This window comes from Helobdella robusta, assembly GCF_000326865.2.
Source record: "Helobdella robusta unplaced genomic scaffold HELROscaffold_38, whole genome shotgun sequence".
NCBI lineage: Eukaryota > Metazoa > Annelida > Clitellata > Rhynchobdellida > Glossiphoniidae > Helobdella > Helobdella robusta.
In genome coordinates this window covers 339525-397165 of record NW_008704829.1, presented here as the reverse complement: position 1 = coordinate 397165, position 57641 = coordinate 339525, and the positions used below count along the sequence as shown (strand labels likewise).

General features: G+C 32.5%; 4 protein-coding genes across 4 annotated transcripts; 1 reads left to right on the top strand and 3 right to left on the bottom strand.

Moving 5' to 3' along the window:
• Nucleotides 1-21832: 21832 nt before the first annotated feature.
• HELRODRAFT_192765 (hypothetical protein) lies at nucleotides 21833-26853 on the bottom strand. The gene is made up of 9 exons (XM_009023846.1): nucleotides 26613-26853; nucleotides 26084-26212; nucleotides 25543-25662; nucleotides 25207-25321; nucleotides 24840-24940; nucleotides 24231-24361; nucleotides 23862-23930; nucleotides 22146-23204; nucleotides 21833-22111 (listed from the first exon to the last, which is right to left on the bottom strand). The coding sequence occupies exons 1-8, from the start codon at nucleotides 26727-26729 to the stop codon at nucleotides 23021-23023; spliced, it is 966 nt and encodes a 321-aa protein (XP_009022094.1). The 5' UTR covers nucleotides 26730-26853; the 3' UTR covers nucleotides 21833-22111; nucleotides 22146-23020.
• A 1946-nt stretch (nucleotides 26854-28799) lies between these two features.
• HELRODRAFT_176487 (hypothetical protein) lies at nucleotides 28800-30165 on the top strand (the record flags this gene model as incomplete). Its single annotated transcript, XM_009023845.1, has 2 exons — nucleotides 28800-28853; nucleotides 28960-30165. The coding sequence occupies 2 exons, from the start codon at nucleotides 28800-28802 to the stop codon at nucleotides 30163-30165; spliced, it is 1260 nt and encodes a 419-aa protein (XP_009022093.1).
• A 6600-nt stretch (nucleotides 30166-36765) lies between these two features.
• HELRODRAFT_192764 (hypothetical protein) lies at nucleotides 36766-48915 on the bottom strand (the record flags this gene model as incomplete). Its single annotated transcript, XM_009023844.1, has 13 exons — nucleotides 36766-39451; nucleotides 39920-40003; nucleotides 40626-40774; nucleotides 41170-41251; nucleotides 41494-41793; nucleotides 42693-43006; nucleotides 44127-44269; nucleotides 45350-45463; nucleotides 45854-45969; nucleotides 46396-46511; nucleotides 47584-47701; nucleotides 48015-48053; nucleotides 48802-48915. 13 exons carry the CDS (start codon nucleotides 48913-48915, stop codon nucleotides 37403-37405), a joined length of 3738 nt encoding a protein of 1245 aa, XP_009022092.1. The 3' UTR covers nucleotides 36766-37402.
• Nucleotides 48916-52059: 3144 nt separating this feature from the next.
• Nucleotides 52060-55955, bottom strand: HELRODRAFT_176485 (hypothetical protein; the record flags this gene model as incomplete). Its single annotated transcript, XM_009023843.1, has 6 exons — nucleotides 52060-52136; nucleotides 52726-52803; nucleotides 54084-54127; nucleotides 54259-54380; nucleotides 55471-55523; nucleotides 55907-55955. 6 exons carry the CDS (start codon nucleotides 55953-55955, stop codon nucleotides 52060-52062), a joined length of 423 nt encoding a protein of 140 aa, XP_009022091.1.
• Between the last annotated feature and the right edge of the window lie 1686 nt (nucleotides 55956-57641).

Below are 57641 nucleotides of genomic sequence, written 5' to 3'. Positions count from 1 at the left end.
TTTTGATACCTCTTGTTATAATGTGTCTTAAAAAAATTTTTTTTTTTTCATACATCGACGGGACACCCTAATATATATATATATATATATATATATAAATATATATATATATATATATATATATATATATATATATTTATTTATTTATTTATTTGATTTGAAGGATGACCAAAAAAGATAAACTTGTGGATAGGCCACCCTTAACTAAAATTTCTAACTATAGATGTAACAGAAATGTCATGAAATACATACACATAAACTCACGCTCACACATACTTACAAACACGCACCATACTACAATTCATATCACAATACTGTTATACAGAACTGAAGAAACAGAATCGATGAAATGACATTACTTGACATTAATGCATTTCATGAAACGTATTTGATTGCGTGAGTGAATTAATTATTATGCAACACTGTTTAATGAAAAATTTAATGACATGCAAACATGATAACATACATTCACTGACACACACACACAACCCTAAATACATATTTACAAACAAAAATACCAGTCCACACACAAACATATATGTACACATATATAAACATACATATAAACGAACATACAAACATATTCAAAAAGACACACACACACTTATACTTGCACATTCAATACACGCACAGAATCATTTTATTAAACAAACACACATATACAATCACGTACAAACACATATAGACACATTTAACAACACACGCACACACATACTTAAACACACACTCACACACACACACATCCCTGGTTAACGCCATCTGCCTGTGCCTACTTAGCTTGACTAGTTCGATTGTTCTGCATCTCATTTAAGTTATACCCAATAACTTTTTGAGTTGTTTTTCTGTATAGAGTGTCGAATATGAATGAATGAATGAACATGCAAACACACACACGAACAACCCCATACACACAAACACACACACAAATGTATATACACGTACACATACGAATACACATCCATTAAACATCTGTTTCATTTGAATTGTGTATAACTGTTTGTAGCTGTTTCCGGGTGCCTGTGTGTTGCTATAAAGAAGAAATATTATATAATAATAGCATATAATCATAGTACAATAAATAATCCCTAATCCACACACACACACACACACACACACACACACGCACATGACTTGAGTGTGACTCGTTGTTATTCATCTCACCTTATGACACTTTAAAATTTCATCGTTAGTACGTTCCATTAACCTGGAACAATCTATAGGTCCCCAAAAAAACATTTTTTATTGTTTACCTGAAAATCGTAAACTTAAATTGTAGTAATTTTTTAAGTTAATTTAATCATTTTTTTATTTGACAGTCTTCTTCTTTTCTTCTTCTTTTCTTTTTCTTACTTCTCCCATCTTTTTTCCACATCAGGCTCTTCTCCATCAGCGTTTCTTTTCAATATATATATAGATAAATGTGTGTTTGACATCATTTTTTAGTTAAAATCCTACTTGATTTTAAATCATTTTCAGATATTGTGTTGTTTTCAGATATTGTGTTATTAATATGAACAATGGTTTTTTCGTAGAGTTCATGTATTTTTTGTCGCATGCAAACTGCCAAAGTGTCTAGTGGCCATGCGGACCGTCATTATGATTTCGAAACCAAAATAAATGATTCAGAAATATATGAAATGATTCAGAAATAAATCGAGACGGTTTTTTAGTTAAAATCCTACTTCAAATCATTTTCAGATATTGTGTTGTTCTTTTTTATTATGAACAATGGTTTTTTTCTGAGTCGCGTGCAAACTGCCAAAGTGTCAAATGGCCATGCGGATCGTTATTATGACTTCGAAACAAGACGATGCGTACCGTAACTTTTTCCGAAATAAATCGAGACGGCACGATATGCCACCGGATAGATCTTGTAAGTGTTGTTAATTTTTTAATGTACTTTGAATTATTGTCTATTTAGTTAATATTTTAATTACATGAAGCAAGGTTATTGAATGCGTGCGTGCGTGTGTTTCTCCTGTATAAATATATGTGAAAATAATTTTTAACAAAACTGCGGGTGTCTGTCTGTCTGTCTACGATGATAGCTGAATGAATGAATGAATGAATGAATGAATGAATGAATGATTGATTGATTGAATGAATGAATGAACGAACGAATGAATTAATGAATGAATGAAAAAACGGCGTAATACGTTCACAATAATGAAAACGAATAAAAGTGTGTATGTGTGTCTCGTGTGTGTGTCGTGTCGTGTCGTGTGTGTGTGTGCGTGTATATGCAAATGTCACACAGACAAACAGGGTCTGTATGTTGCATTATATTGAATAACGGCGATTTAAAAAACATGAATACTATTATTTTCTACTGCTACACTAACTTTCTCTAATTTGCACACACACACGCATACATATATATATACACACACACATACACACATACACAAACATACACGCACACATACATATACACGCCCATACAAACGTATTCACGTACACAGACATACAAAGTTTACAGTATCTGTATCTTTTTTTCTCTCTTTCTCTCTTTCTATTTCTCTCTCTCTCTTTTTCTTTCTCTTTCTTTCTCTCTCTCTCTCTCTCTCTCTCTCTCTCTCTCTCTGTGAGTGGTGTATGTGTATGTGTAGAGAAATATACAAGAAATATACAAAGTACAATATACAATTTTATATATAACATTTTGCAAAGAGAAAGAGAGAGAGAGAGAAAGAGAGAATAATGTATATGTGTTTTGCTTATATATAAAATAAAATAATGATTAGACAAACCAGTGCCTCTCTCCTTGCCTATCTACCTGGCCACACGAGCAACTGAACAATGGCGAACATATGTCACAGGTGTCTGTGCCGACTGACGCGTGTCGCTCTGCTGGTTATGATGATGATTGTGGTGATGGTGGTTGCAATGGCTGTGATGATGATTGTGATGATGGTGGTGATGATTGTGATGGCAGCAGTGGCGAGAATTGTAATGGCGAAGATGATGATGATGATGACGATTGCAAAGTTGATGACGATGGTGACGATGGTTGTTGTAGTCTTTTTATATAGTAATTATTAAGATTGAGATTTTTTCAACCTGGATAAATGTTATTTGCGGCCTGAGGCCTTCAGATCACCTTAAATCTATAGTTCAATTTTCATCTCAAAATTCAAATTTCAACCTGGATAAATGTTATTTGCGGCCTGAGGCCTTCAGATCACCTTAAATCTATAGTTCAATTTTCATCTCAAAATTCAAATTTCAACCTGGATAAATGTTATTTGCGGCCTGAGGCCTTCAGATCACCTTAAATCTATAGTTCAATTTTCATCTCAAAATTCAAAATCTCCAAATGACCCTTTTTCCGAATTAGCCAGCAAATAGGCCAAAAATTGATGAGACACTCGTTTAAGGTTCGTCAGTTCGTCATAAGTGCATTTCTTTTAAATTTTTCTGACATAGATTTATTGTGATTTAGTGGCGAGTTTCTCTCTGCTTCCTCTCTGGCGCTCCGCACTCACTGAAACACCATGACCAGCAACCAGACCCCTTAAACATCCCACTACCTCGTTCATCCATTCATACATGCATTTATATATTTATATGGATTAATTTTTATAAAATACACCTAAAAACACAATCTCGAAACAATCATTGTTAACAACAAACAGTAACAACACAATCCAACAACTTTTGGTAAACTCAATCACCGATCATTTTCAATGAAAAATGTATGAATGAATGAGTGAGTGAGCGAGCGAGTGAGTGAGTGAGTGAGCGAGCGAGCGAGCGAGTGAGTGAATGGAGGAATGAACGAACCAATGAACCAAATAACGAACGAACAAACGAATGAATATATGAATGATGGCCTTTAAGATATAACATCAAATCGACAATGGATACAAGCAGGAGACTGACAGTGCACGAATGGATGTGATTGGCACCGCCATAGTACGTATCTTGTTAAGTTATTTATTATAATCAATTAATAAGTTAACGTCTGCTGACTCGATTAGTGAATCCAAATTTCACGTAACTTATAAACAATTTTCAATAATAATTATATCACATCAACTGTTTTACTTTCATAAGGTTAGCAGCTACCTCTTGCTTTAGGCATTACAATTACATTTACAATTACATCGACAACTGTGTTACATTAAATAACATTAATAACTGCACACAATAGTACGACATTCCTTTTCTAAGTTTTTATAACTCATTAACGTATTCTGTTGTTGTTAAAATCACATTACATTAAAACATACCCACAATAGCTTTTGTAATATTATTAAGTGAACAACATTAAAGTCAAATCACATCACATTGTGACCATAAAAACACTAAGTAGCTGCATAAATGAATGACTTCATTGTCAAATCACATCAAATTGTGACCTTAAAAACACCAAGTAACAACATAAATGGCTTCATTTATTGATACAAGATCACATTAAACCATCATTATACAACAGCCTCAACGACAAAGCCATAACAGTCACGGCATTGCATTACAATGTAACTTTAATGTCAAATGATTTTAATTACATCGTGACGAATGTTTGCAAGTCAAAGTAATTATTGTATGTAGGGACGAGATGAATTCAGTAGTTTGTAATGGTTGTAATGTTTGTAATGTTCGTAACGTTTTGTATAAAGTTTATTTCGTAACTTTTAACTTAATTTTTGATTTAACTTGTTTATTCTATTGAGAGGTAATGTTTAAAATTTTTATTTTTAATTCAATTTTTAATGATTTTTATAGCCTGATTTTTGAAATTTTTTCATTCTGTGTTTGTATAATTCATAATTCATCCTGTGTTAGTATAATTCATCATTCATCCTGTGTCATTATAATTCATCATTCATTGCTATTCATCCATAGTTTTACAAGTTTTTTCAATTAATTTGTTAATTTTCTTATAAGTTATAAAATTTCGACCAACTAGTTCTCCTTCAAACTTCAGAAAACAATGTAGTCCCGTGGTTTTAAGTAAAGCCTGATCGAGTTGCCTTATCAAATCTTCTTGCCAGTGCCGTGAACGAACAATTAATCCTGAAATTATTCCATCATTCCATCGGTTATATAGTTTGTAGGTTATACTATTTGTCATCAATAAGCAGACCAATTTATAAATTCAGCAATGCAACTTCTATGTCGGTAAATCAACTAACATTTGCTGTCATCGTCTGTCATCACGATCAATACACCATCTGTTTGATGGTAGAAGGAAGTTTTGAATGTGGTTGAGTTAGTCAGCCAAGTGGTCAGTAATGAGCCGTGGTGAGTGAGTAACCAAAACAACCTTTCAACAACTAGCAAATAATCCATGAAAGCAATGCCATGCCCTACACCACAGTGAGTCAAATGGCAATACAATTTATGACATCAGATCACAACACGGAGCTATTTATTACGACTCGTAATGTCTACGTAGTCTTTATTTTATTTTACCTAACCACAATTTTAAACAAATTTCATTTTGCATAAGAGTACATAAGCGATTCATTGCAATTTGACTGGCTGGGAATATTTATATTATATTTTATTTATTATAGAATATAATTTATATTATATTATATTTATTCCGTCTAAACTATAAAAATCTAGATAGTAAATTATTTAACCAGCCATTATGTATGTATGTTCAGTTGAATTTTTAAACTCGTACTGCTTAATTTATAGTGTGAGTATAGAATTTTTTTCCATTTTGTATTTGCATATCTATTCAACAAACGTTTATTTATCAATAGTTGTTTATCATTTTTTATGTATTTTTGTTTGTTTGTTTGTTCGTTAGTTTGTTTGTTTATTTCGTTCGTTCATTAATTAATTTGAATGAACGAACGATCGATTGTTTATGACAATGGTATATATATATATGTATATACATAATATGTTTATGTGTATATAAAAAGATATTGGATTTAGAATAATGATTGACAGCTCTCTTAAAACATGGTAGAAACTCATTAGTTCAATTCTCAGTAAGTTGTTATTATTATTATTATATTTTTATTTCAGAAATTTATCTTTGGTTATTTATTCATAAATCATGTTCATATTTTCATAATTCATCATTCAAAATTCCTCGAAGAGCTTCTCAAAATTCATTCACTCACGCTCTCTTGATTCCGCTTGTCAATTATTATCCGTTCATTCATTCATTCATTCATTCATTCATTCATTCATTCATTCATTCATTCATTCATTCATTCATTCATTCATTCATTCATTCATTCATTCATTCATTCATTCGTTCCTTCGTTCGTTCGCTCGTTTGTTCATTCATTCATTCACCCATTTGTTTATTCATTCACTCACTCATTCACTCACTCACTCACTCACTCACTCACTAACTCACTCACTCATTCACTCACTCACTCACTCATTCACTCATTCATTCATTCATTCACACGTAAGAGACACACAGACAGGTAGCAGCGCGTCATTAAGATGTGACTCTGTGCAACGCAACTTTCTTGCAGGAACGGCACTTTTGCTCGGTTCACACGTTGTCTGTTATAATAACATTAATAAAAATGATTATAATATAAATATATTCATATTATTTTATTATTAATAATAATAATAATATAAACATATTATTTAAAGAGAAGCGGTGTACGTCTGTGAACTCGTTATGAAAATAATAATAATAATAATATTATTATTATTATTATTATATTATTAGTAGTAAATTTTTGAACTGCAATAGCCCGTGTTCTAGGCAGTCGTGAAGACACCTTGTTCGAAAGCATAGTGGGTCAAATATTAAAATAGCTGACTATACGTTTGTGTGTATGTATGTATGTGTGTGAGTGTATGTGATTGTATATGTATGTAGATGTGTAGTGTATGTATGTATGTGTGTGTATGGAAGAGCGCTTGTATGTGTGTATGCGAGTACAATGTGTGGATATATGTGTTTTTGTATGTGTGTGTATATGTGTGCCCATGTGTGTATGTTTGTGTGTGTATGTGGTGCGTGTGTACGTATTTGTACTTAACATCGTGAGAATATAGGTTTAAAAGTGATCTCTAGGAAATATTTTAATACTTAATAATTATTATATAATAATAATAATAATTTTTATTATGATTGCTATTATTATGTGGTTATTATTATCAAACTTGCAAAGTTAAGTTTGCAATGGCAATGTATACCTGAATATAATGTAATAACATCAAGTGATGACGATGACGATGATGATGATGACAATGATGATAATGATGAAAATATTGATGATGGTAGTTAATAATAATAATAATAATAATAATAATAATAATAATAATAATAATATTGTATAATTTCAAGTCAGACGTAATCTAAGTGATGAATTTGTTTGCAAACATTTTATTAATATTACTTCATTATTTTTATTCATATACTGACTGTGGTTTCTATTGCTACTACACACTGAAATATTAGTTGGTTTGTTGTTGTTGTTGTTGATTTTGTTGTTGTTGTTGATTTTGTTGTTGTTGTTGTTGTTGCTTTTGTTGTTGTTGATTTTGTTGTTGCTATTGATGTTGTTATTATTTATCATTATTATTATTATTTCAATTATTATTATTGGCCATCTTGTTTTAAATCAGAAACCTGTCTGAGTAACTTGAGAGGAATCAAAAGAGCCGACCGAACAAAAATCTTTTACGAAAATAATAACAATAACAATAATAGAAATAATAATAATAATAATAATAATAACAATAATAAAAATAACAATAATAATAAAATGAGGACGATGGTGACGATGACGACCTATAAATGTCACAATAATACATTTCTTCCATTTTCCTCACCTGACAATAATTAGACAACGACGACAACAATATCTAACCTATTAATCTTTGTATAAACTTTTCAACGTTAATTAGTGAATAGATAGCTTCAACCTAGATATTTTTACGCATAACTTCTTAATAATTTAATTGAATCACACGTGCATACATACACACACACACACACACACACACACACACTCACACACATACATTACATCTAAATCACTAAATCACACACACACACACATACACACACATCTAAATCACACACACACATATATACACACACATCTAAATTACACACACACACAAACACAGAAGTACTACACAACATACAGACATGGACTTCTTGATAGCTTAATATCTGGACAGCAAGCTGAACGCTTTGCGATTTTTAAGTTAGACGTACTTAGGCCGATTTTAATTACATGCATTTTATTTTAACACGTTGATCTGTTCGTTATTCTGTCTCGATTACGTAAAATTTGCTACTTCTTAAATAATATTTATTTTATAATATAACTATCATTATATTTAAAACTTTAAATTGAAAGTGGATTATTAACGTAATAATTAATAAATATTTATAACTTAATTAGAGTAAATTACTGCTTAGAATTGAAAACCAATTCTCAGCTTTTGGTTGCAAAAGTGGATACTCATTAAATGCTGCAAAAGATGCTGAAAATTAGGTGTCCTTTCATTCCCTCCCAATCAGCAACCCCGAACTTTGTGCAAAGTGAAATTTATTTATTTATTTTTTTTTTATTTATTTATTTATTGGAAGAAGCACAAAAAAGTAAACATAATACTTGTGGTAGTGCCTTAACTAAAGTTGTCCTTTCAACCAAGTTCAACAAAAAATTCAACAAAGTTAATTGAAAATGAAGAAATTATAAATGATGGTAATTCATGCACGCGAACATACGTCACAAAAATTTATACATTTGCATTTCAAAAGTAAATAATGTTCGCCTCCCATAATATTGACAATTAAATAAATAAGGATTGAATCGACATGAAAAATTCACAGTAGAGGTTCATTACAGAAACAAATTCAAATATCAATTTTGGCATATTTTAAAAAGTTTATCGTTAAAGGATCATTACATAGGCAAATGCGAGAATCATGATGTTATTAACTCATTATGAAAAATTTATCGTAGAAAGTCTATTACAAAACAAATTCTATTTTTATAAAATGTTTACCGTAAAAGAACTATCACACACATTCATTTTCATTTTGAAAGTTTACCGTAAAAAGTTTACCGTTCGAAGCATATTCATGCTCCCTCAAGTACGTTAGATCCATAATTCACTCATGCACGCACACTCATGTCCACACATTCATATCCATCCATACACATTCGTACCCACTCATACACATTCATAACAATCCATACACATTCATATAGATTCATACACATTCATATCCTTTCATACACATTCATAACATATTCGTGCTCCATATCAAAGTGGCCGTCTTTCTTGTTATTGATACTATAATTATTGTTATAAAAAATAAGTATTTTTATTAATTAAATAATTTTTGAGCTTATTTTTAAATAAATGAATCAAAGTAATTTCTTTTATTTCCAGCGGAATTAGCTCGTCTCAGACTCTAGGTCCTGTTATTTTTAAACTTGAATTCACTAATTTAATTCTCTGCGGTACAAAATAAAATGTATGCGCGCTTCTCAAGACTTTTGTTTTGACATTTGACGCTAGGGTAAAGAAATCTAGAAAAAATTTTGGTAACTTTTGTTGTAAGTATTTAAACACGAAGATTGCCAGAAAGTAAAGATGCAAATTTTTAACACTAAGAATGTTTGCCTCCGTATAATAACCATTTATGTGGCAACGTGGATGAAGGCCAAGCAGCAACCGAATAAATCGATTTTGTGTTACGACAATTGGATTAAGGTGTGAATCAGGACTATTGCCCCAAAGAAGATTACAATAGACCAAATAAGGATGAACTAACGCATAATAAAGATTTACTAATATATTTTTATTAATTTTATGTTTAATTTTATGTAGCATACCTATGATTCTATATGATTTTCGTGATATTGAATTAATGTGCAAATCCCATGACAGGTTATCTCTGATAACTATACCTAAAAATTTTGTTTCAGTGGAACGAGATATTATTTTGTCATTTATTGATATTGTCAAGTCATTAATGCCATTTGTAATTATTTTCTGACCGAATATTAAATAAGTACATTTTGAATAATTTATTATTAATTTATTTAATAAAATCAGTTTGCTATATATTTTAAGTTATTATTAATTATTATCTGATCTTCTTGAGGATTTTGGGTATGAAAAAAGATAGTGGTAAACGAATTAAACGAATCTACCGACGAGGTTTATTCTAACTAAAAAATCTAAAATATGTTTTTTTTATTTTCATATTTCAGATTTAGTTGAAATGTATTGCGAGAACATTTCATCGAGATTTAAAAAAATTCATGCATTAGTGTCTTCAGAACCATCCTAGAACTAAAACCAGGAACAATTTGCAAAATATATGATACGTGTGCATGTGGGTGTGTGTGTTTGTTTATGAGTATATGCGTGTGTGTGTGTGTGTGTGTGTGTGTGTGTGTGTGTGTGTGTGTGTACTTATTTAAATTTTTAGTTATATAGCACTGCACATTATTATGCGACAGACACGCTTATGTATTCAACAGAGCATAAACTAAACTTGCAAGCCATTTGTAATGTGAGTAAACGTTTATTAGATAATATATATATATATATATATATATATATATATATATATTATATATATATATATATATAAAATATATATTTCATATATATATATATATATATATATATATATATATGAAATATATATAAGTTTGTCTTTTCAATTTTCCTTACTATAATTTTCTGAAAATTGTTCAATTGAATAATGCCAAAAATTCGGTAGAATTCATACAATACTGTATAAAATATGGTCTCTTTCCAACATATATAAATGAATATATATATATATATAGAGAGAGAGAGAGAGAGAGAGAAAGAGAAAGAGAAAGAAAGAAAAAAAATAGAAGAGAAAAAAATAAGAAAAAAAAGAGAGAGAGAGAAAGAAATATTGATTTATAATAGACAAATTTATACTGTCTGCAAAATGAAATACACTCAAAAGGAAAGAGAGGGAAAAAGAAAGAAAGAGAGAGAATGATAGATGGTTTCATTTATAATTGCCTAAACAAATTTCTGCTTGCTTTAATCTGCCGACAACACGTGGACATAATAAGAAAAAAAGCAAATAGCGGGTGGCTTCGCAGCGGTCTCAGGTTGAGTCAGAGACAGGCGTGCGTCTAACTAAATATTATTGCAAACATTCATTAGTGTGCATTTGAATAATATACAATGCCGAAATACAATACAATACAATTCATTACGATACGATACAATTCATTACGATACGATACAATTCATTACGATACGATACAATTCATTACGATGCGATATGATACAGTACAATATGATATGATACACACGATACAACTAATCTCAATTCACAACAATACAATACAATACAATACAATACAATACAATAGTATATAATACAAAACAATGCATTTCACTACAATTTACTACAAGACAATGCTATACAATACAATGCAATACAAAAAATACAAACACCGTTTCAATTTTTTGTTTCTATTTGCTTGTTCCTCAAACAAGCAAACGAAATTAGTTAAACATTTTCAATTTATTTAGCAGGAAACATTTAAGCTTCTGTATGTATGAAACACGCTGGAACTTAATTAATACATTAAACAAACATACGTTAATAATAATAAAAATGATAATAAATAACAATAATGAGAAGGAGAAAAAAAAGAAGAAACATACAAATACGCCCCCACAAGACCCGCATATAAATTCACACCGCATATTGCAAATTTGGTTTTGTTGGCACAGGACAAATGTACACTTTGTAAAGGTCACGAGACACTGGCGCACGCGCTGTTGAGGATGGTGCGAGAGGAAAAGTGGGAACGTCGATGTGTGCACTTTTCAAAGAGTTGGGGCTGTCAGGCTGCATGCTTGAAGACAGTTATTAGTAGCGCGGATCATGCTTCGTACTGGTTGTGGCTGAAAAGAAATAAAAAAAAGTGTCTGCTGATTTAGCAAGCCATGGCTACAGTGATACGACTTCGTATGGAAATTTAAAGCTGAATTTTGGTAAATAAATAGCAGATCGACACTGATGAAAAATCAACAGTCACCGAGAAGCGTTCGAGTGATCAACGAACGTGGCCCGGTCCCCCGAGAATGTAAGGAGGTTGTCAGGGCCGAAACATCTGTCGACGGGGATTCCTCCTCTGAGGACTTTTCGAAGATTTGGCTCAACTGAGTTCTCACATACGTACAAAAATTTTCGAAGACTATTCATTATCCTGATTAAATATTTGCTAGTAGAATTAGTAAAAAAAAACAATTTAAATAATAATTACTTGCGTGATGAAAATTTTTAAATGTGAGTGAATGAATGGGTGGATGAATGAATGAATGAATGAATGAATGAATGAATGAATGAATGAATGAATGAATGAATGAATGAATGAATGAATGAATGAATGAATGAATGAGTGAGTGAATGAATAAACAAATGGGTGAATGAATGAATGAACAAACGAGCGAACGAACGAATGAACGAACGAACGAATGAATGAATGAATGAATGAATGAATGAATGAATGAATGAATGAATGAATGAATGAATGAATGAATGAATGAATGAATGAATGAATGAATGAATGAATGAGTGAGTGAATGAATAAACAAATGGGTGAATGAATGAATGAACAAACGAGCGAACGAACGAATGAACGAACGAACGAATGAATGAATGAATGAATGAATGAATGAATGAATGAATGAATGAATGAATGAATGAATGAATGAATGAATGAATGAATGAAGGAACGAACGAACGAACAAACGAATGAAAGAATGAGTAGTTAGAAAACAGCATACTAAAAGAATGAATGATTGAAAGATCGACTGAATGAATGCACGATTAATACATTAAAAAAAACGACGAAGTTGAAGGGATTATAAGACAAAAAAAAATCGAACACTAAAAAATTTGACAAAAAACAACTGAACGATTGAATAAATTTATAAAAGATTGGATGACTGAATTCATCCATCTGGTTGAATAAATGAACAATGAACGAGTGAATGAATAAATGAATGAATGAACGTATAAATTTTTTGAACTCCTAATAAAAATTACAACAAATGTTTTTATTACTCCAAAAAAGTTTTAGCATCAACAATAAAACTACCACTACTGCTGCTGATTCTGCTACTACTACTACTACTACTACTACTACTACTACTACTACTACTACTACTACTACTACTACTACTATACTACTAATACTAATACTACCAATACTGCTACTACTTTTTGTAATTATGATAATGTTATTGATTTCGGGTTTAACAAACGAGTCAACCTCATTGACTTTAGCTCTTAAATGGCAAACATCATTATGTGAATAAATCAAGAAAAAAAAATCCCAATAACGAAACATTACATTTCATTACATTACATTAAATTACAGTACGGCATCATCCCTTTAACGTGATTGTGTAATAGAGAAATATAGATCAGTACAAGCTGTCAGTACATAGTACGCAGTACTCAAGCACCTAAGTTGCTATATTCGACTATGTAATATAAGCAAAAATAAAAAATAATATCAGCTAGCGATTTCGTGTACTCTGTACTTAAGAGATTATTGGTAGGTACTTTACGTGATTCGTTCGTTGGTTCGTTCGTTCGTTCGTCCGTTCAGGCTTCATGCAATGCAAACAACATTCATCGTGGTGTGTAGGCACGCGATCAGTTTTAAACATTAAACGAGTCTTTCTGCTTCGCTGAACGTGTCTGCTGTTTGTGTTTGGTTAGGTTCTTCAGTTTGTGTGTGCGCGCGCGCGCGTATGTGTGTGTGTTTGTTTATGTTCCGGTGTGTGTTTTAGTGTGTGCGTGCGTGCGTTTGTGCGTGTGTATGAATGTGCTTGTTTGTTGTATATGACATGTGTATGTTAAATGGAGGATGTGCATGTTTCTATTTTTACACATTTAAAAATACACAAACACACATATGTCCAAAAACGCACGCACACACGCACACGCACGCACACACACACACGCACGCACACGAACACACACACATTTGAATACGAAGGAAGACAGCGTGACATACTCCATTCATTAATTACAGAACGCCAGACGAACAAGCTTATTAATTAATTTTGAAAATTATTATTACTATTATTATGACAAATTTTATTTTTATTAAATTATTTATTCATTTTTAATTGTTATTGTTCAATAATAGCACAAAATAACTATTAAAAATTACTTTAAATTCATATTAATCTTTTAAAAAAATTGTTAAAAAAATATTTTAAAATTATTCTTTAGTAAAAAAATTTGGAAAGTGAGCGATTTTAATTTATTATGAAATGTTTCATTCTTTTGGTCCACACGACGAGAAGATTTATCGTGTGTGTGTGTGTGTGTGTGTGTGTGTGTGTGTGGTGTGTGTGTGTGTGTGTGTGTGTGCGTGTGTGTAAAGTGAGTGTGAGTGTGTGCCTGCAAATATTATTGCAAGTGTATGTGTTTTCATAAGTGTGTTAGTATATTTATGTCTGTGTTTGTGTATGCCTGCACGCTTTTATTTGCTTGTGTGTGTTCATGTTTGCGTGCGTGCGCGTGCGTGTGTACGTGTGTGTGCGTATGTGTGTGTAAGTGTATGTGTGTGTTCTGCTACTACTTATTGCAATATTTATCTTGAATCAGTTTGGCAGTTGCATTGTATTGCATTCCTTTCACGGTTATTTATTGCGAATGTTGATAGGATTGCATTAAAATCATTAGCATTATCAATTTATTTTCGTCAAATTTATGTTGCTATTGGTCAAAAATTAGAATTTTTTTTATCGAATCCACTTTTTATAAAGTTTAAATTCAAAGACTGTATCTACGGCGAAAATTGTTTTTGAGACCTTGAAATGCAATACAATACAATATAATACAGTGAAATACAATACAATACAATACAGTGCAATACAATACAATACAGTGCAATACAATACAATACAATGCAAGACAATGAAATACAATACAATACAATACAATACAATACAGTACAGTACAGTACAATACAATACAATACAATACCATACAATACAATGCAATACAATACAATTTTATTAGAATCTCAAAGAAGAAAAGTGATTTTGATAATCCTGTATTTTTTATGGATGTACATATTTTATGAAAAACCTAAATTATATAGAATTTATGTTGGTGATGTTGGTGATTGCCCTATTGCTTTCTACTGATTCGATTGATTTTAGGTTTAAAGAGAGAGAGAGAGAGAAAGAGAAAGTGAGAGAGAGAAAGTAAGAGAGAGAGAGAGAGATTATCGATTTCTTCCAACTCTAGGTTTTTCTCTGCCTGTGTGTGTTAAAGAAAGAGAGAAAGAAAGAGAGAGAGAGAGAAAGAGAGAAGTGTGTGTGTGTGTGTGTGTGTGCTTGTGTGTGTGTGTGTGTGTGTGTGTGTGTGTGTCTGTGATATGCAGTAAAAGGTGTGTGTTTAATTGTGCATGTGTGTTTGTCGCTAGTCTTGGCGTGACACATCCATTATACTTTTAACGTTATCAGATGTTACACAAGGTCAGCGGAACCAGAGTACAACGCAGTGACGCAAACGAATGCTCCCAGGTCAAAATTCAAACCCTTCAGTAGAGTTCAATTGATATATAGAATTCATTGTATCAATGTATTATTACATTATAATTATAATTACATTTTAAAGTTTTAGACATTTATGAGTGCATTTGAGGTAAGTGACCAAATTCAGCAAAACTATTTCAATTATGTGCCTTCAACAAGAGCGTGCATGAGTGTGTGTGTGTGTTTATGTGTGTATGTGTATGTCTGTGTGTTTTTGTATGTGTGTGTGTGTGTGGTTGTGTATTTGTGTGTGGCGGTGGAAGCAACCTCCTTGACCACACGTCAACCTGGCCATCACCAAATCATGAAGAGCAGCATGTAGTAAGGATCGCTGCGGCACTGACAGGAGTCCGCCACACGGCATCACGACAATAAGTCTACTATTATTTGCTCAGGCATTAGATCATTGTTTGTTTAAATATTGTTTTGATTTTATTTATTTTATGATTTGATTTGATTTTATAATAATATTTCATTAATATTTTAATATCGTTATGTATAAATTTAGGTTTGGATATAATTGCTTATTCGTTTGTTTGCTACTACTACTTACTACTACTATTATTAAATATTAATAATAATATTATTATTATTATTTAACCCTGTGCTGTAGCTCAAATGGTAAAAACTTTGGCAGTTTTTAAATTTTTAAGTCGAACTGACCGGGTATGAATTCAAGAAAGAGCGCGCGCACATAAATAACGTTCTGAAAAACCAACACATGTCTTATAAAAATTGAATTATACTTTCTGAACGGAACGTGTGTCAGGTGAATATTATATAACACACACACACACGCACACACAAACACTCACACACACATACATATACACAGACACACAAACAAACACACGGACACATGTATTGGCGCACGCACATTATTCAAACACACACACACACAAACCCTCTCACATACACACAAACAGTCACACATACACACACACACAAACTACTACTACTACAACTGCTACTACTATTACTACTAGTAGCAATAATAATAATAAGAAGAAGAAGAAGAAGAAGAAGAAGATGAGGAAAATATTAACAAATTTATCAGTCAAAAAGATCTACCTTCGTGTGACGACATTACGGACGAACATTCGAATTTGATAGATTGATTATTATTGTTATTATTGTTGTTATTATTATTTAATATTACTAATATTATTTATTTATTATCTTACGCAGTTTACTGTAATAGGAACACGATTTGAACATAATTTAATGCTGATTCTATTTTTATTTGTGCCCGTTTTAAATGTATGGCGAGCATTGTAGAATATCTATAAAAAATGTACATTATAAGTTTTATTATTTTAACTTTATAGTTACAATGTAAGTTTTAAAATGAGAAAAAAAGGATGTTCTCATTGTTGTTGTTGTTGTTGTTGTTGCTATTATTATTATTATTATTATTACAATTATTCATACTACTTCCATCCCTACTAATAATACTACATTAAAAATTATATATCGCCACTACTACAACAACAACAACTACAACAACAACTACTACTACTACCACCACAACCACCACCACTACTACTACAACTATTACTACTACTACTAGTGCTGCTTCTACAACAACAACACCAACAACAACAGCTATTATTATTATTTATTATTGTTCTTGTTCATATTCATAATATCATCATCATTATTATTATTGTTTGCAATAAAAATAACGAGAATCTAATCTTCTGAGTTAATGCTGGCTGTACGGCACACTTTAACCGAACCTATATATATATATATATATATATACTGGTCAAATATATGCTGATATATTTTTTTTGTATGTATATATATATATATATATATATATTATTGGTAAACCACTACCCTATATATTTACGTTGGGATGTCAAGAAATGAACTGAAGCTTAATGAGGGTAAAACAAAATTTCTTTCTATTGGTACCTCTAGCTGTAGCTGGCAGACTTGGGTATAAATTTCGTTGTTATGAATGATAAAATGGTAGATTTCTTTGAAGCGGTGCCGAACCTAGGCTTTATAATTGATTCGAACCCAACAATGAAATTTTATTTAAAAATGATCTCTATATCATGCTTGGCACAGATTATAAATATGAAACGAATTCCAGAATCACTTGATAAAGATGAAATGCAGACTTTGGCGTATTAGTTTATTTATTTTTATGTTAATATTATATTTATGGCGTAATATTTATTATTATTATTTATTAGTTATATTTATTTATTTTTATATTATATTTATGGCGTATTAGTTTAATTTGTAATAGTTTATTTTATAAACTCCCGGCCAGATCCATCAAAATTCTGCAATCGATGCAAAACCGTACTGCCTGGATTATGGTTGAATGTCGATGATATGATCATGCCACACCGACCCTGAATAATTGACATTGGTTGCGCATAAATGAAAGAGTTGTTTCTAAAATCTCTGTTACAGTTTTCAAATCACTAAATGGTCTGGCTCTAAAATATTTATCAGATAAACTGAAATTAAAAACGTCGATCGCATCTGGTGTGCGTCTGAGGTCTGACGATTCGAACATTCTTGTGGTTGTTCCTCATAGACAGCTAAAGATTGGTTCACGTGATTTTGCTGTGTCAGGCCCTGTCGTATGAACGGCTTGCCGTCAGCCCTCAGAATGCCTGGGTTGAACATTGCTGAATTTAAAAGACAATTAAAGACATACCTTTTTTTTGTTATAGTTCAATTCTTTTCATTCATATTATTTTTATATGAATATTGGTTATAATTTGATAGCGTTTGTGAAAACTGCTATAACGAACGCTATATATATTTTTTTCTTATTAATAAAATAATACTAATAATATACAATGTTGTATGATCTCTACCGTATTGTTGGCATTAATCAATTTAAAGTTTCCATAAGTTGGACAATAAATTACCAGAAAGTTCTGGAAAAGAAAATTGAAAAGACAAACTTTAAATTGATTAATGCCAACAATTCGGTAGAATTCATACAATACTGTATTAAATATGGTCTCCTTCCAACATATATAAACATATATATATATATAAATATATATATATTTATTTATTTATATAAATATATATATATATATATATATATGTATACATATATACTTATATTATATATTTATAATATATATATATATATATATATATATAATTATTTATAATATATATATATATATATATATATATATAATTATTTATAATATATATATATATATATAATTATAGAAAATCTTCAGAAAACACCTGTCGATTTTAAGCCTCTTCAAACTGAAGCACGCACGTTTGTGTGTCTGTGTGTGCGTCTGTGTGTGTGTGTGTGTGTGTGTGTGTGTGTATGTTTGTGTATGCGTGTGTATGACTGTATAAGTGTGTATGTTGGTATGTGTGGTGCGTGTGTGTGTGCTTAATTGTATATATGTGTTGGTTTGTATATGAGTATGCTTGTGCGTGTTAGTTTAGTGTGGTGTGTGTGTTTGTGTGTGCGTGTTTATGTGTTTTTTATGTTATATCGGTGTTTTATGTGTTATTTGATTTTATGCATGCATGCTTATGTATGTATGTATGTATGTATGTATGTTTGAATGTTTCATGTATGTATATTTCTATGAATATGTCTGAGTGTGTGCATGTATGTCAGCTTGTTTATAATTTTTTTAGGCGCGTTAGTCTTATGTTAAAAAAATTGTGTATGTTTAATTGTGTATGTGTGTGTATGTATGTATGTGTGTGTATGTATGTGTGTGTATGTATGTGTGTGTGTGTATGTGCGTGTGTATGTATGTGTGTGTGTTTGCCTGTCTCATGTTGTTTTTTTATGAATCGAAGACACGTGGTCGCACGACCGCTTAATTTTTATTGTTTCACGTGCTAAGTTATATTTCTGAATATGATCTTCATCATCATCATCGTCGTCATCATCTTCATCATCGTCGTCGTCCTTATCTTTATTATCGTCATAATCATCATTTTAATCATCATCGGCAGCAGCAGCAAATAGAACATCATCATCCTCATCATCATCATCATTATCACCTATCACTAATCGTTGTCGTCGTCGTCATCATCATCATCATCATCATAATCATCATCATAATCATCATCAGTTGAATTAAAACCTCTTTGCTAAAGTTTTTAAGCTGGCGTGATTTGGATTTATCTCCTTATCAAATTTTCTTTGTGTCAAGAAGGCAAGCATGTGTCGACTGATAAGAATGGCTCTAAAAATAATGATGATGAAATAATGACACACAGCTACTCAAAACACATTCAACACACGCCATATAAAACACACACATGCAACAACGTAACACGCACAACACACACACACACACATACACAAAGAGCAATACAATGTAACACACACTCGACAACAAAAAGACAACACAAAACACACACAGGCATAACACATATAACAGCAAATAATCGCATAGCACACACAGGCAGACATTACAACAACAACACACACACACACAACATAACTCACACACACACTCAACAACATAGCACACAACAAAAACAACAACATTACATACCATAACAACAACAACAACAACATACCTCACACAGATACACACACACACAGAGATACACACCACCACAGCACACGTCTCCCGTCATTATCTCTGAGTGGCTATTTTAAAAAAACGCGTTTCCTCTATAAAAATAGATAACATTTAAATTCGTGTCAATCATCTGCCATTTGTTTCAACGGTTTGAAAGTTATTATTAATTATTATTATTATATTATTAATCATTATATAATCATTAATTTATTATTATTATTATCATTATGTTATAAGTGTGGCTCTTGAAAATGAAACACCAGATCTACCTACACCAGACCAGAAGTGATCTTGACAGACCATTTAGATTGATTGGGCCGATTGGTGCCCGTAAATTTCGGAAATTCAGAATTTAGGATATCGGTGATGTAAAATTTCATTACCGATTTCTGTATCGATAGTACCGATGTTATAGGTACATCTCAGTTTTTTCAAAACATCGGTTTGGTGAGGCACGTGTGTAGTTGGGTCTCTTTACCGAAAGATTATCCTCTTGGTCAAATTCAACTTATCGTCTATATTGAATGATAGTTGGTCGATTCATCGGTAAGAAATATGAAAATAAGCGTTATAAACTTAAAATCATTGAGATCAACTGTCGAAGTTTGTCATAAATTTTCTTAAGATTTCGTTTAAATTCGTTAGAAATGCATCCAAATGGACAAACTGCTCAGCTCACCAACGCAAACTTCCGCGACAACGAAAACCTTAGCAGACATACTCTATCCAACTGCTACTCAATGGTACAGTAGAAAAAAAAAAACTCGTCTGGAAAGTTTCTTTCATAAATTTGAAGATGGAGAAAATCGTACGCAAATGCAGAGATTGCAATCATCTCATACAGTAGTTGCGTCCGGATATTGCGCAACCTTGTAATGATGTCATTGAAATTCGTATCGGACGGAAGTAAATAAATATCCCCATGGGGATGGGACTCTTTTTTTTCATTCAAATGATAAAGACTTCTTACAACATCCAAAATGTTTCGATAAATCGAAACACCACCCACTTGAAATAATTCCAGAATTTCACTGGCAGGTTTATAAAACAATGGAAACTTATTATCAGTTAATTTTACTTGGTCTGATTAATTAAACGACTGTCTGATTGACAGTCTGAAATTTCATTAGCGAATGTTGCCGAGTTCAACTGCAAACAAAGTGCAAGCTATCTCATACACGCCAATATAAATCGTTTTCAGATGTAATAAAAATAATAAAAGGTACTTTTAAATATATGTGAACTGCTTGCTAGTGAAGGATCTGTTACGCTGCATTCAAATATCAAAGCAAAAAAGGCAATAAATTTCGATAGGATGACAACATTTGAACATTTTTTTGACACAAACAGTGCCTTTTAATAAATCAATTAAAAATTTTATGAAAATTTAAAAAGAGAATTTAAATTTTTAAGACATAGCGCCCGAAGATTTATAACTAAAAATGCACTTAAAACCATTCCTCTCAATGCGATCTATTCAGCTCATAAGTTGACAAACACAGACTACACACATTGAAAACAGACACACATAGAGACACACGCATACTAACACACTGATACAAACAAGCAGACAAACACTATATTATATGTATATATTGTTCTTATTCTAATTTACTCTCGCTGTGTTATCATTGAGAAGCTATTTTGAGTTGCACGGTGGCCGAGTCCAATAGGATTAATTTTCTTTTTTTGGTCCCCGAATCATTCGTTCTTTTTGTTTTGTTTGATTGAATAAAAAGTGATTTGAAGTGATTTGATTGATATATAAAAAACGAGAAATAGACATAGAGATAACCAGACAGGCAGACAGACAGACGGCACTTTGATACACACATACAGACACACACAATCACACAGAGAGTCAGACAGACACACATTCATAAAATTCACACATTAGCACAAACGCTGATTGTTTGCTACTCAAACAATTTCAACTTTTTCTTTGACTTAAACTTTAAAAAAAAATTTAAATAACTCTTCAGAAAGTTAAATAAATAGATTAATTATTTACTGACGGTGAACTCGTGCTATGATTGATCTTTCAATTCTACTTCATTGTAACAAAACAGAGCCGAAAAAATTTTTTATTAATACCAATTATACAACATTAATATGCTTATACGAAAAATATATATGTACGCACACACACACAATCACACGCACATGCACACACACTCACACGCACATGCACACACACTCACACGCACACACACACAGCATATACACAAATCCATATACAAAAAAGTATATCTATATAAAATAAATGAATCTCTCTATCTCTCTCTCTCTCTTTCTTTTTATCTCACACACACACATACAAACAAACTTTGACACACACACACAGACACACACACATATATATTAATGCAATGTTTTATAAATATATTGCTTAGTACTAAATGCTATCAATTGAAAAAGTACAATCAAATAAATAAATAAAATAAATGCACACACACAAACAAATACACAAACACACGCAAATATACAGACACATACACACACACAGAGAGACAGAGACAGACAGAAGCTTGGGTACCCACAACACAATGTTTTAAATAATACATACATACATTATGTCATTGTGTGTGTTTGATTCTTTTTGTATTTCACAGCCAGACAGACAGACGTTTCGAAATAATTGGCAGAAATGTTTTTAAAAAATGTTACCAAAAGTGTCAGACAATAATAACAATAATAATAATATTTATAACAAAATAATAATAATAATAGTAAAGTTACTGCTATTAAAATTGCTACTAATATTAAAAAAGGCAACAGTAACGCACTGAAATTTTTAATAACAATAACAAACAATACATTCAATCAATCAAAAAATACACACACACACACACACACAAACACACACATACACAGATATATATATATATACACACATACTGACACACGCACACAGACAGACACTCGGACTATTTCTTATGCTTTTCGAATTCATCTAGCGCCCACTTTTTATTCTCAATCTCGTCCCTAATTCTGGAGTACTCGTGCACGATGCGTTTGAACTCGGGCCCAACGGCTTCGTAGGTCGTCAGCAGGTCAGACATCCTTGCCAACTCAACACTCGTCTGGGCATCTTGCTTTAGTAACTCATTTCTGCAGGTAATAATAATAATAATAATAATAAAATAATAATAATATGAGAACACCTTTTTATTTTCATCGTAAAAACGTACATGAAAAAAAAACAATAATTGTCAATGATAATCAAAATTAAAATATATATGTATATAGTAAAATGTCTTGAAATAATCTCCGAAGCTCGTCATCTTATAAAAAGGATGTGTACAACGAGAGAAGGTTAGTCCTAAATGGTACTAATTATATTATTAATTACTTAATAATAATAATAATAATAATAATAATAATAATAATAATATTGCCACCATAATATATCATCAGACGAACGTTTAAAAGGTTATTTGAAAATCGAAAGATTTCAACGACGACTCGAATTATTATGCTATTATTATGGCGTAATTATGCTATTATTATGTTATTATGATTAACTTAGTATTAGTATAAGTAGTAGAAGCAGTAGTAGCAGTAGTAGTAGTAGCAGTGGTAGTAGTAGTAGTAGCAACCGCATCATCGTCTAAAAGCAGTAGTAGAAGTAGTAGTAGTAGTATTAGTAACAGTAGTAGTAGTAGCAGCCACGTCATCGTCTAGAAGCAGTAGAAGAAGCAGTAGAAGCAGTAGTATTAGTAGTAGTAATAGTGGTAGCAGCAACCACATCAACGTCTATATAACAACCTGATGACGTTGAGAGCCTTGATAGAATCTTTCGTGTATATTTCTGCTAGCAACTGATACTCTTGCATCCTGTTAAGAAATAAACCGTATCGTCCACCAATTAGAATCTAAATCCAATGCAGATAGACAGAGAACTGCAGAGTTAGCAAACAAACAAACAAACACAAACAAATAAACACACACATACATACAAACAAACAAGCATGCAGACAGACATACAGACAGACAAAAGACAGACAGACAAACAGACAAACCAACAAGCAAACAAACAAACAATCAAACAAACAGACAAACAGACTAACCAATAACAAGCAAACAAACAAATAGACAGACAGACAAACAAACAAACCAACAAACAAACAGACAAACTTGATCTTGAAATTGAGAGCTTCACAATGGCTCAGCAACCAGTTGATTGTTACTGTGTTATTGCTGATGAGTTTGTCCACTCTGTACGTCTTCATCAGTTCCAATAACACACCACATGATGATGATAGGCTCTGCACGATGGTGGTGGTGTGGAGTTGTTGACGTCATCATCATCATCATTATCATCATAATCATCATTATCATCACCATCATCATCATAATCATCAATATCATCCCCATCATCATCAACATCAGAATGTGGAATCGGAATTTTTGGCTGGGATTAGAATTTTTCGAGGGATTTTTTTTTTAACTTTTTAAAAATCGCCAACCGAATATAGATAGATAAATTTTAGAAGATTATTACGTGAAGCTCTATGCAATCAACTGGAAGGCTTAAAATAAATGCTAATAATGTGACAATCGTCATCTTCATCATTCTCATTATCACCAGTACCATCATCACCATTATCAACACAACCACCACTGTCATCACCATCACAATCATCATCATCATAATTGCCACACATCATCATCATCTCAATCGCCATCATCATCATCATCACAATCGCCAACAACACCATCATCATCATTATGAAAAAAACAGACTTTAAAATACTCTTGGAACAATTGTTTTTTGGTGGACTGATGCACTGTCAGCTGCTTCTTCAATTGCTCCAGCTCCATTTCCTGAGCCAGCAGGTGGGAAGCTTGGTGAAAAATAATAATAATAATTAGAATAATAATATTAATAACATGAATAATAATATATTTTAAATGTTTTTATGGTATCATTAAATATGCGTTGAGAAACATCGCCATAGAGAAAAAAATTGAAAATTATCACTTATTTTGCATGAGAGAAAGAGAGAGAGAGAGAAAAAAAAAGAGCGAGAGAAAGAGAAATAACACAAACATACAAAGAGAAAAACAACACCCAAAAGAAGAAAAAACACAAAAAAAATACAATACAAACCCGGATCAGATTGCGTATTGTATATCTCACCAAATACCTCAAGTAATGCATCGTACTGCTCTTGTATCCGAGTTTCAACTCTACTCAACATCGCACTTTGTATGCTAAATAGGAACTTGTATATATTGTATATCGTTATGGTATATATGTACAATTATATACATATATATATATATATATATATATATATATATATATAGTGAGAAAAAGTACACACATTCTAAATGTTTTTCATGAGTGTTGTTAATTCCACTGAAAATTAATTAATAAAAATAAATAATAAAAATAATACTAGAAAATAAGATAATAATAATAATAATAGTAATAATAATAAACCTTTTTTTCATCACTGCCAATGTGGAAGGCATCCTTATTAAGTCCCAGTATGCTCCCGTCCGTCGTTCCTTCGAAGAAATCAATCACGCACGACTTTGTAAACATCTCCCAAATTGGATCCTATTAAAAATAATTATTACAATAATAATAATAATAAATAAATAATAATAAATAAATAATAATAATAATAAATTAATATTGGTGAAAATTTTCATTATAAATTCTGTTTTTAGTTTTAAAACTTAATCAGTCTGCCAAACAAACAGTTTGTTGTTGTTCAGCTGACTGATGAACAATGACTAGACTAAAGACTAGATTTAGAGACTAGACAAACTAGAGAAGCCAGTGTGAAAAAAATGAAGATGATGATGATTGTCATTGTATTTTGATGATGATGATGAATGATGGTCAGCTGACTGATGAACACCCAATGGACCAACCAATGGATGAACCAATAGACCAGTGAGCTAGTCAACCAACCAACTGACCAACTTACCAACCGACCATCCATCTAACAGCCAACCAACCAATCAAATCTCACATCATTTTCAGGATGACTTTCATTGTTGATTGAGTTATTTTTCCTCTCCAAAAATGACGAAACGACATGATCATAAAATATTTTCGTCCTGAAATATGTTTCTCTTTCAACTTTTAAATGCTGGAAAGCCTGTTAAATTGTATACCAATTTGTGAATTTAAAAAAAATATTTATTTCACTGCAATGAAATAATAAATAAATCATCATAACAACCATTACTGACCATATCAAAGTTCAAAATTAAAAGATACTCATCTTTATCATTTTTATCACATTGTCTAAAGTCTAGTCTCTAGTGTCTAGTCTTGTGCTTGTCTCTTCCCTAGTCAGTTACTTTACTCTTACTTTAATGTTAATCTAGTGCTTAGTCTTTTTTCTAGTCTAGACTAGAGACTGACAGTTTTACTAATGTAAAAATCCATTTTGATTAACATTAATCAATTAATGGGCCACCCAATAGAATAAAATTTAATTTCAAATAATTAACTTTGATGAAAAATTGAAATAAAATTGAAAAATGAAAAATAACTTGATCGCATTTCTGCTGCAAACTCATGGAAACACCATCTCCATTTACTTTCTTGGATAAATTTAGGAGTAGTTTTTCGAAGTTTTGGTGATTATATTTTTCACATATTTCACTCATAATTTATTGTAAGAAATATTAAAATTAATAAATTAAACAGATTTATTCACTTTGAAAAATAGTAAATTTTGAAATAAAATTGCCTAAACTTTAATCTTAATATTTCAAAAACCCCACAATTTTTTACTTTTAGTTCTAATAAAAGTGAATTCAAGATTGAAAAAATTTTAAGTCCTTAATTTGAGAGCTGTTCATTTGTGTTCAGTTCTATAACAGCAGTGGGTTCATCATTTGTTCGTTCTGATGTTCACCCTCTGAACTCATCTTATTAAAACGATTTTTCAGATTTTTTTCACAATAATTATTTTAGTAACGTGAGCTACACGAATTTTTTGATTTTGCGTCGGATGATGTCATCGAATAATAATATAATACAGCCACAGTACAGTGTACTAATACTAATCAATCAATTAATTCCCACATTTATGTGTGTATATGTTTGTTTCTCTCTCTCTCTCTCTCTCTCTCTCTCTCTCTCTCTCTCCTCTCTCTCTCTCTCTCTCTCTCTCTCTCTCTCTCTCTCTCTCTCTGTGTGTGTGTGTGTATGTGTGTGTGTGTGTGTGTGTGTGTGTGTGTGTGTGTGTGTGTGTGTGTGTGTGTGTGTGTGTGTGTGTGTGTTAATAGTCTGTATGTGTTAAATATCTTACGAGCGTACAAATTAACAAAGGTACGAAATGGCCAAACAAACACCATTGTCATTGGCAGAAACATTTGAAATGGATCGAGTGGGAATAGTATTATTGTTAGTCAGACACGTCAGCATACGTGTCATTCATTCTTTCTAGATGGTATTGAACCATAAAAAAATATGTAAAAAATATGTTATTACTATTGTATTTAGTTTAAAATAAATTAACAAAAAATTAAAAATTAAGTCTAGAGCATGGTCATAGTAAAACAACACACAACTTGCGAACAACAAGCAGTAAAATAAGCGTGCCACAACTAACAAACGCTAATGAATTTATTAGAAACAATCACCTGGTGACAATTGTTTTATCACATGTTAACAGTTTACAATCACAAAATTGACACGCTTCAACTAAATTGAGACGAATTCAGCGTTAAGTTGTTTTTAATGCTCGATTAATTTACAGGTTATCATTCATTTTACTTTTGAACTTAAATTTCTGTTTTTGAAAAGGCTATTTCGAGAAAAATTCAGCGTTAAGTTGTTTAATGCTCGATTAATTGAAAGTAGTTGTTAAAATTAAAAACGTTGATTGTTCAGGTATGGTTTAGTATGTTGTTTCTGTGTTTAATTACCAATACGCCGGCTACAAAGCTCATTTATTAACAAAAACATATTAGATGGAATTTATCGCCAAATATGCGTCGTATTTTTTAATGATTTCTACGAAAGTGTGATGCTTTGAAACATTTTTTTAATATGCCATTTTAATTAATATAATAATAAATAAATAATTAAATTATTTGTTGAATGTTAAAATACGTTAGATTTTTGTGGTATTTTTTTATGTTATTTTTGTATACAAAATGTTTTAATAAGACCCAAGAAATACATCGTACATATCGCCAGCATGGGACGTTTTATTTAAATTCTAAATGATTTCTGCGAAGCTTTGTGCCGTGTTTTAAAAAAAAGTCTAGAGCATGGTCATAGTAAAACAAGACACAACTTGCAAACAACAAACAGTAAAATAAGTGTGTCAGCTAACAGACGCTAATGAATTTATTAGAAACAACCACCTAGTGACAATTGTTTTATCACATGTTAACAGTTTACAATCACAAAATTGACACGCTTCAACTAAATTGAGACAAATTCAGCGTTAAGTTGTTTTTAATGCTCGATTAATTTACAGGTCATCATTCATTTTACTTTTGAACTTAAATTTCTGTTTTTGAAAAAGTATATAAGTTGTTGAAATAAAAAAAATTGACAAATTCGAGACATTTGATATAGTTTCTCATACAGTTATTTCACTAGCTATCAACTAAATTAACAGAATTAAATCTTGCTCAGTTGATTTGGTTATCCTAATAGTCTATTCAATCATATATTTTATTTAATTAAAATTATTTTAATTTAAGTAAAAAATTTTCCGAATGGCTCCGTCAGCTTCTATTTTTCAAGCAGCGAGAAACATTGACAGAAGAACGGTTAGCATTTGTATTGATTTAAAGGACAAAAGTTTTCTTTCTTTTTTTGTAAATGTAATTTGAAGCTAAAAGTGTAATCAATTAAATAACTCATATTTTCATCCAGATTGAGGTGAGCGTAGAAATTGGACACAAGGCAGCAGTGAGGAGCCTCCCAACGAAGGAAGGATGCACGCACGACTGGATTTTGTACGTGAGGACTGACCAGGATCAGTTCGTTGAGAAAGTTGAATTCAACCTCCATCCGTCCTTCAAGAAGCCGAGAAGAGTTGTTAGAAGCGCGCCATTCCAGGTTGTTGAATGTGGTTACGGAGGCTTCCGCATGTCGATCGTCGTCCACTTCAGAGTGAACAACCAGCGACAGCCCGTTCCATTTGATTATTATTTGTTCCTGGGCGATGCAGTGGTCTCCAATAATGTCCTGCAGAAGGTCTCAATCCTATCAGGCACTCTTGAAAACTCAAAACCTCCTGCGAAGAAGAAACCCGGCAGGCCAAAGAAATGTGCAACAACAGATGAAGCTCAACTAGTGAACAAATTCGAAAGCCTACCAGCTCGTTCAACGAGATCAACGTCTTCAAAATTGTCGTCATCATCATCACCAACATCTTCAATGTCTAGTTCATCGTCAACAGAATCTATTCCCTCATTATCAACATCGAACTTATCATCATCATCATCTTGCATGGGATCATCAGCAGCAGCAGCAGAACCATCTCCATCGCGATCATCATCGTCATACTCCTCCGACAGCTCTCAGGAAATAAACAGCACAACATCATTTGTGGAATTTCTCAATAAGCACGAGCAACTTACTTCAACACCAACTAAATCAAACAACACAACCAACAACAACGTCATCAAAAACAATGTCATCAACAACAACATCCCGACCAACTGTAACCAAAACTCAACTAATGCTCACCAGCCAGGCAAGAAACACTTGAGATTCAACCCATCTCTGGAGGAGTGCAGGTACTTCTCAGAAGATGATGTTGTCCACGCAACCAACGACACAAACAACAACAAATCCACACACAACTGCACAAAACACACAACAACCGACAACAAAATAAACAAAGCTCCCAAAACAACCACAAAACCAGCAGTTGTTGATGGACACAAACTCAACGAGCTAATGAAACTGCAGAACATCTTGATGTCGATAACAGATAGGAAGCTGATGAAGAGAATCGTGAAGATGATCCACAGAGCTGGTTGCTTAGACATCCAACAGACCACGTACAACTTCGATCTCGTGCTCCTCGATGATGACACCATTGAGAACATTAAACAGTGCATTGGTCTATGATGGTCTATGATGGTATAATGGTCTATTAAAACACCCTGATTTTATCATGAAGGATTTAAAAAATTATCTAATTGTATCAATTGTATATATTATGTTTATTGTACATATCTATTTGTACCAATTGTATATATCTGAATTGTATCAGTTGTATATTTCACGTTGATTGTACATTGTATTTATATAGATATTTTAACATTTAATTTCTTCAAGTCAATTGTACATAGATTTTTTGGTTTTTGAAATAAAATTTTCAAATTATTGTAGAGAAATCTTATTGTCTGTACTTCATGGAAATTTAAATGTAGTTAGAAAATCGGAGAATTCAAATTTATTTTACATTGACGAGTTCAACAAAACGTCAGTCTTATTTTCCACAAATCTAATTTTATCGGATTCGTTAGCTTGAAGTTAACAAATTAATTAGGGAAAATGGGTATTCTACATAATAAATAAACGTATAATTAATAAAAATTTAGTAAGTTTTATATTGTGAACCGAAAACGTTTTGACAAAAACAAAAAAAAGACTATTTCATGTTAATGTACTTAATAAATTTTTTAACCAAGCGAATAACCAAACGACTTGTAAGCCAACTACTGATTTTTTAATGCTTAATGTGCTGTTGACTTTGGAAGTGTACATTGACTGGTTAAATGATAGTACAGTATCAAACAGTATCTTATTGAACAAAGTAGTATCATAAAATGAATAAAGATACTTTTTCAAAAATTTTAAAAATTCTCAATTTGATTTCATTGTGATATCGACGATGATGATTGTGACTGACTAATTAAAAACATCAAATAAAATATATAAAATAGGATGGGCAAATGACGTCATGTTAACAGTAGTTATTTAACTGCCAGTTAGCGAATTAGCCGGTATGGTATAAATATGTTATATTCAATTCCTATTAAATAAATTTGACCTAATATCATACGCAGGCAAAACTAAACAAAGAAATAGGTAGATTTATGTAGTTATAATACATTTATAATGTTATATTTACATATTCAAATCGTACAATTGTGTTATGGTGTAGTCTCAAATTTTTTCGAATTCTCTCAGAAAATTTTAAACTTTTTACTATATACTAGTTACTTTTATTAACAATTAAAAAAATTTAATTTAATTTCATCCATCGCCAAATGATGATTGTGACCCGACTAGATAAAAAGCATCAAAGAAAATTTTTAAAATAGGATGAAGAAATTGTGACGGAATCGTTGGAGGGAATGACGTCATGCTAGCGGTATTCTATACTTAGTGAAATGTATAACTTTCGCTATTATTTGAAAAGTAGATTATTCAGGGTAGACGCTTTTGATGTAAAAGTGCAGTGCCTAAAGGAAGTTTCTTAAAGCCTGTTCTGTGTTTTCATCTATGTTAACGACAAGTTAAAATTTGTAGTAGTAATTTTCACAGCCATCTCTAATTTTTAAAAGTAAACCTTTCGTGATTTAAAATTTAGCGAGAGCGGATTAAAGTAAATTTTATCCGTTGCTAAACGCTTCAAAGATCCTAAATTTATTTGTGAATTTGTGTGATAGCATATAAAGTGTAGGATATTGTATTTTGTAAGATTTTCGATCAAAGAGTAATAATGAAAAACGAGGAAATGAACCAGCAGCATGATGTCGCAGGGACCGCGACCACAGCAGCCACAGGCACCACAGCCATACGCAAACAGCAGCAGACGGATCCTTCCTCCATCACCATGAAAACTAAAATTCCACCGCCGATGAAACACAAAAGTAAAAAATTGCTCCTTTTTCTTTTTTTTATCAATTTTTTTTTCATTTCAAAAATCAAGATGAACAAAGAATTGAGATATTATTATTTAATTTCGGCACTTGTTCTTTATCCGACCACCAAAATGTTTTAATACTCTGTTTTTAAATATTCAATACATTTTAATTTAATTATTTTATTTTCATATTTTTAACATTTATTTATACATATAATAATATATACATCAATAAAAGTATTTAACAAGTCAACCGAACCCTCTCCAAACATGAATGTCGAGCACTCATTCCTGACTGACGTGGCCGACGTGAGACAGATGGAGCAAGGTCTGCTACAGCTTTTGGATGACTTCCATCAGGGCAAACTACAAGCTTTTGGTACTTCTCACTCACTCACTCACTCACTTATTCACTTACTATAATATAAAATAGTGGCATTATTTTTAAATTTTTTATTAAATCAATTTATTGCTTACTTACTATAATATAACAAAGTACTAATTCAAATTTTGTAATGACATCATTACAATAATAATAATAATATGCAATAAATTGTAATAAATTGTGACTGTCACATACCCATTCTTAACTATTACAACAAGTTACAATAACCAAAGATAGTATTTGTTGAGTTTAAAATTTTTTTTAATCTTATGAATCCATCTAAACGCATCACATAACTATTATAAATCTTATTATATAATTTGTTAATAAGTTCTTATAATTATTATATATTATATAATTATTAATAGTTTCTGGAATGCATGAACTGTCGATGAAAAATGATAAATAATTTTTTTAATATACAAAAGGTGAAAATCGAACCCAGAAAAAGATGGATGAGGTGAGGGAACAACAGGAAAGGCTAGCCAGGTTGCACTTTGAACTCGACAGTAACCAAAATCCCGATGAGTTGGTTCTTTGTTATTTGTTGTTCATTTGTTCTTCTGTTTATTTTTTTTTTAATTTGTTATTTCGTTCTTTGTTACTTTTAATTTTTTAAAAGCAAAAACGAAATTCTGAAAAAATATTATGTCGCCGGGACTGATCTGAGTCATATTTAAAAGAATTTATCAAGCCTAGTCACCCATGTAAAATAACCAACCTGCTGTGGAATTTGATCGAGATAAATTTTTGGTTTTCATCAATTTAAATTTACAATTTTTTTAATTCTTTCGTTTGTTCTATTTATAGTAAATTCTGAGACCGTGCTTTAATTATCTTTTGATAATTATTTGAAACTTTTAAAACTTGTGTTGGTGAGGTACATAAAAATTTCCAACCTCGATCAATTACACAAACAGGTCTGTCAACAAGGAAGCAGCCAACCAGAACATGTCCCGACTCATGGAGAATGTAATTATTAATAATTACGTTATAATTATGTTATTATTAATAATTATATTATAATATTTTATTAGTGTCTATTAATAAATTTATTCTATTTGTTATAATTGCACCTATATACATGTTTTAAAAATATATATAGTAATGTTGCGTATGTATGTACTTGCTATTAATTTTTTTTTAATTAATTTTTTTATTGAACAATACACACTGTGCTTTTGAATGTACGTATCACACACACACACATCGCATATGGTAGGTGGGGATATCTTCACATTCAACACCATCTTGACAAATTTACATTGTTAAAATATTAATATTTAAAAATGTTTTTTAATATTAATTTTTGTAATGTTAATTTCAGCTCGAAGAATTGTGCTTATCAATGTGAGTTAAACATTTTACCAATGATTATTATTATTTATTTGAAATTTTTCATTTAATGAAAATAAAATTTTTTATGTGGGAAAAAAATGATTTTCCAAGTGGTTAAGTCTCCATGATATATCTTTTTATTTACAATAGCAACAATAATAACAGCAACAATAATAACAGCATTAACAATGATTATTATTATTACTTTGATTTCTACGCACCACACACCTGCAGACAAAACCTCCAGAACAACGAGCCGACAGACCAGACGACCAACAAGACGAAACCAAAGACTGCAGGTAATACATAATCGAAAGACAAAATTTATTTGGAAAAAATTAATTAGATAGCCCGAATTACTATGTAATTGTTCCGGTTTTGTTTATTTGTCAATGAAATATATTTATTCATTTGCCCAATGTCTTGCACCTCATGAACACAACACAAAACGTCTGTGATAGATATAGATAGGTGGAAAGGTTTATTTATAATGCGTGTGCTGTTGATAATGAAGATATTCTTGTAACAACAATCAATTAACCTTCCTTTTCCGTCACTTTTTACGATTCCGGGGTAGTAGTTCTTTGTTGTCGGTTTTTGACGCCAGATTTAAGCTAAGAAATATCGCAAATGGCTTTTTTTATATGAAATTTTTTGTATTATGTTTGCAAATTCTGAAATAAAATATTAAATTTGTATTATTAATGTGTTATTTGTATTATTATATGCCAATTTTGTTATAAATAAATAAATGAACGAATAAGTTACTGTTAATGAAACATGTAACAGCTATATATTTAGCATATATTTTCATGAAAATGCGCATGCTCGCTTCAGAATAAAACTAAATAATGTTGAATATAGTACAGGCTGAAAGTGAAAAAACTTTGATACAGTGAAAATAACAACAATAATAATGATAAAATATGATTAAATCATCTGAATGAACGTGATTTCATAATCTCATAATAACGACATGGCCGTAGACAGAGAAAGTAGTTTCCACATTTAGGGACCAAAGTGGCAGTCAAAGTAGGCTTTCGGGCTAAAGGCCCCACAATGAAAAATTTAGTTAGGGTTAAACTGTTGCTAAAAGGTATTTATATGTAACTTAGATCAAGGTTAGTAGTAATTAATGAAAATATTAGTAAAAACGTTGAAATCAAGAAGAGCTTGTGACATCATTTCTTACTATTCCTATCAATTCCTAGAATGTACAGGACAGTAAATAAATGTAGGATCGTTTTATACATAGCTATATATATATATACAATATATAATCATATTTAACATGCTAAAGTATAAATTAAAATACTTTAAAAGCAACGGAATGGGGTAAAGTTATCGTTATTTAATGCTGCTTACATGTTCACACAACACACACACACGCACGCACTTATATATACAAACACAACATGTCGATATGTATATGTATATATAAATATACATATATTTATATATACATATATTTATAAATATATATACAGTCGTTTGAAAATATGATATTGCAGGCATTGTTCAATTTGCAATTGAGTTTTTTGATTTTTAAGTTATCTTTATCTTTTCGTTTAAATAAATAAATATATATATATGTGTGTGTATGTATATATATATATATTTATATACTCTAACATAAAAAGCTTTTTCCAACAATCATTTGTCACCATCAGTGTTATTGAACACGGATTTTGTTTTATGTGTCTGTTTATATAGCTTTTGATGTCTTGGAAAACACACAGTAACTAAGTGAACAAGGCCTGCAATGCTCTGATATTTTTAAACAACTGTATATAAGATAGTCTCGACCTTATAAATATACATACACACATACATACAAAAACACATGCACGTATATATATCTACAAACACATGACAAACGAACGACACATATTTATATTAAAAAACCCCGAAGTAATAAATATTAACCACATAGGTAAACAAACAAACTAATATATTCCACAAATTTATCACACATTAATGCAAGCAAACAGTTTTTATTACATCTATATCTAAAAAATTATGTCATAAATTATAATTAATTATTATTAATTATAACATAATTATTCGTCATCGAGGAGAAACTACCATCATCGTCACTAGTCTGTGACCTTCTCAGGTTTGATTCTCGTCATGACGTCATAATAATAATAATAATAAAAAAATAATAATAATTTAGTGACGTCATCATCATTTGGAGGTTACGTCATAACCATAGTTACCAAAAATCGCGAATTGCACTGGTAAATTTAAGCAAAAGCTATATGCAAACTATGTATTGTTACTTTTCCGAATTATACGTATTCTGGGATGTGTGTATGTATGTATGTGTGTGTGGTATGTGCGTGTGTGCGTTTGTTTAAGGAACGAGTAAGGTTTAATATAATACAAATTATGTGAACGCGTGAGAAATATGGAAAAAAAATGAGTGTAACTCGGTCAATGTTAGTCATTGGAAAATAATTTTGTTGATCAAGCAGTCAGTCAACCAATCAATCAACCAATTAATCAACCGATCAATCAATCAATCAGTCAATCAATAAATCAACCAATCAGTCATCAACCAATCAAAAGTTAATCAAAAGGAAATGAATGAATCTATAAATAAATCAACCAGCTAATCAACAAAGCAATCAATAAAATCAATCAATCAATCAGTCAACCAACCAATAAATCAACCAACCAATCAATCAACCAACCAAATAAATAACCAAAAACTTAAATCTCGCTTATATCCTGATAAAAATTTGTAGCATGAATACCCATGTACAAACAATGTTAGCACAATAAATTAAAAGTCATTATGTATGGTGTTTGTGTGCGCGAGTGTGTATATTATATATATATATACACAGCTATAATTAAATAAAATAATATGAATAGTTTCTGTATAATTTTGATTGGAGCACGAATACAACATCTCAACAGTTTGACCAATAACTATTAGGTTCTAACTGATCGATAAATTGAAACACTTAGAAATTAATAACAAATTGACACACATTCTTTATGCTAACCAGACAAGATGTTAATTTAAGAAAAAGGATGGCGTAGTGGTAAGGTGGCTGTCTCTTGTCTCGAGGTTGCTGGGTTCGCATGCAAACGGATTCTAGCTCATTATCCATGTATTGCTATAATGATAAATTTGGTATGAATGAAACCCTGTTTCTTGTGTGTGTGTGTGTTGTGTTTGTGTGTGTGAGGGTTGGTTGTATGTGTGCGTGTGTATGTGCGTGTGTATGTATGTGTGTGTGTTGCACATGGTCATCTAAACAGGGAGAGAGACATATGAAATGAGTAGCAGGCAGAATAAAACAAGCCAAATGATGTAAAACGTCATTTATGCACATTTAAAAATTTCCTGGAATATTTTCAATAAAATAAAATAAACGCGAATTAAAACAGACGTAACGATCCATCGAGAATTAATAAATGAATACTCGACCACGAAAATGAAGCCACAGAGTCATAAGTTAAGCACAAAAGGATGGGCAAGAATGAAATCAATAACAGCGTTCCATTACGCTACAGGCACGATCAACAGGAATTTTAACTAAAAAGAAATTCTCGTAAAAATCATCGTCGGTTTCATTTGGTAAAAGTGAACAGTGAGATATGGCGATAGAATGGCACACGCACCACTTAACGGATGCAGACAACGGATGCAGCATGATGTTACTGATGTTAAAAACGACGAAGTTGAAACATGAACGAACAAGATGATACTTTTTACAGGACTCAAAGCAAAACAACAAAGCATTCACTGGATCTCAATTCCCGCTCTTCGTCATCATCTCATTCCAGTTGATGCCACTGAAGAAGGAATGCGACATGATCCCATTCAATCCGATCCTCTCGGTCGGAGTGCACACCAGAAGTTGCTTCAATAGCGATTGAGCGTCCGGCGACAGATAACTTGGAATGATGTCCATGCTATGGCGAGTGATGCCGCACGGCTGACTCTGCTTCAGACTCTCCCCCGCCAGCATTTCAAACATGAGGGCTCCCAAACTCCACCAATCACATGCGTTGCTGTTTGAATAGTAGAAGGGATTGGAAAGTTCCGGAGCTACGAAATAGTTCTCAACGGCTGATTGGCTGAGGCGTCTTGTGACGTCACTCCACTGGCAGAAGTAGGTCAAGATGACACGACCTTCGTTGTTTAGTAGCAGATTGCCCGGGTTCAAATCCCTGCAGACGACGCCAGCCGAATGCAGCCCAGCCAGGGCAACAACGACATCTGCCAGCAACAACTTCGCGACATTTTCAGGCACCGCAACATTGTTGAGGACTTCTGAATTTGTTGAGAGTCGTTTCTTAACGCTGTCAACATTTGTTGAGAAATATTTATCGCACTTGGCGACATCGACAGAAAGTTGGGTGCAAGAAAATGATTGAGGCATGTGTGGTCTGTTCATCCTCAACTGATGATGGGGCGGTGGTGATGATGATGATGCTGCTGGTGGGGGTGGTGGCAATGATAGGGGAGAGGGCACGGCTGGACGTGGTGACGGTAGAGTCTGGACTGATGTTAATGTGAGTGCTGATGTTGTCGTCGTGACGAAAGATGATAATAAAGATAAGGACAATGAGGATGCTAAAGTTGATGATGCTGTCGCTTGTGACGATGATGTTGATGAAGACGATGATGTTGTTAAGAATGTGTTATCATCTGCAGGTTGTGAAGATGTCTCAGCTGATGTTGATTGCGTTGTCGTTGTTACATTCGTCGATGCTATTGTTGCTAAAGATGTCGTTGTTGTTGTTGATGATGCTAATGTAAACGTTGCTGCCACTGAAGTTGTTGTGGCCACTGAAGTTGTTGTGGCCACTTCCATTGGAGCTAATAAATCAGAAGAAGCAATCAAAGCGACCGAATCATTCAATTGCTGGTCAGTTTGGTCATCAGGCGACAGGTCAATCAGCAATCCTTCTTCAACTGCATTCGCAGGAGAGGTTCGGTCGGCTGATGTGCAACCTACCTGATTGGTCGGTTGCTTATCAACAACCTCGCAAACTTCCTCAACAACATCCGATTGTAACAGCAACCTGCTTGTGTCCTTGAAGGATTTGACCGACGGCGTTTGCTCGCTGCCCGAACTGTTGATACTGAACATGCTGATTGTACTCTGTTGCGAATGCTTCTGCAACAAATACTGGAAATCAAAGTTCAGTGAATCTGTGTTGCTCGCGACGGAGTCTGTTCTGCGATGCTGCTGTTGCTGCTGGTATGGCTGTGGTTGTTGGTGGACGTTGTCGTAACTCGTGGCCGAGAGGGAACGTGTTTGTTGTTGATGTTTGCTGCTGTAGAACGTACTCTCGTCAACACTGCAAACAACATCAAAGTTGTTGTTGTCGTTGTTGTTGTTGTGGACATCTGGCATGTTGAAGACATCACTGCCCACCATCACATCAATAAACTTCTTATCTTCTGCGTTGTTGTTGTTGTTGTTAATGGTGCTGTTGTTGTAATTTCTTCTTCCCTTCAAATCATCACTTTCATTAAAGAAATCATCATCATCATCATCATCTTTGCTCACCGATAGCCAACTATCCTTATTACAATTATTATTATTATTATTACAATTATTATTATTACTATTATTATTATTTTTATTATTATCCCCAAGCACATCCCTGTTCATTGTAGAGTATTCACCCAAACGCGGCCAGAGGGGTCCCCCAGAGACGAAGGACAAGAGGACAAAGTAGGCAGTCTCGTTTTCAAAATAATTCAAGACGGCGGCCATGTTGGGGATGTTGGTGGGGAGGAGGGTGGCGTGGGAAGGTGCGGGAGGCACGCCACTTTTGTGGTAGGCCTGTTTGGTGGTGGTGCGAAAATGCTTTCAACTGACAATGTTTGTTCGTGTGTGTGTGCGTGTGTGTGTGTGTTTGTGTGAATGTTGAGTGATGACGATTATCCACAAGTTACTTTGAGTTGGAGAAAAAATAGAAAAAGAGAGAAAAAGAATAAAAGAATAAAATAGAGAGAGAGAGAGAGAGAGAAAGAGAGAGAGAGAGAGAGAGAGAGAAAGAGAGAGAGAGAGGAAAAGAGAGAGAGAGAAAGAAAAAGGAAGAAAGAGAAAGAGAAGGATGTTGGAAAAAAAGCGAGGCAGAAAGAAAAAAGTTTATCTTACAGCAAGCAGAGGTGAGATGGAGAAGATAACTCCAAGTACATTCCACATGCAAGACACACACGCCCGCCCTACAGACGCGTCAGGTTCACATCAGGAAAATATCATCATCTTACACACCCACGTACGCACGCACATACACACGCGACCAACTTTAATGACATAAGTAGTAGAATCATCATCAGCTTTCTTCCTACTATCTTTCACCAGCATGACCTTCTCAACGACCCCGATGACCTTGAAGTTTTCAAGGTCATCCATGTTAGCCTGCGTTCGTGGTTCATTCATTTTTTGTGGCTAAATAAAGACATCCGTTATAAAAAAAATAACGATGATGCTATGTCGACGAGGCAGATGATGATATAACTAACTCTTGTATGATAAGGATCATGATCATGGAGACAAACAATGACGATGCGATAGCGTAATGGTTAAAAGTGCCTGACCGTAAATCGTATTGACCGGATTCGAACGCGAAGATATCCTCATCCTCATCATCATCATCATCATCATACATGATGAATGTATAAAATGGGTTACAGTTGATCAATTTAAATAGTGCATCGCCAAAAGCATCATCACCATCGTCATCAGTTAGATAAAAATGATAATTTTGAAAAACATAAAAATAATGATTGATATTTATATCATATATAAATATATATTTCAATTAACATTAGACAAAGGGTAGGCAAATTACGGCCCGCAAGGCCTTGTTTGCCAAAAAAAGGTCCTCCCCTGGTCGAAAAAATTTGCTATTTAAGCACACGTGCGGCCCTTCAAAGGTAAAATAGTTCTTAAGGCGGCCCTCACAGCAAAAAGTTTGCCCACCCCTGACAATGCAGACAATTCACCCAACCTTTAGATGAAGATAACGCGGTTCATGACGGTGGTGATGGAGTGGCAGGTGGTGATAGTTGAGGTGCAATCTACTCATCTCCTCAGATTTCTTCAAGTACTTTGATATCTTACCCTTCACGAAATCCACACACTCCATGTCCTCGTCATCTGGTCGGATAGATAGAAAGATAGATGGATAGATAGATGGATAGATGGATAGATAGATAGATAGATAGATAGATAGATAGATAGATAGATAGATAGATAGATAGATAGATGGATGGATGGATAGATCGATGGATAGATAGATAGATAGATAGATAGATGGATGGATGGATGGATGGTTAGATAGATAGACAGACAGATAGATAGATAGGTGGATAGATAGCAAGGATAGCAACAGAACCACCATAAACGTCATCGTCATCATCACCACTATCATCATCGTCATCATCATCACCATCTTCATCATCATCATTATCCACGTCGTCATCATCATTATCATCATTACCATCATCATCATCATCATCGCCGTCGTCGTCATCATCGTCATCATCACAAACCTTGCGCGCCATTAATTAGCACGGCAATGGCAGCCTTGTAGAGGGCGAATGACGCTTCGTACTCGTCATCAGCTTCCTTCATCTTAATATTTTCATAATTATATTATTATTATTATTACTATTAATATTATTACTATCATTATTATTATTATTATAATTTAGGGATGTACAGGATTGGACCGACTTTTTTGAAATCCGGTTTTAGCCGGACTTACAAGCAGCAATCCGACCGGGGCCGGATTCGTGCATCAGTTACATCCTGTTTTATTTCAGGACAGTCCACAAAAGAACTGCAAAAAAAAAAGAAAATGAAAATCCCCTGACCTTGGCATTCTTGAGAAGTTGGGCGGCCTCAACGATGTAAGGTTTGTTCTGGAGGGTGGTGACGAAATGGGCCGCCTGAACCTTCCACAATGCAGCTGCTTTCATTTGTTTGCTGTAGCTGGTGTGGCTACTGCTGTTGTTGATGTGGCTGGTGTGGCTACCGCTGGCGTTGTTGTTTCTGAAGTAGTAGGCAATGGCGGGCTTGTTGCTGCTGTTGTTTCTGTTGAGACTGTTGGTACTCATGCTAGTGCAAATTGAAGGGGTAGTTTGTTGCCGTTGTTGCTGCTGCGAGGGCCGGTCCTACGGTCGGTCGGACCATGAGAGTTGTTTCAATTTGTTTTTTAATTTCAAACGTAACAATTTGCACCATACCACACAAACATGACAGACACCACAACTAAACGAATTATAAATTAGCACAAAAAGTGTGGCGGAATAGTTAGTACAATGGTTAAAATCGCTTGGTCCAGTTGGTCCAGTATTGCAATGACCAGGTTCAAACGCAAACAGATCCCCGAAACGTGTGTGTGATATGTTAATACCCCGTGAGTATGATACCTCTGAGAATGATACTATCATATTACCATATGATACCATCATATCATCAAGTGATACCATCATATCACCATATGATACCATCATATCATCAAGTGATACCGTCATATCATCAAGTGGTACCATCATATCACCATATGATACCATCATATCATCAAGTGATACCGTCATATCACCATATGATACCATCATATCATCAAATGATACCATCATATCATCAAGTGGTACCGTCATATCACTATATAATACCATCATATCATCAAATGATACCATCATATCACCATATGATACCATCATATCATCAAATGATACCATCATATCACCATATGATACCGTCATATCATCAAGTGATACCGTCATATCATCAAGTGATACCGTCATATCACCATATGATACCATCATATCATCAAGTGATACCGTCATATCACTATATAAAACCATCATATCATCAAATGATACCATCATATCACCATATGATACCATCATATCATCAAGTGATACCGTCATATCATCAAGTGATACCGTCATATCACTATATGATACCATCATATCATCAAGTGATACCGTCATATCATCAAGTGGTACCATCATATCACCATATGATACCATCATATTATCAAACGAAATAACAACAACGTCAATACCACATCATCGTTTGATTGCTGTGTGCTGGAGCCAGCGTGGAATGAGACAGACAAGAGATCTTTGAATCTTCTGCTGCCACTCTGAAATAGCGCTCGGATTGGAGAAAATGATTTGCTGCTGCTACTGTTGTTGTTGTTGTTGCTGCTGTTGTTGTTGTTGCTGCTGTTGTTGTTGTTGCTGCTGTTGTTGTTGTTGGTGTTGTTGTTGGTGTTGTTGTTGGTTATTTGTTGTTGTAGTGGTTTGTTGAAGTTTTTGGTACTGGCGATGCTGTTTGTTTTGTTGTAAGTAGTAGGAGGAGCGCGTTTTTCTGTTTCTGAAATTTTGTAGGAAAAAAAAGACTTATCAAATTTTTTGAAAAAAATTCCTCCAAGCTTTTTATTTATAGAGTTTCGCGTCGGCTTAATTAGCATCACATACATACATATACATACATATACATACATACATACATACATACATACATACATACAATTTCTTAAGGCAATATGCAAAATGATCAGCTTCAGATCAGGCGACAGCAGGGAACTGTTTTTTGCAACCAACCACATTTCGTGCTTGTTGCAGCGGTTCCTGCGTGTCTGTGTGCTTGAAAATATCCAACTGAATGCCGACATGTGCAATTAACGACAAATCAAAGTGTTAATCCATTTGTTACTTGATGTTTGACGGTTCAGTGTCACTCATCATGTTTTGGTTTTAACATACATACATACATACATACATACATACATACATACATACATACATACATACATACATACATACATACATACATACATACATACATACATACACATACAACAGTTGTAAGCATGTCGATCTATTTATAAAGTTTTCATAAAACTTACCTATTTTTAACAGATCTGCCAACACACTGTTCTATAGATAAATCATTGTTAAAATAACTTCTGGCAAAATAAAGCTAATCAAAATACGTTTCACATTAAACTGATCAACATAAGGCAACATTTAATTAATATTAATTAATCATAATTGACATAAATTAGCATTAATTAACCGTAATTGAATACAATCAGAAGAGAATATATATAAATTGTCTCAACTTATATGGATTAAAAATTCGATACAATGGCGTAAGCAACATGCACTGAAATACTGACATGCATGTTAGTTTGCCAGGGCTAAATTTTTAAGATGCCTAAATGCCTTTGTGTCTGCTGTTGTTAAAACATCTGAAGAAATACATTGAAGAGAAAAAATTTGCTAAAAAAATACAATTTATTAATGCTAATCAATGTTAATTTATGTCAATTATTATTAATTTATATTAACAAAACATTAAGCATCAAAATTTAAAGAAATTTATAAAAAAAATGATTGGTTGAGAGAAAGGGGGTGGGGTTTGTTTGTAAGCCCCTCGCTTCCTTGCCTCTGATTGGCTCTAATATAAATATTAATCGAGACAAACTGACCGATTGGATTGATGCCGTGACACTTGGCTCTCATTTTGATGTTGCTGATGTTGTGGTATTCGTCGTCATCGTCGTCGTATTCATCTCCATAATAATTATTATCAGTGTTATTGGAATGTTGGTTGATGTTGTTGTTGTTGCTGCTGTTATTGTTGATGTTTAATGTCACCAAGTTATCAACAGAATACGACCTGTCAGTAGGACTGTATTGATTGGTTGGTTGGTTGGTTGGTTGGTTAGATGGTTGACTGGCTGGTTGGTTGGCTGATTGGTTAGTTGGTTGACTGGTTGGTTGATTGATTGGTTGACTGGCTAGTTGGTTGGCTGATTGGTTGGTTGGTTGGCTGATTGATTGGTTGTTTGATTGGTTGGCTGGTTGGTTGGTTGATTGTTTAGTTGGCTGATAGGTCGATTGATTAGATGGCTGACTGACTGATTGATTAACTTGATTAAAACAACGGTTGGTTAGTTAGATGGTTGGTTCAATTAGGAAATGAATGAATGAATGAATGAATGAATGGATGAATGAATGAATGAACAGGCAAATGTATAAATTAACAAACTATTGATTGATTGGTTGAGTGGCCAGTTGAAAAGTTAGAGTTAGGGTTAAACCCTGATCAAATTTTATTAAAAAAACATACACAAACAAACTAATAAATGAATTGATGAATGAATGATAAAATAAATAATTAATTCAATGATGGATAAATGAATGAATGAATGAATGAATGAACGAATGAATGAATGAATGAATGAATGAGTGAATGAGGGGCATAGTTGATTACAAGACACAACATTAATTTTAATGACACCAAAAAATTGACATCTTCGAAGAAAAACAAAACTTGTAATCAACTGCAGACATTTTCATAGGAGGAAAGTTAATGAAAGAGTTGATTGACACATTCGAGCCATCAACCAACGAGTCGAGTGATTGATTATCAATCATATTATTATTATTATTATTATTTGCTGTTGTTGTTGTCGTTGATGTAGTTGCTGTAGCTGCTGCTGTTGATGTCGTTGTAGTTGTAGTTGTTGCGTTTGTATTGAGAATAGGATCATAAGTCATTGATAAGAGACCATAATAATTATTATTATTTTTATTATTATTATTTTTATTATTATTATGACCATCATCATCTACATCATCATCGTCGTCATCATTATTAACGAATGAGAAATCGTCGTCATCATCATCGTAATTATTATCAGCTGACGGTGTAGAAGTGGTGGTGCTGATAGTGGAGTATTTTTGTGTCTTAGAGTTGTTTATAATTGTTCTATTGTTGTTGTTGCAGTTGTTGTTGTTGCAGTTGTTGTTGTTGCTGCTGCTGTTATGTGAATTAATGAAACGTTAATGATCAAACTGAATGACAACAAACATACAGACAGACAGACAGACAGACAGATAGACAGTCAGACAAACAAACCAACCAACCAACCAAACCAATTAACAACAACAGCAATGATAATAAAAATTGAACAAACAAACAAATACAAACAAACAAACCAATAAAAACAAACAAACAAATACTAACTTAGACCACAAAAAATTTCCCACCAACGCATTAAAACTTGATGTCATCCTAGACGTTGTTGTGATTTGTGGTTTGGTTAATGTAGTTGAAGTCGTTGCAGTTAATGTTGTTGTTGTTGCTGTTGTCAAAGATGACGTCAGTAAAGGTGTTGTTGTTGACGTCGAAGATGACGTAGCTGGTGACGTTGGTGTTGATGGTGTGAGTAACGACGATGACGTCACGGAAGTTGTGGCTGGTTGTAGCGGCGGCGGCAAATCGCCATCGGAGTGAGGCGATTCTGCCGTTAATGCTACTGCATCCTGAATAACCCACAAAAAAAACAATCAATCAATCACTTATTAATTCAATCAACCAATCAATTAACCATTCAATCATTCATTCAATCAATCAAACATTCAATCAATCCATTCATTGAATCGTCAATCATTCCATTCATTCAATCTATCAGTCATCCATCCATTCAATCTATCCATTTAATCAACCCATTCATTCAATCAATCAGTCGCTCTTTCATTCAATCAATCAATCAATCCATCCATCCAATCAATCATTCAATCAATCCAATCATTCAGTCAATCAGTCATCCATTCATTCAATCAATCCATTCATACAATCAATCAGTCATCCATTCATTCAATCAAACAACCATACAAATAAACCATCAAACAATCCAAAAATACTCAAATAACAAAAAAAAAGAAAAAAAAAAAACAAGACACGCTAACTCTGAAAAACTGCTGAAATGGCTTGCTGTTAACGAGGTAGTGCCTCTGGCCGATGAAGTTGAGAAGGTCCTGCGAACTCTGCATTCGGTCTTTTATCACGCACTCGTCAAACCTCGCTAGGATAAATGGTCATAATTATTACATTACATGCTATACCACATCATCCTTACATTACATTAAATTACATTATGTACTATATCACATCATCATTACATTACATTACGTACTATATCACATCATCATTACATTACATTAAATTACATTACGTGCTGTATCACATCATCATTACATCACATTAAATTACATTACGTGCTATATCACATCATCATTACATCACATTACATCACATTACGTACTATATCACATCATCATTACATCACATTACATTACGTAATATATCACATCATCCTTACATTACGTATCACATCATCATTACATTACATATCATATCACCATTCTATTACATTACATACTATATCGCATTATCATTACATTACACGCTATATCACATAACATTATATCACATTACTATATCACATCACCACTGCATTACATATTACATTACGCATTACATATTACATTACCATTACATATTACATTACACACCCCATCATATCACAATGAAGTCGTAATCCAGTACATCAGCACTACAGCACATTCCTATTCCATCGCATCACTACTACGGACATCAAAATAAAAGGTTGCCATCTTCACTAACAGGATGCATTCCATCACATTACATCAGTACAACCTCACATCCATATTGCAGCACATCACGTCCCCACTACATCACATCCCTATTTTATGACATCTCCATTACATCACATTCCTATTTTATGACATCTCCATTCCATCACATCCCTATTTTATGACATCTCTATTACATCACATCACTATGACATTTCTATTACATCACATCCCTGTTTTATGACATCTCCATCACATCCCTATTTTATGACATCTCCATTACATCACATCCCTGTTTTATGACACCTCCATCACATCCCTATTTTATGACATCTCCATTACATCACATCCCTGTTTTATGACATCTCCATCACATCTCTATTTTATGACATCTCCATTACATCACATCCCCATTTTATGACATCTCCATTACATCACATCCCTATTTTATGACATCTCCACTGCACCCCATCAAACCAAATGGCGGCCATCTTCACTAACCAAAAGCATTAGGTTTAGGAAAATCAGGAAACTCCTCCCTCCTATGAAGCAGCTTGTGGAGTGTTGACATACTGAGGTAGAGTTTGTAAAATTCATTGTACCTCTTCCAAGTTATCGACTGATTGTGGTGATAATATTTGAAAAAAAAGTTATATAATTCAAATGAATGAATGTGATGGATGAATGAATGAATGGATGAATGAATGGAAGAATGAATAGATAAATCATAAATGAATGAATGAATTAAATTAATCCCCATGAAAAAACTAACTAAGTTGAATAAATAAATTAATTAATATAATAGACAAATGAGTGAACAAAAGATTGAACAAATGAATGAAAAATGAATTAATTAACGAATGAATCAATGATTGAATAAATGAATAAAATAAATAAATAAATAATTAAAAATTTTAATTTTATAGACCAACTTCTTTTTGAGCTTCATCAAATGCATTGACATCCAAGATCTGTAATTTAAAATATGAAAAAGAAATGGATAACCAAATATAAATTAAAATTAAATAATAAAAGAAATATATTTTTAAAACTAAATAAACCACATAAATTTCTTATTATTTATTCATTTATTTGTTTTCATTCAATTCATTTAATTAATAAATTAAATTACTTTTGATTCATTAATTTATTTTCATTCAATGAATTCATTTAATTTTTTGTGTTTTATTCATTCATTTTAAATTATCTACTTAAATGTTTTATTTATTTTAATTATTTTAATTTAGCAGGCTGGGCTAGGTACGACAGATCTCTACTACTACTATATATAAAATGAATGAATGAATTACTGAATGAACATAGACAAACGAATGAACATAGACAAATTTGCAAACAAGTGCATGCTGTGGTAAACAAATTTTTTACATTCTTAAAGTTGCTGTAACTATTAATATGTCAGTTTTTGGTGTATATATAAAAATTTGGGCTCATTAGGTTGCTAATGGGTTGCAGATTATGAAAATAAAGTTAAAAAAAATTTTCATGCATTTTTTTCCTCATGCAACTACATACATATTTATTATTTACATATGTGTTATATGATGATATGGTGCTATCTTTTTTTTTCTACTCTACTCTACACTCTACCTATGCCCCTACAGGCAACCAAAAATCACAATAAATCGATCGAATAATAAATTGAAGGTTAAAAATTCAGCAAAATTAAAAGAGGAAAAAGAAGAGTAAAAATTAGAAAACCTTCTCGACGACTTTGTAGACTGTGTGGCCGCGTGGGTGCAGCGAGGGGTCGGTCACACTGTAGCATCGGATCTTCTGCTGCTCGCCACATTTTTTCGCTGATTTTGAACTCATTTTTTAAACTTTCAAATAAGCGATTTATTATTAATTTTAATTGAAAATAGTGACAAATTTTTCTGAAAACTGCGTCACTAATTCAAACTATACACGCCCATTGATTAATACTTTCTGTTGATTTTTGTGTTTATCTTTGAGCTTAGTTCACTTTTGACTGAATAAGAAATGAAGATGGGCTGGTGAATTTTCAATATTTTAATTTTCCAACAATCCAAGACCATCCACATTGTATATATCAAGGGGAGGCCTATTTACCAACATACAACACCTTCTTCAATTAATCAATCAATCAATTAGCTTATAAAGCGCTATTTCCGCGATGTTCAACAGCGCTCCTCAATGAATTTTGAAAACAGATGGGTCTTGAGATCCGCTCTGAACTTCGCAAGTGATGGAGAAGTAGTCAGAGAAGTAGGTATAGAGTTCCAGAGAAAAGGACCAGAAAAAGCAAAAACAGATTTGGCAAAAGAGTGTTTAACACGAGTTAAGAAAAAGCGAGAAGAAGAAGACGATCGTAAACCGGGGCGTTTAGGTTCAATTAATATATCTGATAAATACTTAGGAAATAATTTAGATTGAGACTTATACATGAACGTGCAAATTTTAAAAATTATTCTATATTTTATAGGTAGCCAGTGCAAGAGTTATGGGTTGAAGCAGGGATATGCAAAGAACCTCAATTTTTTCAACTTTTAATTATTTTCAGTAATGTCTCCCCTTGCTCCAAACCACATAACTAGAATAATAGGACTAATCGATCAATTCGATCTATCGGTCGGGCTATTTGTCGTGCTTGGATTGTTGGCTTACGAAATTGCATGGATTTTAACGAGCAAGCTAAATGAAATATTTACTTGATTTAATATGCTTAAAACATTGTAGTAATTCTATTTAATTTTAATAATGATTGATAGAATTATGTATTATTAAATTATTTTTGTTAATTTGAATATAAAAATTGCTTTTGGTCCGGTGAAATCCGGTGGCTTACTGAAGCCGAAGGTTGGCTTAGTAGGATTGAACTATAGTCACCCTTTTTTTTACACTATTCGATCATGTTAAAAATTGGTTTGCTTATGAAATAAACGGCCTAAATAAATCAAAATTGTTATTTGAACAACTATCTTCATTATATTCAATGAATATTTTACATTCTGCTAGTGCTCATAAGAAACTGGCTGCTGAAATCATACGTTGGCTTACAGCAGTGGCTTACAGGGTTTCATACAACTCTTACGATAGCACTTTTTTGTACATATAATGCTTTAAATAAATCAATATATTCATATCACAACTATTTTTGTCAGTATAAATATAGAAATTGCTTTTGTCAGGTGAAAAACAGTGGCTTACTGAAGCCGTAGGTTGGCTTAATCGGATTTTATCTCATATATACAATACTATGAGATAAATCAATCAAACAATCAGTCAGTCGGTCGGTCGGTCAGTCAGTCAGCCAGCCAGCCAGCCAGCCAGCCAGCCAGCCAGCCAGCCAGCCAGCCAGTCAGTCAGTCTGTCTGTCAGTCAATCAACCAACCGATCAATCAACCGATCAATCAATCAACTAAATTGAATGAACCAAATAAACAAAAATAAAAAATTTGCAGGTCCTGTTCAAACTCGAACAAACAGTTAACCGTACAGATCTACAAACAATTTCGAGATTTTAGTAAAGAAAGAAAAACACAGTAGTTGCTTTTATTTGAATTCATTCAAAAATGAAAAGTGACGGTTAATTAAAATTTTAAAATGTCATTTTTTTAAATTCGTATTTTAAATAAACAAATATAACAAAATATCGACCGATAAAAATAATTATTATCCATTATTATTATTATTATCATACACACTCCTTAGAAGTTCTCGAAGGATAATAAACCACGTAACATGAACATTTAGTAAGAACAGTTCACAACATATCATAATGACTAAATCAACATACTAAACAGAAATAATTTATACATGCATATATACAAAGTAAATCAAGAAATATCCAAAAATTACATAACCAATTTTTAAAAAAACTAGAAACCAGTCAACATTTAATGAATAAATAAATAGACATTATTAAAAAGATTGTTCAAAAAGGTACAATTTAAGGCGACGACGAGAATGAAATGTAGTTTGTCTTGTTGGTGTGGTGTCGTGAAGCGAAAACAAACACATCACACAAAACTAGTAAGAAGTCGCAAGAATAATAGTCGGTCACCTACCTATAATAAAATTACTTTCAGGGCCCTAGCTTACTTATAAACATTGACTCAACTCACTTACCTACAAATTTGTATTTCTCGTTTTAGATGTTTCAAGTATTTTATTTAACATATTTTAGCGTTTTTATTTTACTTGAAGCTTTTTAACTAATGTTAAGCCCTAGCCTACCTACAATTGTTTAACTCATCTCAGTCCCTAACTTACCTATGAATTAAATTAAAGCCCGGTTCACGGTAAAGTTGAAGAGAAACATAGCAACAACGACACCGAATGAATGGATGTTGTGTATGTATGTGTTGTATTGATGTGTGTGTATGTAAATGTGTGGGCGCGCACTCTCCAGAAACTTCACTCACTACCGACGAACCTCCATTGCACCGACCATCATCTGACACGCATCGATGGAATGAATTTGACCGGATACTGAAAAATAAATTGAAAAAAAAATTCACTAAAATAAAAAACAAGCAATTGGAAAAAATAGGCAACTTATCTTTTTGAGATAACACTTAATCTTTGTTCAAATTCGAGTACTTTCAAAGGTACAATGAGACAAAAACAAATTTACCTTTAACATTATCTTCGATTTGTCATCGGAACGATCATCATGAGACCACCATCTGAAACGGGCTGACGCCCACCACAGCCCACCTCTCATAATTCTGTAGACAAGTTTTTATTAATTAGCGAAGTAGTAAATCAAGAAACAAAGGAACGAACGAATAATTGATTAACTGAATGATTGAACGATTGGTTGAATGAATAAATTAACTAATTAATTAATCAACCAATGATTTAATGAATGAATAGAATGAATCAATGAATAAAGTAACTGAGGAATAACTTGAAAGATAGTGATAAAATGAATGAATGAATGAGAAAAATAAAAAAAGAAACTAAATCATACTTCAAAAACCGTCGTTGTTGCTATCTTCGAATTGTCATCGGAACGATCATCATGAGACCTCCATCTGAAACGTGCTGATGCCCACCACAGCCCACCTCTGATCATTCTGTAGACATTTTTTTAATAGCGTATTAGTAAATCAAGAAACAAAGGAACGATCGAATAAATGATTAACTGAATGATTGAATAATTGGTTGAATGAATGAATGAATGAATTAATAAATCAATGATTCAATTAATGAATAGAATGAATTAGCGAATCAATTAATAGAAGAATAATTTAAAAGGTTGAGTGATAAAATGAACGAATGAGAAAAATAAAAAACGAAACTAAACCTTACTTCAAAAATCGTCGTTACTGTACTTTCCATTGCACCGACCACCACCATCTGGTCGGCACACAACATACCATCCGAACTTCAGAGTGTCAGTCGAACAGCCAACGAGCTGATTCTTCCTACACCACCATCATCATATGTAAATCATCATGAGACCACCATCCAAAACGTGCTGACTCCCACCACTGCCCACCTCTCATCATTCTGTAAACAAAATTTTATTATTTGCGTAGTAGTAAATGAATGTTAGAATCTTAGAAGCAAAAAAAATTAAATTATAAAATGAAAATAATGTCAAATAAATAAAATTTTAAAATAATAAAGTAAGTAAAATGTAAAAAAACTTACCGTTGTCCATTCGACAAAGGCAGAATGTTGAGTGCGGTCCGGTTCCTACGTTGTCCTCCAAAACTGGTGCCAGTCCTCCTCGAGGTTGTTGTTGAAACACAGCCCGTGTTGATGGAGAAAGATAGAAAAAGAATAGATTCTCATCAGAAAGGTTAGCGGTGCCTGCATCTCAAATTGTTTAATAAAAATAATCCTATCTACCTATTCAATTACCTTAACTAATCTATATTAAATTGTTAATGGTACGATAGTCGAAAGTCCCCCTTCATTCTTCCTCCTTGCACAGAGGTTCACCGACAGCCAGGGCACCGGATAGAAAACCATTGCCGTGCGGATAGTAGACTATTGCCGTGCGGATAGTAAACCATTTGCCGTCCGGAAGCCGTGCGGGTAGTAGACTATGGCCGTGCCGCATGGTAAATCATTACCGTGCAGATAGTAAACCATTGCCGTCCGGATAGTAAACCATTGCCGGTTCACCACTGGCCACCAAGGCTTACCTCTGACACCAGACTTCGAAATTCAGAGTCTATCGGCTATCGTACCCTCAACTTACCTATTCATTACAATTAAGCCCTAGCTTACCTAAAATTACAAAAAAACTCAAGAGCCCAATTCATTTGCCAATCGGCACCCACCCCACCACCTACGTAATGCCTTGGGCTCCAACTTAGTAATAATATAAAACTTAAACCCTAAATCTATTAATGAGTGTGTGTTACAACGTAGCCTTAACTTACCTATTCATTACATTATGGCCCTAGCTTACCTAAAATTACAAAACTCAAGAGCCCAATTCATTGGCCTTTCGGCACCCACCCCACCACCTACGTAATGCCTTGGGCTCCAACCTAATAATAATAATGTAAAACTTAATAACTAACTTACCTTTCGATACACTTACAGCGTTTATTTAATTTAAATTACAAGATTGTTCCTAGAATTAAATTATTGCTTTTAACTACCTATGAAATTAAATTACTCTCAACCTTAGTAATAATAAATTAGAATGTGTAAGGAAAATAAAATAACGCTCAAATACTAATATGTGTTTATGTATGTGTTTGTGTGTGTGTGTGTATAATAGGCTGATGCGTGTAATGTGGGTGCGAGAAAAAATAGAAGAGATAAACTTACGCTGCCTACCAATTCAACTACATTAGTGTTGGATGCTTCCTATCTATCCTACCTACAATTAAAATTATGCCTATCTGACCTACCTATATAGCTACTTAATGTAATTGTGTGTATGTGCGTGTGAGCATTCTTACTTAATGTTAAATTACAGAAAAAAACAGGAAAAAAGAATAAAACGTATCCCAGCCAGGCGTATCTTCTTTGCCACTGAATGAACGAACGTAGCCTGACATCTTCCACGATGAATTCCTTTGGAAGCTTCAACCTGAATAAAATGGAAAAATCTTATTTATTTGACTATTTTAAATGAAAATAGAAAAACGAGCCGCGGTGAAACCCGCCGGAAAAGCTAGCCAACTGGCAAAAAAAGAACCGCAAAGAAACCGTAAAACGTACCCTAGCAGGGCTTGCATTCTTTGCCACCGAATGAACGAACGTAGCGTGACATCACAACCATTCTGATCGTCCACGATGAACTCCTCTGGAAGCTTCAACCTGGATAAATGAACCTGAAAAACCTAAATGAATGGAAAAATCTTATTTATTCAATTTAAATGAAAATAACCGCAAAGAAACCGACCGGTCGGCAAAGAAAAGAGAAAAGAAGAGCAAAGAAAGGTATTTATATAGGATTTATGCTCTATATAACTCTATATAACTCTATATAACTCTATATAACTCTATATAACTCTATATAACTCTATATAACTCTATATAACTCTATATAACTCTATATAACTCTATATAACTCTATATAACTCTATATAACTCTATATAACTCTATATAACTCTATATAACTCTATATAACTCTATATAACTCTATATAACTCTATATAACTCTATATAACTCTATATAACTCTATATAACTCTATATAACTCTATATAACTCTATATAACTCTATATAACTCTATATAACTCTATATAACTCTATATAACTCTATATAACTCTATATAACCATGCATACTACTACATTCAATCAATAAAAATCCCACTAAAACCAGGAACCACCGCGTACCTGTAGAGTGTATCGTGTGAAACAAAACAAAAAAAACACAAAACAAAAAACACACCACCAATTAGAGTAAAAGAATAGAAGTCCTTAACCTACCTATGTAACTAAATTACCTTATGCCCTAGCCTACCTATATAATAAATTAATTTTTAATCTCACCTACCTATGTTTCATTAACTTAACTCAAGACTCATGAAGAAAAAGAAAAAGGAGTAAAACAGAACATAAAATACTACCACACAAACAAACATGATGTATGTATGTATGTATGAGCAACCGCTAAAGAACCCACCCAAAATTAAAAAAGTACAAAATACAAACATACAAACCACAGACAGACATATATAGCCCGCGCAACTATATATAACTCTATATAATAAAATAAATAAAAAATAAATAAAATAAATGAGATCAGGCAGACCGCTTCAAGCCTTAAGCGAGGCAGAATGCCTGATCTGATTTTCATGCTTTTTCAGCTCCTATTTATACTCGCTCCAACCATACATCCTCATCATTTTAATCATTCACATCAGTAAAAAACCTATTTAATGAATGTACTACACTATTGAACAGTCTTATCTACAATGCTAACAGTACTAAATTGACCTTCGCCTTCGAAACTTTCTGATTGGCTGGCTGAATCTGCTGTATTCATGAATATAAATGGATATATTATATATTGGCTGGCTGAATCTGCTGTCTATATATATATATATATATATATATATATATATATATATATGTACATATATATATATATATATTTATTTATCTAAATATATATATATATTTATTTATTTATATTATATAAATTCATTATAAAAACAACAGTAATCTGTGCTACAAATTTTTGGAGGAAATTCAAAATAGTTTTGAGACCACACCTTGCCTAACATCAATTGTATAATTTAAATCTTTATATACGGCTTGACTCTCAAGCTGAGCCTAGCCGATAAAATTCCAAGCCGAGCCAATCCAATATGAGTTCAAATTTTTCGGGGAGAATTCAAAATAGTTAGAGACCACACCTTGCTTAACATCCGATTCCAAGCCAAGCCAAGCCGAGCCAATATGCATAGATTTATAAGCGCTTTTATGTTAAAATTTTACTCGCTATATTTATATATTTTATAAATTCATTATAAAAACAACAGTAATTATTGCTATATATGTACGCACGCAGTTCAAATTTTTCGGGGAGAATTCAAAATAGTTTAAGACCACACCTTGCTTAACACCGATTCCAATCCGAGCCAAGCCAAGCTGAGCCAATATGCATAGATTTATAAGCGCTTTTATATTAAAATTTTGCTCGCTTTTTAAACGAATATCCCAATATAACAAATTCTCCATACTATTTTAACTTTCTTTGATGCTTTTTAATCAGTCAGGTCACAAAAATCATTATCGATATCGCAATGAAATCAATTTGAAATTTTTTTTTAATTATTGATAAAATTTTTAAATTGTTGATAAAAATAACTAGTATATATAGTGTAGTAAAACGTTTAAAATTTTCTAAGAGAATTCAAAATAATTTGAGACTACACCATAACACAATTGTACAATTTGAATTTGTAAATACAACATTATAAATGTATTATAACTACGTGTATATATCTATCTATTTCTTTATTTAGTTCTGCCTGTGTATGATATTTTGTCAAATTTATTTGATAGGAATTGAATATAACCTTCATACCGGCTGATTAACTACCATGCAGTAGAATAACTACTGTTGACACCATTTCCTCCAACGATTTCGCAACGAATTGCCCATACCATATAATTAGAATAAACTCTTTCAATCAATGTTTAAATTTTTATATTGTCATTTATTCTTCCGTTTTTGTTTCCGTACTAATTTTCGTGTCAGATACAACAACTTAGTTTTTAAGTAAATTTTCATTTTCGTAGCTATACACAAACATGCCTACCTGTTGCATTAAAAATTGCATTAATAATAAATAGAAACGAGAAAATTTCTGATGCATCTTTTCACAGGTTTATTTTCAAATTAACTTCACACTAAAATAAATGTAACAATATCCCTATACTCATTGAATAGAACTATTTTGTTTTACAATTACATATATTTTATTTTATGGACTATTATAATTTATAATGCTATCATGGATTACCATTTTATTATTAAAAGCAATACTTAAGAAATGCACAAGTTTCTGTAACAGTTTATAAAATTTCAGATTTCCTCAAAATGTAAAAATGCAAAACGATTGGATTAAGTGCATCAGACAGGAAATAAATGATTTCAAATAGCTTCCATCAAAAAATGCAAGAATATGCAGTGACCATTTCTGTAATAAAGATTATAAGGGTTATGATGGAGAAAGGAAGGTAATGCTGAAGAAAGCATTCCCATGTTTTCAAGTTTGTTATATTTATAATGTCATCAGTTACACAAGGAAGCAATTCACATCATCATTGTACATTGCAACATTCTTATCTATACAAAAAATATAAAATGCATTCAACAATATTCCATGTATTTTATTAAAACTTAAAAAGAGCATAATGACATTGTGAATAATAAACCCTGCTTAGGACTGGGATCATCATCATCATACCAATCACCATTACAAGTAGTCAATTTTATATTAATGCTTAACAAGTTAACTAAATTGGCATAATCAAGTTTTTATATGAAATACACATTAAGTATTTAATGTAACAAATAAATTAACAGAAAAATTTCTGGAAAAGTTTAAAAAAATTAGAACATATGACTCTGATCAAAAATTA

What these genes read in the sequence shown, in the direction of transcription:
- HELRODRAFT_192765 (XM_009023846.1), bottom strand. Translation starts at nt 26,729, where the DNA reads ATGAGTGAAATATGTGAAAAATATAATCACCAAAACTTCGAAAAACTA. An exon ending in TGCAGCAGAAATGCGATCAA is followed by an intron (nt 26,213 to 26,612) that starts GTTATTTTTCAT and finishes ACAATTTAACAG; the next exon opens with GCTTTCCAGCATTTAAAAGT. An exon ending in TGTTCCAAGAGTATTTTAAA is followed by an intron (nt 24,362 to 24,839) that starts GTCTGTTTTTTT and finishes ACCATCGTGCAG; the next exon opens with AGCCTATCATCATCATGTGG.